The sequence below is a fragment of the Alligator mississippiensis genome, chromosome 15, assembly GCF_030867095.1.
Source record: "Alligator mississippiensis isolate rAllMis1 chromosome 15, rAllMis1, whole genome shotgun sequence".
Taxonomy (NCBI): Eukaryota; Metazoa; Chordata; order Crocodylia; family Alligatoridae; genus Alligator; species Alligator mississippiensis.
The window spans coordinates 25,357,514-25,418,461 of record NC_081838.1 but is presented as its reverse complement, the minus strand read 5'-3'; the positions used below and the strand labels follow the sequence as shown (position 1 = coordinate 25,418,461).

Here is a 60,948-nt window from a genome sequence, read left to right as displayed (position 1 = left end):
TTTAAAAAAATGTGTGGGTGTATCTATATATGTACGTGTGTGAGTGCAGGAACTGGTCCCCACTGCCACCACTCCTCATGGGGGGCTCTCATTTATCGCTGCAGAAACGGTGAGTATCATTTGCCTCAACAGAAAAAAAAAAGGAAGGAAGGAAGGGCAGGAGGAGGAATGAATGAATCAAGACAAACCTCACCTCTCTGTAAATCCACACAAATTAATTCTTTACAGGGAAGGAGATAATTTAAGTACTGACTAGTACTAAAAGTACTGATTAAGTACTAAATTGATTAAAATTAATCCCATTTCAAAGAATCTCCTTCTACAAAAAGTTCTTCAATCCCTTGTGCGCCTGTCCAAGATTTCACTCTCAAACAATTCCCTGAAGGGGAAGAAAAGTGTGAGTCACTTAAACAGATTGAAAAAATATTCTCCATTAAGCTAGCAAAATACCTCTAGAAGTTGGTTATGAAGGTATCTCCCCTTTTATGAAATAACCCAAAGGAAACATAATTTCCCTTTACTTTTCTTTGTAAACCTTGTCAGGTTTCTATTAGCAGAGGTAGATTTCATATTAATCCCTCAGGATGAATTCTCAGGGTGCAATGCTGGCCCTTTAATTAGATGAATGCTAGTTATGGGAGTGGCCAGGATTGAACCTTTCGTCCAATCACTGGGCCAGATTGCAGCTGATCTGTGACCCCATCTGGCTTTCCATTCCAGGATCTCTAGCATGCAGTGCCTCTGCTAATACCATGGGTGTATCACCTTCTGATTCCCTGAAGCCTTACTTCTTTATTGGTCTTGGAAGTCGGTTGGCTAGACTGACATCTTGGAGCGGAGGAATAGTGCAGTTTAGTAAATGCAATAGTGTAGATTCTGAACTGAAGTTAAACCAATTTAATCTATCAATCTCACTCTATTTACCCAGCCCAGGACTGAATATCACTGGGTAGAAAATTTGAAGTCAGGCACAATGCTGTCAAATTATTGAAAGCCTCAATATTTTACTAGAAAAAACATATGCAGGAAAGGGTGCTTCCTTTGACTCTCGTGACTGCATGAGTACTTGGAAGACTGGTGATACCAGGAGGAAAATCCTTTGACTTGGATATTCACCACTGCCGCATTTCAGTGCAGGCCTGGTGCACCTAAAAGGAGTTTTGGCACATGGCTAACAGGATGAAATGTATTATTGGTTATGGTATTATACAACTGGTCAAACCTGAGAGAATCCTTCTGACTCAATTTTGTTTGGTCCACTCAGGTGAAATGGGAAGAAACTGGGATTTATGTTATTTTTAAAGAGCATTCCTGAATTGCTGTAAATCATTGTAATGTGAGTGGCTTTGCCATTAGTAGTCATTCTGGGTATGCCTCCAGTATTTCATGGGAATGTTTCCTAGGCTGGCATGAGTCCATAAATATTTATGCATTGATCACGGGTGAAGAAATTCCCCTTGATTCAATGAGTAGCCTTCATGGATGGATCTCTGTGATGAGTGACAGGGGTGTGACCATGTCCACTTCAGCACATGCACAACGATTTCTCTGAGCTTCCCTACAGCTGGTCATTGTAGGCTCCTGGTGGGCACAAGGATTAGACTGCTATGTTTCCAGGAAGCTTGTCCATTTGGAGTTTGTATGGGAGGAACCAGATGGTTTCCATTGTGGCTGCCATTTTTCCAGTCTCCTGCAACCCCAGGGTCCACAATGCCTGTACTGATTCCTCTTCTTCAAAGGAATCCTGACCAAATCAAGAGACAGAACCAAACTGAGATCACTGCCTCCACAAGCTTGCACTTAACCCAGAATACCTGCCTTATGAGCCTTGGGTTCCTGCTGCACTTCCAGTAGGGCTGTGCAAAACTTTGGTCCCTGAATCGATTCAATGGAGATTCGGCCTGATTCGGTGGCCGAATCTCCAAATCCAAATCAAATCAGAGGACCCTTTAATCTCTTTGAATTGAATTGGAACCCTCCGAATCGATTCAGAGAGATTCGGAAAGATTTGGTGATTTGGACACAGACACAGTTTTAAATGTTTTTTCTACACACCTCTAGGTAGCAGGGGCTCTGAATGCTGCGGTGCTGGGGCAAATGCAGAATCCCACAGAAGCAGGGGAGGCTCCCCAGCATGCTCAGCAGCAGACCCAGAAGTGGACCACAAGCACTTCCAGGTCCACCAGTGAGCATGCTGCGCCCCCCCCTCCCCCCGTGCCCCCTTGGCTCGGCGACTAGTGGCTCCTGGGCCTGGGGCAGCACCTGGGGCCCCACTGTGGCTGATAGCCAGGCTGGGAGGGCCTGGGGGGAGGAGCCCATGCGCTCCCTGGCAGACTGGGAAGTGGACTGGAAGTAGTTCTGGTTCACTTCCGGGTTCACTGCTGAGCATGTGGAGGGCCTCCCACGCTCCTGTGGGATGCTCCATCTGCCCCAGCACCGCAGCGGTCATGAGCCGCGCTGCTACCTCAAGGCATGCAGAAAAAACTTTTAAAGCTGTGCCTACGTCCGAATTGCTGATTCGCCAAATCAGCTTCGAATCGTCAGATTTGGATTCAACCAAATCAAATCAGGGACAGTGATCCAAATCAATGGATTGAATCACTGTCCCTGATTCGGGCCGAATCCAAATCGAATAGGGACTGCTGTGCACACCCCTAACTTCCAGCCCTTGCCCAGTAGAGATCATTTTAATTCCCTGCCTATTTTTGCCTCTCTCTCCCTTTTCTGTGTTCATTTGCCTTCTCGCTACCTCAGCCTCTAGGGCAGCTTGTCACAACAATTCTGTGAGACTTGTGTCAAAAAGATACCTCAGTGCTGATACTGAAAGTGTGCCTGTCACGTTTTATAATCCCCCTCCTCATCTTAAATCTGCTCTTTTGCCTTACCCTGCATTTACCTCTGTGGGGAGGCTCACCAGGATCTTGCTTCTATTGAATGGTGAGATGCTTGCTTCAACTTCCAGCCTAAACATGTTCACAGGAATGTTATCCACATTTATTCTTGTACGAAGAATGCCTTAAAGCTTAAATAATCCTTCATCCTCTGGATTTTACCTAGTGGCTGCCCAAAGTTCAGCTTGTGATCAACTCTAAGTTACCCGACAAAAGTGCAGGAGTTTTCTATTTCCCATTACTGGGCAGCGTGGGTAACAGATGCCCTCCAGACGCATGTAGATATCTGTCAATTCCAATAATTGTGACACTTAGGCACTTGTAGTATGTCATAGAGTCAGTCCTGCAATTTGGACAGGTATCACCAAATTAATCATGAGCTGCCCTTTGCATGGCCACTAAGTGAACCAGTATTCCACCCCTGATCTCAGTGCGTACTGAAACCTATGTAAGGTAGGTTCTAGGATATGCTCCCTCTCAAAAAACAATAGTTTAAGAAAATCTAAACTGTGGTGCTCTCCTCCCTAGCATCCTTGGGAAAAAACATTAATCTTTTTTGCTTTCAGGGTGGCAGGGGAGCAGTGCATGGGATTTTCCATGTAGAACAACCAATAAGAACTACCTATAGCTCAACAGAATGGCAACAAGGAAATTACAAAATCCTCTTTCTTGATTTCCAACCCTGTTTCAAAAACTTCTTAACATATTTCTCATCTCTTTCTCTGTTTCTTTTTTTCCTCCCCCCCACCGCATCCTTCACTTCTTCCTGAGACTTAAATGTTAAAGTTAAAGAAATATTTAATGATGGATGTAAAAGGGGAAGGCAGGGTAGATTTGTACCTTACCACAGTAGATATAGATATATTAAAAGCATGTTAAAAATATTTAAAAGGAGGGCCATCAACAGTAAGTTAATATGAAATCTACAGTGGTCAGAGGTATCATATCTTAAGAGCATACAGCCAGAAGAGGTGCTTTTATTAACACCTTATCCACGGCCTTGCATTTATACAGCAGTCCTAAATGAGAACAAAAATGATAAACACTTGTTTATAAAACTCTGGAACTTAAACAAGACACATGGATAAGTAAAATTCAAACAGGAACCAAAGTATATTGAGATATATTTTGGATTTTAATATTTCACAAAAAATAAAGAACAAAGAGAGAGTCAAGTTTTATTGTTCTGTTTGCTTTCCTTCATACACCCTGAGGTAATGATCCTATATTGGAAGGATAGCGTTACACAGTGGACGTATCTACAAGAGATGCTTAATGCCCATTGGCCTAATTCTAGTGTGCATTTGCACAGCTGGCAAAAACTGTGTTAATGCACCGTATATTAATCCACTAGGCATTAAGCATCACACAAAAAGTGTTCATATGCAGTAATGCACAGTAGCTTTAGGTCAATGGGCATTAAGCATCACTCAAAAAACATTCTCCTGTGCTAATATGCAGGAGCCCCGATTACTTAGTACCTGTTATTACTAAATTTAATGTGCCGTAATTATGGCGCATTCATGAACATGTAGACACTCTTAGTGCATCCTATCGATCCATGATAGGAGACCGTGAATAATTAATGTTATTGGAGGCACAATATACAACTGGTATAAACTGGTGCATTACACTCCACTTTTATCATTGTGCTATGAACCTAGAGCTGGATCCTGTCCGACATGTAAGGTATCTAACAGCCATTCTATTCTACCCTGTTCAACTCCTGATAATCCATTACTACTTCTATTCTGTTAACATACCACTCTCTCATGTTTTATACTAAGTCACAAAAAAGCAGCAAGGAGGAAGGTGACACATTCATTGGTTGCATTATCTTCCATCCATTCTACAAAAACAGAAGAAAAATAATTTGGCTGCTGGGGGATAACAATAAAGGAGAATTTCAGATAAAGAGGGTGTCAGCCAGTGTCCATTAAAGCCCACCATAGTGCAAAATTCCCCGTCAGATGTAGACCCAGAATAGATGTCACAAGGTTACAGGGAATCAAGTTCACTAGTGCCAAGATGAATTTTTCTTGTAGAACGGATGGATTTTCCTGAAGGCCACTTTGACCTCCTTGTTGCGCAGGCTGTAGATCAGAGGATTCAGCACTGGAGTCACAAGTGTGTAGAGCACAGCCACCTTCTTGTCCTTCTCCAGGTTGTAGCTGGAGGGTGGACGGATGTAGGTGTAGATCATAGTGGAGTAGTAGAGGCCAACCACAACAAGATGTGAGGAACACGTGGAGAAGGCTCTTTGTTTCCCTTCTGAACCCTGAATTTTCAGGATGCTCCTGATGATAAAGCCATAGGACGTGGTAATCAGCAAGACGTTCATCATGGCTAGGAAAATATCAGCCATGAATGCCATGATTTCATTGAGGTAAGTTGAGCTGCAGGATATTGCCAGCATGGCTGGGATCTCACAGAAGAAGTGCTGGATAAGGTTGGGCCCACAGAAATCTAGACGCCTCATGAGCAATGTGTGTACAAGGGAATTTATGACTCCAAGTGCCCAGATACTGGCCGCCAATGTGATACAGACTCTCTTGGTCATGATGGTTACATAGTGTAAAGGATGACAGATGGCCATGTACCTGTCAAAGGCCATGGCAGTGAGGAGAACAAGCTCTGTTGCTCCTGAGAAAGTGAAGGTAAAAAGCTGAGCCATGCAACCATTAAAGGAGATGTTTTTCTTTCCCAGCATCAGGTTATGCATCATTTTGGGCAGAACAGAAGAAGTGCAGAAAATGTCGATTAGAGCCAGGTTAGCAACAAAGAAGTACATGGGTTTGTGCAGAGGCGGGTGGAGGACAATTGCCAGGATGATCAGGGAGTTGCCTTGGATGGCAGCCATGAAGAGGCACAGGAGGACTCCAAAGAACAGACCATGGAGGTGAGGATAACCAAAGAGCCCCTCCAGGATGAAGTCAGATGCCCTGGTATTGTTACAGGCTTCCATTCTCGAGGGCTCTCATTCTATAAGAATGAAAATTAAAATGTAAACTATTGCAGCCAACTGAGAAGAAAGCTAGCCCATTGATAGACAGACAAACAGACTTTTAAAACCTTTATTATAAAAATGTTAAAAACAGAGAGTAAAAATGAGGAAGGATATTGCTCCAGAGGGGCTAGGCATCAGTCAACAAAAAAACACATTCATCAACAAAGAAACCCTTCGCTTTTAATAAGAGATTGGCACCCCCTTCACCCTTCCCACATGCCATTTATGTGGTCACATGTTTAGGACTAGCCCACTGCCTTGCACCATGAAGTTCCCCCTTGATGGCCCAGTGCAACACAAACTGGGCCACTTTCTTTTGTATGGTGAAATGCCCAAAGCTAAAGGGTACATGTGTCTGAAAAAGGAACTGAAAAAGATAGAGGGCTTCATGAGAGCTGAGCTTTTCTAGCTGGTTCCTCCATCACTTTAGTGCCACCATCTTGGTCTGGACCAAGCAGATCTTGGTCCCCTCAGCAGCTTTCTACAAGACAGGGGAAAGTGCAGTTTCACAGAAATCCAAGTCCAGCACAACAGAAAGAGCTGATGGACGCAAAGAGCCATCACAGCCAAGAGGACTCAAGGAAGGTACGGAGAAGGACCTCCTCCATCTCCTTCTCAAAGAAGGTGCAGCTTGGCAACACCCCCAGAAAGTCAGGCTGGAAGGGATCTCACAGGGTTATCTACTTCAGCTCCGGATTAAAGCAGAATCATCATGACTAAACAATCCCAGACAAGTTTCTGTCTAACCTGCTCTTGAAAACTGTCAAGGGTCTCCACTTTCTACAACTTCTCCAGGTAGTCTGTTCCCATTTTAATCACTTTTATCACCAGAAACTCCTCCTAATCTCCAACCTAAATGCCCACTGCTGCTGTTTGAAGTCATTGCTCCTAGTCCTGTCTCCTATGGCCACAGAGAAAAAGCCATCTCCATTCTCTCTGTAATAACTCTTCCAGCATTTGATGAATGCGGGTTGCACATGGCCGGATGTGGAGCGGCAGCAAGCTTCACCCTCCCCCACCCCCCACCATTCCTGGTAGCGGTGGTGTGGGGTGATGGGTGGCAGTGCTCCATCCCTGCACCCCCCACCCCCGCACTTCATTCTTGATGGGCAATTGGCTAGTAAAAGAATAATAAACTTTCATAAGCAGAGGGTTTACTTTATCCAATGCTGTGAAAGGACAAGAAGCAGAGCATCAGATGAAGTAAACCCTCTGCTTACAAAAAATTATGCTATGCATTTCTGATTTAGTTAATCTATAAAGTGCAAATCTACCCTGCCTTCCACCTGACTTCAGACTAACATAGCTAACTTCAAGAAGAAATGAAGCCATATAATTTGAATAAAAAACAAATCAGTGCTTCCACAGCTTCATACATAACTTTTGCAGGATTACAGATATTATTGTCCCTCCTCTCTCTGTCTTTAGAGTAAGGGAGGTAGTGTAATGCAAAAAAGATGAAAATAGCAAGAGCCTACCTAAGGCCAGTTTTTCTACATTTTCGGGAGATTTTCCCAGAACAAGTCTATTTTACAACTGGTACCAGTTGCAACCCTTTGAATATTTGATTACAAACTTTTTTTGGTTATTGATCCTATATCCAAAATCTTTTGATATTCATATGAAAATGCATTACATATTACAGCACTGTGCCTCCACTGACTTTGGATTCTTACCACCGTGCTATTTATAGGAACTCTGAGGATGGCTGTGAATTCAGACCACATTTTCCGATGTCTATCTAAGAGTAGACTACAGGTTAAGCTTCATAAACTGAGTTGCAGAAATGTGTAGTTTTAGAAAACTACAACATAAGTACATATACAAAAAATAAATAACAGATATACTAGAATGTATCAAAATTGTCAAAACTATATACAATTTTAAGTCATAAAGCTTCAAATTTAAGTCATACGGCTTCACTTATTTCTACACAAATATTTAAAATAATGGTTAAGAATAAGGAAATCTTTCTAAAAACTGTGGGCCATTCAGTGCACTGGGAGAGGGGCTGCTGCCACCCCAAAATTTGCCATAGCCCCCACAACCTGCCTGCTGAACACCGGGGAGAGCCCGGTGGCACCGCCTGCCCCAGCCTGCAGCAGCAGCCTGCTGTTGTCCCACGTGCAGATCTGGGGGCCTGCGCCTCCCCCAGGAAGAGCCTGGTGCAGCCCCCCAGCCCGCAGCCCTCCTGGGGGGTGCATAGCAGCAAGAGCGGTGTGTCCCCATCCTGTGCCCTGTGCCCTGCACCCACTCTCAGTTCCTGCTGCCTTGCTGCCTGCTGCAACCCTGGGAGCTGCCAATGGACTGCGTTGCATGCCTCCCTTTGCCCCTTCCCTAGACCCAGCCTCTCTCCCTCTGTCCATCACCGCCATGAGACCATATCCCTATTTCTTACATTATAAAGTGGGTTCTTGTTATGTGAGTCTGATTTTTGCGCCATTCTCCAAGAACACATGCACTGTATAAATCAAGGGAAACTGTAGAAGTCACATAACTAAAAAAAAACGAACAACCCCATTCATCTGGCAAAAAACCTCTAGAAGTTTGTGATGAAAGTGAGAGGATGAATTGTTGGTGTGATCTTTGGTCCTTTTGAAATGAGTGTTAGCTTTAAGTTATATATGTTAGACATCAGTATCTGGAAAAAGCATGGGGCAGGTCCTTATAGACTATTTTGAAGGACCTTGAAGAGAACAAGGGGCAGGCGGGGGAGGGGGGGTGCATATCTACATGTGACATTTCCTGCGGCGTGGACTAGTTAGCTCCATAGTAAACACATGAACCCTATTAGGCTGGAGTAAACTAACTCTGCAGCAGGATAGTACTTGTGAATGGAAGTACTACCCTCCTATGGAGTTTTTGCTCTGCAGCAGTGCACATGTAGACCCTGCCTCAGCTGGCTGGGGCATGAGGGTGCCTCAGTGCAGGGGCTGCCTCCAGTGCATGAGCTGACCCCCTGGGACCTCCTGCCAGCCAGAACTTCTCCGACCCGACTCAAAATCCTGTGGTCCCAGGCGCATGTTCAAGCAGCACACCCAGAAACAATAAAGTTCAGGGCGATAAGCCAGGAATTGATTGCTCCACATCAATTGCATGTGTAGGTGTACTCAAGGACCAGGAACAGCCAGCATAGATACCCCAAGGGCAAGTCTTGCCTGGCCATCCTGATTTCCTTGTGTGATAAGGTGACAGGCTCTGTGGATGAGGAGATAACATTAGATGTGATATACCATGACTTTATCAACATTTTGGCACTGTCTCCCACAACATTCTCATTGTAAGGAAATACAGACAAGATGAAGGAGCTCTAAGATGTCTACAAAACTGGTTGGATCATAATGTTCAGTGAATAGTCACCTATGGCTCAGTGGCTTGTTTGAAAGAGATATCAAGTGGGGTTCCCCAGGACTTTGTCCTGAGCCTGGATTTGGACAATGGCACTGAGGACGTGTTTAGCATATTTGTAAATGACACCAAGTTGGGTAGAGTTGAAGACACCAGGGGGCAGGACTAAGATTTAGAATGACCTGGATAGACTGGAGAAATGATCTGCAAGTATCAGATGAAATTCAACAAGGACAAGTACAAACTTGTGCCCTTACGATGAAAAGACTGCATGAACAAAAACAGACTGGGGAGTGACTGACTAGGTTGCAATATTGTGCAGAAAGACGTAGTGATCACAGCAGACCATAAGCTGAATATGAACAAACAGTGGGCACTTGGTGAAAAACAGGCAACAGCAGCCTCAGTTTTATTAACAGGAGTGTGACTTGCAAATCAAGGGAAATATTCTGAAATATTCAGCATTGGTAAGGCCCTACCTGGAGTACTGTGAACAGTTTGAGGCCCCACCCTTTAAGACAGTTGGGGACAGTTTGGAAAAGTCCAGTGCAAAACCACAGAAATGATGGCCAATTATAGGGAGTATAGTGGAAATAGAGTAGCAATGGCCTCAAGCCCCAATAGGGTAAATTTAGGTTGGAGATTAAAAGGAACTTGGGGACTATGTGGGTGGTCAAGCATTGGAACAGGCTACCTGGAGAAATTACAGAAGTTCCCTGGAAGTTCCTGCAGACACTGGTCTGGGATAGTTTAGTCTGGGAGGCAGACACTGGTTAGGCAGACACTGGTCTGGGATAGTTTAGTCTGGGAGGCAGACCCGGGTTAGGCAGACACTGGTCTGGGATAGTTTAGTCTGGGAGGCAGACCCGGGTTAGGCAGACACTGGTCTGGGATAGTTTCGTTGGGGAGGATTCTGCTTTGAGCAGGGAGCTGGACTAGATGACCTTACAAGGTCTCTTCCAGTCTTACTCTCCTATGATCCTATGAGGGCACCATCAGTGGGGCCAGGATTTCATCTTCTCTCCACTGTGTTCTAGGAGTACTGTACTTTTGAAGCACTGCCTGACTTCTGCACTGGCCTTGGGAGAGTCAGTGGACAAAAATGCCAGCTAGGAGGGTAGAATCAGTAGCTTCATCCACTGAAATGTTCTGGACTTTGAGGCGGTATAAACCAATGTAGTCTATCAATTTCACCGTATTCTACCCAAGTGCAGGATTGACTGTCGCTGGGTAAAAAAAGGAAGTCAATTAAAATCTGGAGACATTACTGAGAGTCACACTTGATTAATAACACAACTCTGTGCAAGAAAGCTTACCTCTGAGAGAGTTTCCTGGCTGGGAGGGCCTGGTACTGGGGATTGGAGTAGATGACCCTGTGCAGACCTTTCCAGCTCTGCTTTCTTATGAAGTCTGAAGTCCACAGCAGGATCAGCTGTGTGGGAGGTGTGCCTCACTATTGAGAGGTTACTGGCATGACCATTTCTTTGTCTAGCCAATCTATAGGAAGTCACTGCCAGATTTGCTCACATGAAGTGTATCAGGGCCATCAGTGTCTGTGATTTCCTGAGAATTATTTGGCAGGGGGAAGGGATCCCACCACTAGTCCTGACCAGAGAGAAGCAGCCTTTAAGCAATAGCAGGTGATGGATTTTGACAGATACCTGAAAATTTTTTTAATTATTTTGACGTTCCTTGCTTTCATGAACACTTGGCTGTCAACTGTCAGGAGACATAGTTGGGAATGCCAAAAACAAGGTTTGGGTAATAACTTGGTAGGCACTGCTAGGTGGTGAATGAGAGACAGTAAATGATGCTTTCAAGCAGTTTGAAGTGGTAAGATTAAATTATTGCCAGGACAAATAAATAATCTAACTTTATTCCAATTATGTTGCTGCTCCATTAAAAGATATTGGCCTAAAAAATCCTTTCCTCTCACAAGATTTATAAGTAGCAGTTTATTATTCAAATGTTTACCTGTATATGATAAGTAATATGTTACCGTTTGCAGATAAGCACTATTGACCCTTTCTAGGTGAGCACTGTCTTTCCTTGTAGATTAGTACTGTTTTCCAAAACGTTAATGTACCCAAACACTGTTCATGAAGGATTGCCTTTATGAGTTGCTTGTGAATGCCATCAGAGAAAGAGAAATAGGACCAGAATCAAGCCTCAGGGCTGGCTTACATCTCAACCAGCTCCATCTTTGTTAATTTGCATAACTTTAATTAGCTCTGCACCCAAATAAACCAATGTCACTTTTGCCAATGGTATTGAATGTGCCTGTCTGAATCTGTCATTTCAGCTCTGAAATTCTCTAGGCCATTTTAATAGAAATAAACTGACCTACCAATGACCACTCCCAAGGGCCCTTCCCAACCAAGTGGCAATGATGGGAGGATGGGGTTGGGGAATACAGTGATGTCCATGGTAGCCCGCTCTAAACCAAAACTGAGGGCAGGTGTGGAAAGGAACCTACACCCCACAACCCTGATCTAGTCCACAAAGAGAGTGCGTTGTGAGGATTGGAGGCACACAATGACAGGAGCACCTTCTCCACACCACATTAAGCAGTCCTGTGCCACATTCTGCCAATCCCTTCTGTAGTCCCCGAACTATCTACTGCCACTCCAGCAATCTGTGCTTTGTGCCCAGAGCTGGTCTCTCACCACCAAATGCAATGTGTCCGATCACCTGTGGTGACAGGAATGTGGCACTGGGAGCATGTAATCAAAGACTGCAGTAGGGAGTTGCAAGAGGAGCCCTTAGTCCAGAGCAGGGAGGGCTGTGGCACTGACTGGGGGATTGGTGGCCAAAGGTGGTGGATAACCTGCCATTCTCAGAAGTTCTAGTCTGTACCCAAATTGGTTATATAACCTGTAAACATTTTTAAGAAAACAGTCTTTTTGTAGTTACTGAAGCAGCAATCCTCCAATTATGCAGTGATGAGAAGGGTGATCAAAACCTGGATGGTCTCAGCTGAAACCATCTTATATCAGATTAGTTACAAGGGTATGGGCTCATCCACGTGAACTAGGCATACTATATAATCTGGACAATTCATACAATCACAGCTGAGAAGTAATATGCGTTCTACCATCTATATTAGTTTAAAATGTCTGAGCTGTTCCAGACAATTTTTATATTTAGGGGGAAAGAAAACATACAAAGTGAGGTCTGCACTTTCCTTTTATTCACTGATATAAATCAGGAATCATTCCCCTGAAATAACATAGCTGAAAGCTCCCTTTAGTAGAGCTGTATGCATCTTTTAAATGACAGGAGAGAAGAAGAAACAGAATTTGATCTTTTTTTTAAGTGGCTACACAAGGAGATGCTTCTGCATTTTTATATCTAGCAGGAATTTTAGGATTTCGTAAAGAATTTTTTTTGCAAAAATCTTGCTGCTCTAATAAAAGATATCATTTCTACTGCAAGTTGTGATTGCCTTTTCCTCTAGACCAATACGGCTACAACCTGGATACCTGACACATGGAAGATATCAAATTTTAGCAAATTTTTAAAAATTAAATCTTCATATATTTCCAAGCAGGAAGCAACTGTGACATCCTGAAACCTGAGCTCCTGCTTCTGCCTTTGTGTCAAGGCAATTTGCATCATCACAGATCCTCACAGGAGGTGATAAGCTTCATACCAGCAATGAACGGACTGCCCAGAAGAGTTTTCCATCTCTTGACTCCTCTGTGAAATCCTATGAAATATGAACTTTCATTTCTACCCAGGAGAACTTTTGCAAGCTTTTTTCCAATGCCTGATGCAGGGTGTTTGTGCCCGAAAGCTTGCAATTAAAGATTTTTTTTTGCAAAAATCTTGTTGGTCTAATAAAAGACATCATCTCTACTATGAGTCCTGATTGCAGGATTCCTTAATAAACCCTTCTCTAGTGCAGGTATTGTTGTCTTTCCCCTCACTGTCTTCAGAGTCCTTTCCTCTTAATGCTGCTATATTGCCTGTACTGAATATGCTGTCCCACCATCTGGAATGAGGCTTGAGTGTCTCCTTTGTGTAAAATAGAGTGCCAAAGGGAGAGTGGATAAAAACGATGAAAATAGGAAGACCCCCATGGCCAATATTTCTCAATCTTCCTAGAACAAGCCTGTTTAACAATTTGCACCCTTTGCATCACTTTACAGGTTTTATTGCAAACTCTTGCAGCACTCCTCCTATCTCCTGAATCTTTTGTCATTCACACCACAATTATAGCACGGTACCTCCACTGACTGGATTCTGCCCAGAGTGAAATTCACTGGAGCTCTGGTGATGGCTGTGAATTCACTCCAGACTAGCACATGTGTAACTCAGAGCAGATTGCAAGCTAAATTTACTTAGCTCAGCTGGAGAAATGTGTCTTTTTAGATAGGAGACTAAGCTACATTTCAGAGTAAGTAAACATGAAAATAAATAAAAAATGTATGAGTGGAATTTAATAAATGTCTGTGTGTGTATAATAATAATAATATAATAATAATCATAATTTAATGTTATGTCAAATACCACTGAGATCTAATGGGAGATCCTGTAGTATTTAAAGCCTTTATACATCTTTAAAATTCACAAACTGAAGTTTAAGTCATAAGACTTCATTCATTTATTCAAAAAATATTTCACTATTATTAAAAATGAGGAACCGTGTATATGCTGCAAAGTATGTAAGAGACCATTTATACTTATTCTTTATATATTATCATGGACAGCCAGAAAGGAGTCTGATCTTAGATAAACAATGAATAGCATTTGCCAAAGAAAGAAAGATAGTTACAATACGTTTTATTAAATACTGTATTTCGAAGTTTGTAAAACAATTCTTGGCATGTATTGTATGAAATATCAAAGAGAGAAAGAAAGAACTGTGAATGAATTGAGAAAAATCTCACCTGTCTGTTGTTCCATACAGATTAATTCCTTAAATGAGGGAGGTGAAAATTTAAGTACTGACTCAAAGTGAGTTATAAATGTATGAAGATGATTCCCATTTCAAATAATCAGCTTCCACAAAAAAAGTTCTCCAGTCCCTTGTGAACCTGTCAAAATTTTCACTCTGAAACAATGTCCCAAAGGAGAAGAAAAGTGTGAGTCACTTAAACTGGTCAAATAAACGTTCTGCATTAAGTTGGAAAAATACCTCTACGAGTCTGTTATGAAGGTATCTATCCTTTTTATGAAATAAACTAAAGGAAGCATTATTTTCTCCTACTTTTCTTTATAAACTTGATCAGGTTTCTATCAACACAGGTAGATTTCATATTAATTTGTCAGGATGAAGGGATGAATTCTCATGAAGGGTGTAATGATGGCCCCTTGTTAAATGAATGCTAGTTATGAGAGTGGCCAGGATTGAACCTTTCATCCAAAGTGGTCTATTATCACAGGCCACATTGCAGTTGACCTGTGATACAGGCTGACTTTCCAGTCTAGGAAATCAGCCATACAGTGTCTCTGCTAGTACCCTGGATTGGTCACCTCCTGATTCCCTGAATCCTTAATTCCCCGTTGGCCTTTGGAAGCCAGTTGGCCAGACTGACATCTCAGAGGAGAAAAATAGTGTAGTTTAGTAAATTCAATGGATATATTCTGAGCTGAAGCTAAACCAATTTAGTCCGTCAAGTTCACCGTTTTACCAAAGCCCAGGATTGAATATCACTGGGCACGTCTACACACGCAATTACTGCTACATGGGTTTACTGCGCAGTATGAGTAGTATAGTTTACTGCATAGTGCTGGCTGGTGATGCAGTGAGTGCTGCCTCCAGCTCTGAAAGCAAAGCATTAAATGGGTTTTTTTAAGAAAAGGAAAGAGGTATGGACAGAGTGAGGAGGGTGGCACTCAGTCTGTCTGCAGGTGGAGCTTGGGGAACCCCAGCAGTGGGAGGTTGACCTTCAGGAACACCAGCTGCTCCACCAAACCAGGATCCAAGCAGGTGCGGTGGGGTGTCACAACATCCCCAGCGATGCTGAACACCCTCTTGCTTGAAACACTGGCCAGTGGACAAGATAGGTGTTCCCAGGCAACCATGGCCAGATCCTGCCACCTCTGGCTGCGAGTTGCCCAATAATCCAAGGGGTCTCAGTCTAGCGGCTCCATGTCCTTGGCGAGATAGGTAGCCCCCAGAGCCTTGACGTTACTTGCCCAAGGCTGGGGTCTGGTGCCTCTGGACCCCAAAATTGAAGCCATGACTTTGCCCCATATTGCCAGCAGCTGGCACAGAGGAGACTGGCTGGTGCTGGGAGTGTCAGCATGGAAAAGTGGATCCCCCTCTTCCACATCCCTTTGCCTCTGCCCTTCTGTCTCCTTGACTCTGTTCAACAGTACCTTCATCCTGTGATGGAGGGTTTTGGTGCTGCAGATGCTCCCCTTCACCCTTGGGTCGCACGTGCCCACCAGCACATGGACCGTACTGGACCGCAACAGATCCAGGCATTTTTTGATGCCCTCCTTCAGCCATTTCACCAGTACCTGCACCTCTAGTGAAAGCAGCTTGCCCCAGCCAGGAACACAATCCCCTGGAATTTCTCCATTTGGTTCTCCAGTTCCTTGACTACGGGGATCACCTGGCTAAGGAGGACATCCCCAGCGCTGAGGGTCTTTGTGGTTTCGAGGAATGGCTCGAGGACCACCAAGATCTGGGAGATGGTATCCCACTTCACATTGTTAAGTGGGTTGCTGATCCCAGTCTCCCTGAGCAAGGCCATCCCATGGATGGCCTTCTGTTGCTCCACCAGTCTTTCCAGCATCAGGTACATGGAGTTCCACTGAGTCTCCACATCCTGCATGATTTTGTGCTGTGGGATGCTCAGCTCTGCCTGTTTGTCCTGTGACATCTTGCCCCACTTGATGCTGTGGTGGAAGTAGCCCACCACCTTCCTGCATTTTGAAATCAGCTGAGTGGTAATGACAGCACCATCACCAGTAGCCCTGTCCCTCTCCAAGGCGTCCCTGACTATGAGGTGGAACTTGTGTGCCACACAACAATGCCAACAAAGTTGGCATCATGCACTGCCTTGACCATATTGGCCCCATTGTCGGTGACCATGAACCCACAGGTGAGCTCGTGCTGTTCAATGAGCCACCTGTGCACCATGCAGTTCATGGCCACCATGATCTCCCTTGCCGTGTGGGACTCATCCATCACCTCCACTTGAAGAAGAGCCCACCAATGCCCTGACTGATCGCACCAGTGCCCTGTGAGAGAGAGGTAGGCATGATCTCCACCCCAGCTGTTCTAGATGTTGCAAGGTGAGGTGCAGAGCTACCTGCAGACTTGCCTTGCACAGCTCCTCCCTCAAGTACTCCCTGCATGCCTCATACAGGGGAGCTGCACTCCAATCCAGGGATGCAGCATTATACTTTTTGCCTTAGCAAGCTTGCAGGTGATGTCGGGCACTTGTTACAAGAAGCATCACCTGGGGAATTGTAGGCCGTCTTTCCTTGTCCTGCATGTTTCCTCCTCTCTGCTGTTTCTCTCTGTTTTTTTGGCTTTGCCTGCCTCCCCTTCTACACCCTTCACACATGGCTGCCACAACCTTTGGTTATCTTAATGCCAATGGCTGCAGAGACCCTGTGAAATGGATGGCACTCTTTGATTTTCTGTGCCAGAAAAGGCTGGACATCTGCCTTTCTGCACACCAACTTGGCTAATCAAGCCAACTGGCGTGGCACCTGGAAGGGCTGCAGTTTCTTGAGTCAAAGCACCTCCCTCAGTGTAGAGGTCACGATTCTTCTGTCACCACAGCTGACACGTGACTTGGCAGTAGCCCAAGAGGTCGTACCTGGCTGCCTGCTCACCATTTGTATCCTGACTGCCTTCTTTAAGACCCTGGCTGACTTCTTGTAGAGCACAGCTGATGGTGACAACCTTCTCTTCCTGAGCAGGGACTTTAATTGCACAGTTGACACACGTCTTGTCCAGAATGGGCCACAGCCGCATCCATCCTCAGCCTGGAAGCTGTGGACTGCTTTGGAGGCAGCAGACCTTGTTGATGTGTGGCGCAATCTCCATGCCAATATGAGGCAGCATACCTGGCTGAAGGCGACCACCGGTGGGCTCTCCATGGCACTCCTTGATTGCTTGTATGTAACCAAGCACCACCTACTGCTCCTATGCAGAAGCCACATTACCTCAGCAGGACTGGAGGCACAGGTGAGGGAGCTCTGGGAGGAGGTTAGCAGGCTGAGGGGGATCAGGGAGGCAGAGGATGAAACTGATGGTTATTTCCTTTCCCTGCAGGACCAGGCACCCAAGGAAGAAGCACCCCGGGGAGGGCCCTCCACAGCAGAGTGGCAGACGGTCACATCCAGGACTGGAGCTGCTTGCAGCAAACCGGTACCAGTTCCTCCAGTCTGACTGGAGAACAGGTACGAGGCCCTGATGACCCTGCAGGAGATGGAAGTAGAGGAGGAAACCTCTGGGCAGGAAGAAACGCCACATTCTCCACACTCCGAACAGGTCAAGAGATCCAAGCAGACCCAGAGGAGGAGGCATCAAGTGATTGTCATAGGCGACTCCATCCTGAGAGGTACGGAAGGGCCCATCTGTCGCCAGAACCCCTCAACACAAGAGGTCTACTGCCTGCCCAAAGCAAAGATTCGGGACGTGACAGAAATAATCCAGGCCATGATTCAGCCCACCAATTACTACCCCATGGTCCTAGTCCATGTGGGTACTAATGATGTGGCCAGAAGAAGCCCCGATCACCTGATGATGGACTACCATGCTCTGGGCGGCGTGCTGAGGGAGTTCGGTGCACAGGTGGTATTCTCTTCCATCCTACCAGTGAGCGGACGCGGAAGACGGCAGGAGAACTGCATCCGAGAGACCAACTGGTGGCTTCGGCAATGGTGTCTCAAGGCAGGCTTCGGCTTCCTGGACAATGACCCGCACATCACAACGAGGGACATGCTCAGCTGGGATGGGCTTCACCTGTCCCCCAAAGGTAAGTGTGTGTTCTCTTCTAGATTGGCGGATCTCCTCCAGTGGGCTTTAAACTAGGCTCATTGAGGGGAGGGGAAGATGAGAGCAGGGGAAGCTGTGGACCACCAAACCATGTGGCACCCACAAGGACAGCCCAGCTTGAAGAAGGAGAACATCGGGAACCTGCAAGCCATGGGGCGGCCAGCAGTACAGCACAGGTAAGCAATAAGCAGGTAAGAAATAAGGGGCCCCTTGGGAATCGGAGCTGGGGGGCAGCAAAGGCACCAGTCACAGGGCTCAAGTGCCTATATACTAATGCTAGGAGCATGGGGAACAAGCAGGATGAACTAGCGCTCCTGCTTGCAGAAAACACCTACGACTTAGTAGGGCTAACTGAAACCTGGTGGGATTCATCCCACGACTGGGCGGTACATATTGAGGGTTATAGGCTGCACAGAAAGGACAGGGTGGGGAAGAAAGGGGCGGGGGGTTGCGCTCTATGTCCATGAGCAATATACATCAACCCTCATCAAGACGGAATCGGAGGAGGAGAAAGTAGAAGGATTGTGGGTTAGGTTACATGGAGGGCAAGGAGAAAGGGATTTGGTGGTAGGGGTCTGCTACAGACCCCCACACCAAGGGGAGGAACTAGATTCGGGGCTCCTGAGGCAGCTCTCAGAGACCATAAAAACTAAGGAGGCGGTAGTCATGGGGGACCTAAACTACCCAGACATCTGCTGGGAGACACAGACAGCAAATTCCCACCATTCATGCAGGTTCCTATCCTGTGTACAGGACCTCCATCTGACGCAGGACATAAACGGTCCCACTAGGGGGAATGCCTTACTGGACCTGGTATTGGCAACGATGGATGACGTGGTAGGGGACTTACAGATCGGTGGTCATCTGTGGGACAGTGATCACCAAATAATAGAATTCATCATAAGACGTCGAGTGGGTAAGGTAACTAGTAGGGTGAAAGTGCTAGACTTTAGGAAAGCTGATTTCAATGAACTCAGGCAATTAGTCAAGGACGCACTGCAGAGTAGGAGTTTTGAAGAGATGGGAGCCCAGGAAAGGTGGCTGTGCCTTAAGGAAATGATCCTTCGGGCACAGAGGGAGATGATCCTGATGTGAGGAAAAAGAGGGAAAGGGGCCAGGAGGCTTCCTTGGCTGACCAGAGAAATGCAGAGCAGCTTATGGGCCAAAAGGGGGGCATATAAAAAGTGGAAATGGGGAGAGATTATCAAAGATGAATATACCTCCTCTGCTCGCACTTGTAGGGAGGCAGTTAGATGGGCCAAAGTACCACGGAGCTGAGGATGACATCCCAAGTAAAGGATAACAAACAATTGTTTTTTAGATATATAGGGAGTAAAAGGAAGGCCCAGGGACAAATAGGACCCCTGCTAAATGGGCAGCAGCAATTGGTGACAGACAGGGGGGACAAGGCTGAACTCAACGGGTTCTTTGCCTCAGTGTTCCTAAGCGAGGGGCATGACAAGTCTCTCACTGGGGTTGTAGAGAGGCAGCAGCAAGGCGCCAGACTGCCATGCGTAGACCCTGAGATGGTGCAGAGTCACTTGGAGGAACTGGATGCCTTTAAGTCGGCAGGCCCAGATGAGCGCCATCCGAGGGTACTGAAGGCACTGGCTGACGTCATTGCAGAGCCACTGGCGGGAATATTCGAACGCTCGTGGCGCACGGGCCAAGTCCCGGAGGACTGGAAAAGGGCCAATGTGGTCCCCATTTTCAACAAGGGGAGCAAGGAGGACCTGGGCAACTACAGACCAGTCAGTCTCACCTCCATCCTTGGCAAAGTCTTTGAAAAAATTATCAAGGCTCACATTTGCAAGAGCCCGGCAGGACAAATTATGCTGAGGGGAAACCAGCACGGGTTTGTAGCAGGCAGATCATGCCTGACCAATCTAGTCTCTTTTTATGACCAGGTTACAAAACACCTGGACGCAGGAGTAGGGGTGGATGTCGTATACTTGGACTTCAGGAAGGCCTTCGATACGGTATCCCACCCCATACTGGTGAACAAGTTAAGAGGCTGTGACTTGGATGACTACACAGTTCAGTGGGTGGCGAATTGGCTGGAGGGTCACGCCCAGAGAGTCGTGGTGGATGGGTCGGTTTCGACCTGGAAGGGTGAGGGCAGTGGGGTCCCGCAGGGCTTGGTCCTTGGACCAATACTCTTCAATGTCTTCATCAGCGACTTGTACGAGGGAGTGAAGGGTACTCTGTCCAAGTTTGCGGATGACACAAAACTGTGGGTAGAAGTGGACATGCCGGAGGGCAGGGATCAGCTGCAAGCAGACCTGGACAGGTTGGACATATGGGCGGAAAACAACAGAATGCAGTTCAACAAGGAGAAATGCAAAGTGCTGCACCTAGGAAAGAAAAATGTCCAGCACACCTACTGCCTAGGGAATGACCTGCTGGGTGGCACGGAAGCAGAAAGGGATCTTGGAGTCCTAGTGGACTCCAAGATGAACATGAGTCGGCAGTGTGATGAAGCCCTCAGAAAAGCTAATGGCACTTTATCGTGCATCAGCAGATGCATGATGAACAGATCCAAGGCGGTGATACTTCCCCTCTATCGGGTGCTGGTCAGACCGCATTTGGAGTACTGCGTGCAATTCTGGGCACCGCACTTCAAGAGGGATGTGGATAACCTGGAGAGGGTCCAGAGAAGGGCAACTCGTATGGTTAAGGGCCTGCAGACCAAGCCCTATGAGGAGAGACTAGGGCACCTGGACCTCTTCAGCCTCCGCAAGGGACGGTTGAGAGGCGACCTTGTGGCTGCCTATAAGTTCATCATGGGGGCACAGAAGGGAATTGGTGAGGCTTTACCTCACCAAGGCACCCCTGGGGGTTACAAGAAATAATGGCCACAAGCTAGCAGAGAGCAGATTTAGACTGGACATTAGGAAGAACTTCTTCACAGTTCGAGTGGTCAAGGTCTGGAACAGGCTTCCAAGGGGGGTGGTGCTCTCCCCTACCCTGGGGGTCTTCAAGAGAAGGTTAGATGGGCATCTAGCTGGGGTCATCTAGACCCAGCACTCTTTCCTGCCTATGCAGGGGGTCGGACTCTATGATCTATTGAGGTCCCTTCCAACCTTAACATCTATGAATCTATGAATCTATGACTATCAGATCACAGCCTGGTCACTTGTGTCCTGAGCCTACCTGGCAGGACACATTCCCGAGCACCCTACTGGTGCCTGAATACTAGTCTGTTACAAGATGTTCACTTCCATGACAGTAGTACCAGGAACCACTTTGACGCCCTCCCCCGGAAGGCCCTGTATCTGGAAGTGATTTGGGTCCGCCAGTCCTGCATCCTTGCCAGTCATCTCAATGTGATGTGGCGGAAGCATGTAGGGGCACTGGCACTCCCGCCAGCCTGCCCTGCCTGGTGTATGCTTTACAGGCCCCCCATTTCCACAAAAACTGGCAATCTCCAGTGGCAGTTGCTACATGGGATACTGGCCATCAGCACTCTCATCCGTCACATGGACTCGGCTGTGTCAGTGGCCTGTCCCTTTTGTCCAAGGGGAGTGGAGGAGGATCTTAACCATGCCTTCCTCAGTTGCCCCTGATTGTCATAGCTCTTTGCTGCCCTCAGCACTTTGCTTGAGGTGCTAGGTTTGGACCTCTCAGAGTCCATGTATTTGCTTTCCTTCCTGTACCGGGTGGCCAATGGAGATATCTTCTGCCTGGCCAACTTCTTACTCAGCCAGGCTAAGATGGTCACCCTCAAGAGCCACAAGAACTGACTTGCCGGGGCCAGCTCAGACAACACCCTGCAACGCTTCAAGGTTTTGGTACAGGCACGCCTGTCACTGGAGTTTGAGCATGCTGTCCTCCAGCAGACAGTGCCTACCTTCCAGGCACATTGGGCAATTCAGGGGTTGCTTTGCAGTGTCATGGGTGGCCATTTAGTCTTTGCACTGTGATACTGCTAGCCCCTTCCTGGGGTACTGGCAGAGGTCTCAGCAGGCTGATGTTGTACTGGATATTTCTGCTTTTAGACAGTCTCTGTCTCTGTCTCTCTCTGTAAGGGAGCGGGGTTGTGCTGCCTGGAGCTGAGCTGTGTCTCTACTGTAACAGTTGTGTTCTGTCCCTTAACATTTCCTGCCACACCTTTGATGGTTAGAGAGGTACTAAACACACTGGGAGACAAAAATAAGTTAGAGGCTCAGGAGGTCTGTTTATCTTCACAGAGCTCCACCATCCCCATCCCCTGCCCTAACCACACCAGATGTTCCGGGCTTGTTAAAATTTGCCTACTAGATTGAGAGTCCGGTGTTAGTCCCATGGGCCCCCTAGTTGGGGTCTCCTGATAAGTTGACTGTTTGCCTCGTTCTTCCCCACATGGGTCCCAAGACAGCCACCTCTCAGTTCTAATCCCACCCTTATCTTCAGAGATACAGGTAGAGAGGTAGAAAGAGAGAGAGAGATAGCGATAGAAAGAAAAAGAGATAGGTATAGAAATAGAGAGTCTCCATCTCTCTCTCTCTCTCTCTCTCTCTCTATATATATATATATGTTTTGGCTAAGAGCCTGTGTGATGAGGGGGCATTTGAATCTCAAGGCCTCAGGACTTTGAGTCTTTAATATAGGTTGCCTCGCATGGATTTGGGGAGTATCTGAAACTCCAAACTGATGGGTCTGAGAGGGAGGACACTGTAGCAGAAAGCCCCTTTTCCTCTTGCCTGCAGTTGCTCTCCCCTCCTTGGATATGTTTTTCCTCTTCTACCTTTCCTTCCTTCCTCTTTCTTTCACTTTAAGATAAGGAATTGTGTTTTGAAATTTGTATGTGTGCATTTTGTATCTCCCCTTGTTTGGTATTTTTATCTATTTGTGTGCCATGGCATTACTTTTGTAGCTTATATTTTATACTCCTCACCTTTCAACTTTCAACTAAATGTGTTTAGTTTCATAACTACGTTATACATTGTAACAATGTTAACAAGGGCAGGAATCAAACTGCCCTTCCCTGTATCAGGCTGGCCCCTGAAAGAGTGAGTGAATCAGTGATTGAATGTGTAACACGGTAGCAGGCAGCAATTAACACCTAAGGAAACTACAGATCAACCAACGGAAGAACTCAATAGAAGACAATATAACAACCAGGAAATCTCTAAACCTCACTGATCAAGGGCTAGAAGCCCTGGCCTGAGTTAATCAATGCCGGGGACCAACTTTTGGACTGAATATCTCTAGATCGACCGCTCCCAGAGCCCTATTGAAAATTCATCAACGAACTCCCAAACTTGCACGTACATGCAGATGATCCCTGGGGCTGACAGATGCCATCCAGTAGCCACTGAGAGGGAAGTCCCACGAGGGTCAAGAACCCCTGGATTGGGCAAACCTGAAAATTGGGAGCCACCAAAGTCTGCCAAGAACAGATAAAAAGCAGTGAAAAGTGACCCTCAGTGGCGCCCTCTTGATCTCCAACTTGACCAGCACCCGACCTGTCCAGCCAGAAGGACCAGCCGGCGACCCACTTCTGGAAGATAACACCACGCTGAAAGAAGCCTCAACGGCAGACTCCAGTGCCTGTGGGATAGGTATACCTGACTCTTGTAGCTTGCTACTGTGTGTGTGCATGTGTGTGTGTGTGTGTGTGTGTGTGTGTGGACCAGCCCCAAGGTTTATGATTTAATTTCATTACAGTGCTTCAATCTGCCTAATAAACCAGAATTTTAAGGATCTTGAGTTGGACATTTGTAGCCAACAACACCTGCCCAGTGATAGAACAAAACAAACTTCAGTGATTGATTTCTGGTCTATTGAAATTAGGAACTTGTTTATTGGGTATTCCCTAATTGAATATGGAACTGATTTAGTCCTTGAAATGAAATTTGTAGAAAGAAAAGTGTCTGCCAGAGGAAATACCATGATTATGAAGGTGGTTTTCATGGGGTGCCTCTTCATTGCACTCTGGTCAGGCTGGCCTCTGAGAGTTTCCCCAAATGCACTAAACTTAAGTGACTTATTTTGTGGTAATGGGGGACTGTATTCATGCTTTCCCCTGGACTTGCTCCTTGGTTTTTTGGCTAGGAACAACTGAGATTAGGATTAGTCTAAATCCCAAAGCCTCTGGGCAGTGGGGCTTTCAGATTGGATACTCACCAAATCCATCACAGGCATCCTAAGTCCTAAACTAACAGGTCTAGGAGAGAAGATGCTTGACAAGTGGTAGAGCCACAAATACCTGAACAATTGTGCTATGTTCATTTGAAATTTGTAACTCAATGATTGGGCCTTGCCCAACTGAACCTGCAACTGATTTTTGCCCTTGAAACAAAATTAAAAATAAATAAATAATTGATTGGTCTCACTACCTATGACAGGGAGTTGTAATGTTCTCTCCTGAGTGCAAAGTGAGCAGGTAGTGCTGCCATGGTGCAGCTGTTGCCAGCTACTATGACTGTTCTGCTTCCCCTGCAGGGTAAGATGGGGGTGGGCACTCTGAGATGTGAACCTCTTCATGGAAAATTTAATAATAGAGGTGTTTTTTGTTTTTTTCTTTTGATGCTTTGGTCTTTTTTTTTTTTCTTTTTTTTTAAGTTTTTTTTTTTTTTTGCTGTGTGTTTTTGGTGCTAAATTATCTGATTTCCTTAGCGTGATCTGACCTTGACATATCTGACCTTGACATGCTCAGGAAATGGGCGGATAAGCATACTTATAGGCTCGGCAGTGCTATGGTGGCTACCACTATGGATGAAAGGGACTTGGGGGTCATGACTGACCACAAGATGAACATGAGCCTTTAATGTGATGCTGCTGCTAGTAAAGCAACCAACATGCTGGCTTGCATCCATAGATGCTTCTCAAACAAATCCCAGGACGTCGTTCTCCCCTTGTACTTGGCCTTGGTGAGGCCACAGCTGGAGTACTGCGTCCAGTTTTGGGCTCCACAATTCAAAAAGGATGTGGAGAAGCTTGAGAGAGTCCACAGGAGAGCCACGCACATGATCAGAGGTCAGGAAAACAGACCTTACGATGACAGGCTGAGAGCCCTGGGACTCTTCAGCCTGGAAAAACACAGGCTCAGGGGTGATCTGATGGCTGCCAATAAGTTTATCAGGGATGTTCACCAAGATCTGGGGGAACGTCTGTTCACCAGAGCGCCCCAAGGGATGACGAGGTCGAATGGTCATAAACTCTTCCAAGACCGTTTCAGGCTGGACATAAGGAAGAACTTCTTTACTGTCCAAGCCCCCAAGGTCTGCAATAGCCTGCCATCGGAGGTGGGTCATGCACCTACTTTGAATGCCTTCAAGAGAAAGTTGGATGTTTATCTTGCTGGGATCCTATGACTCCTGCTGACTTCCTGCTTCTCGGGCAGGGGGCTGGACTCAATGATCTTCTGTGGTCCCTTCTAGCCCTAATGTCTATGAAATCTATGAAATCTATTCCTTGTTGCTGACCTGTACCAGATGCTAGGGTTTTGTTAGTTTGGGGGGAATTTTTGCATGTAGTGTATAAGCAACTGTAATGAATATTTATTTCCCTTGCAAATTGTTTTTGGTCAGTGGCATTGTAATTCACGTTGTGCTTGTATGCTTTATAAGTACTTCTTTAAAGGAGTTTGAAAAAGCAAAGGGGAATGATTTGTTAAAGGGTCAATGTTCTCTTCTTCCCTCATTTTCAGAGCTTGCAATAGTAGCCCCTGTAAGCAATTCTCCTTAAGAAAACACATCTATCTGTGATTTGCTATTAGAAAAGTTTGATTAGATCCCATTACTTTCAAAAGTTTTAGTAGCAAGTTTTAACTATCAGAAACCTTGAGACAAAGGGGACCATGTATTAGGGCTGCTAATACCACAGCACTGATAGCCCTGTTTTTAATTATCACAGTTTGCATTTTGCTTGGAGTATGCACACTGGGTAATGCATATGTATGCACCCAAATAGGACACAATGCACGGTGTATAAATTAATTGGAATACAGACACCCTGTTTTTGTTTTTTCTTTTCAAAGGAAATAGTAACATTTTTCATGCTTATATCACTTTTTTCATGAACAGGGATCTGGGTTGTGGAGGAAAGGATGGTGGAGGAGGCCACCAAGACTGAGCACAGCTTCAAGAATGGTAAGACTCCTGGGGTAGATCTACTGCCCAAGGAGTTCCATGTTACCTTCTAGAACCAGGTTGGCCCAGAGCTGCTGGAGGTCTCTAGGGAGTAGCTGCAGGATGGTCATCCATGGACTGGGATGGCTCAGGGCTCCATAACCCTTCTCTACAAGAAGCAGACAAGGAAGTGTCACAACCCAAGGGTGTGATTTTTGTTTGTGTGTGCTTCGGCACTGCTAAATTATTTCCCGCCACTAGGAGCTTTCTTTGCAGGGTGTATTTCTTAGTTGCAAAAGAGAAATGCATGGTGCAAGGAGTTCCCGCCATTCGCATGCAAATTTGTGTCCCACTATTGGTCAGTTCTAAATTATTCCCACGTGGCAGCTAGCGATTGGCCTGCTAGCCGTATAAGAGACTTGAGCGGTTTCCGCCCAAGTTGGAGATCTCCGGAGGAGAACCTCGCAAGGGAGGACTCCGTAATCATCTTGAGGAGAAGTCTAGGTGCGCTGTGGAGTTTATCAAACCCTGTGTGTGCCTTAGAGCTGTCTATAGAGGTCTGATCAACCTCTGGCCTCTCCCCGTCGCTGAGCACAATCCTTCGACGAACCCCTCTTCCCTGCGCACAAGTTCCACGAAGTCTAGCAAGCTTCATGTGAGTTTATCCAGAGCTCTGTCTGAGTCCTTATGAGTTGAAACTGGAACTTAAGCGAAGCTTTTCCTGGAAGTTTTCCAGCCTACAACGCGACCATCTACGGTGTAAGTAAACGATCTTAAACAACCTTTAAGCGTCCGTGCCTAATTCTAGTCTGCCGACCTGCATTCCCCAACCCGCGTGCCAGGGCTGCTGGCCACAGCCTGTGTGAAAGCCCCCGAGAACCTGGGACCACTCCCGGCCCGCACAGGAAGGAGCTGAGGAACTGGAGGCCCACAATGCTCCTGAACTTTGAGTATAAATTGATGGCTAAAGTCTTGGCTGAGTGCTTCAATTTGGTTATAGGTGCAGTGATGGACAAGGGCGAGACATGTGTGGTGCCAGAATGGCATGGAGCCCTGCTGCTGCTGCTGAATGTGCTGTGGTGCCAACAGGAGAGAAGGTTGCACATCGCTGTGCTGAAACTTGATGTGGAAAAGGGTATGACTGAGTATCCCACTGATTGCTCTTCAAGATGCTGAAGAAGATAGGGGTCCTCCTGACCTTCATTGGCTGGATAAAGATGGTGTACACTGATGTGAGCAACAGGGTGCTGGTGCACAAGTTTCTGACAACCCTGATCATGATGGAGTTGGATGTGTGGCAGGCTGCCCGTTCTCACTGATCCTGTTAATTTGTGTGATGTAACTGCTAGACCAACAGCTCAGTAGAGACCATGTATCCCTGGAGTGGAGGCTCCCAGGGAATGCAGGGGTGATGCAAAAGTCCTGGCATACATAGATGACCTCACTGTCCCATGTAGGGAGAAAAGCTCAATGGAAAATTTGTTACAACACTCCCAAGTGTATGGAGCAGTGGCAGAGACCAAGATTACCATGGGCAAGAGTACCTGCCTGGCATTGGAAGAACTTGAAGACCTGCAGTATTCTGTCCCCCATGAGGTAAAGATCCTTGGCGTGGTATTTGGCCTGGAGGTGACTGGACAGAAAATCTGGGATAAGACCAAGGTGAAACTGAGATTGGGACCGTGGAGTATACACGGATTGATAATTGTGGGTGGGGTGTGGTATTCACAAGGGCAGCGTTGCTACCACTGTTTCTGTACACCATACTGGCCTTCCCCACCTCAGAGCAAAACATCTGTAGAGTAAAGAGGCCCATGTGTGTCTTGTTCTGGGGCACAAGATGGGAGAAAGTAACAAGGAGCATTCTCTACAAGAAGAAAAGACTGGGGGCCAAGGAATGCCAAACATGTCCTGCTTCTGCTTACCAATGCTGCGTGTTGGCCCATCCTTCAGGACTATATGTTCTGTTATATTCCTTGATGCCCTGTTGAAATCCAAGCATTTTCATGTGATCGGGGGTGCCATATTGCTTCTGGTTTGGTGCTTGGGCCACAATCATAGGCCAAGTTTCATAGGACAGGTGCTTCAAGAGAAGGAGCCTTTTCAGGTTAGCAACAGGAATAGCACAAAGGCAGGTCCTTGAAGGACACTTTGTGAGTTAAGGGGCAGTTCAGGGAAAGGGAACACCAAGGGAAAGTGGTGCGGCATGAGCAAAGTCCAAGAGCAGGAGAACGGCCCAAGAGCAGAGGCTCTAGCTGCGTACACCTCACACCCTCAGGGTGGAAGGTTTTAGCAACCAGTGGCCCCCCAGGAAGAACAAGGTATTGACCCTGGTGTGACCTGAATACACAACTTTCACACATGAAATCACACATTCTTTCATTGCCTCACAAGGGTACAGCATTTATCTCCCCCCACCCCCCCCGCCCCAGCCGCCCCTCATTATCCCCTCCTCCTTCACAACCTTCCTCTTCCTCTAGATAGGCACACAGCTTTTACTCAGCACCTGACCCCATCCTGCCATACTATTTCCTGGAAAAACTCATGCTCAATAAACCAAAATAGACACTCACCCACCACCATTTCCACACTTCAGGCAGAAGTCCAGAAAGTGGTGATCTTTCTCATCTTGCCAACTTAGCACAGCAAAACTGAAGGGATCCTCCCCACCTTTCAAGGAGTAAGCAAAGCACTCTGGTCTACTCCAGTTCACCAGGTCCACTTTTCTTTCAAGCTAAACACTGAGGAGTCCCTTGTTTCACCACCAATGTTCTTCCCCATGTGGGCGGCCTTTCAGAGGAACCCAAAACCCACGCAGATAAAAAAGGAGACAGATCCTGGTGAAACAGCATTCTGAATGGGAGTCGAATGGGAGTTGAAGAAACTACCATGATATCACACTGCCAGAAGAAAAGGATCATTCTCTCTCCTCTCCACCACTTCTCAACCAGGAAGCTTTTCTCTTTGCCATGTACAGAATGATGATTTTAGAAGGACAAAGATAGTCTTAAATGGCCCATGGAATCAATTGATTCCCTTACTTCTTCCTGAATAGCAATGCCACTTCCCCAATAAGGTGGCTGAATTTAAAGTTGGGGTGGAGCAGAAATTAACATGAGGTGCAATCGTACAAGTTCACCCTCCCTCCTCGATTCCCCAGTGCTCCAGTATGTCTTTGAATAACACACCTCAATCCCATTCGTCTTCACCCCCCAATGTATCACACAGAAAAGACTCACCCAGCACAAATAGGGACCCTCTGAGGAGAAGACCATGCTGAAGTGATCTTTCCTACTCGGTTGATCCAGCACAGGGAACCTGATGTGCCGCTGTCCACCCTCCCAGAGAAACACAAAGTTTCCCAGGCTACTCTATCAGGCCAGACAACCATTCTATCTGCCCCAGGCTTCAAGGCCTGGTGTTTTTCTTTAAAGCCATCTTTGGAAAAAGGGCCCCCTTTGGCATCTGCTCACTGCCTCAACACTAACACAGCACAGAAAGCACCACAAGTGGTGAGAGTCGGCCAGGAACTCAGAAACTGCTCAAAAGGAGGAGAAGTTGACCCCAGTGTGACTTGAACACACAACCTTCGGATCTGGAGTCAGATATGCTACCATGGCACCATGGGGCCACATGCTTTTGTCTTCTCTCTCTCCTTTTTATAACTGGTGCCCAAAGGCCTCCTACTTGGTACATGTAGGGCTTTTGCACCCACCCCTATTCCAAGTGTCCATTCCAGTGAATTCTCCAGACTTTCCTTACGCTGCCTGTGACTTTCACAGAAATCCAAAAAGCACAGCCGAACCTCAGCATGATTTTAATGCACAACTTACTTAAGCTTCTCCCTGAAATATAGGTTGTATCTTTCAAAGAGCTGCCAAACTACCCTACAGCAACCAAGTGCAAAGAGAACGAACCGCCCACTGACTTGACAGTCATAGTTGTCACCTGCCATCTCATACTTGAACCACTAGAAATGATCGTCAAACAATGGCAGCATGTGCTCAAGAAGGAGCAAACCTGAGAGAAATCTTCCCTCCCAACACCGTTTTGCCGGCTTTTAGGCATCCTCCTCACTTCCCCAACCCATCATCAGAGGCCTATATCCCTGCACACGTGGGTCCAAATTATGGGATGAAACTTCACAGTGGGTGTGCCTACACATGTTATTCATGCACATGAAAAAACTCTGCCTCTTATTGCTCCAGAAGTTTTGCTCCTGGGCATGTTGTTGGAACATTTGCCTGGGAGCAATTAACACTGGAGCAATCAGCTCCACACTTTATTCATGTGCAGCGTGTGGATCCTGGTCGGAGCAGCCCCAGCCAGCAGGGGTAGCCTGCCAACTGAGGGATGCTTCAACTGGGATCAGTGTGCTCTGGAGATGTTGGGTGCAGCATGAGAGTGCTTCAGGTTGGGGCTAGCCAGCAGGCATCCCCTGTACCAAAGCATTCTTGTGAACCAGCTTGCCAAGCCTGGGGATCTGAGGCCTCGACCATCCCATGGTCCAATGACTGAGTAACTGGCTCCATGGTTGGACCCCATGAGTACTAGTTGTTGGGAGCAAGTCAATGTTGCACAAGGTGACCAGTGGGGTGCCTCAGGGCTCAGTACTTATGCTGGTACTCTTCAGCATCTTCATTAATTATCTGGATTCAGGCCTCTGATGCACACTGGCAAAGTTCGTGGATGACACTGAACTATGGGGGAAGGCAGCCACACTGGAAGACAGGCTGGGGATACAGGCTGACCTGGGCATTCTCGCAAGGTGGGCAGACCAAAACCTGGTGGCATTCAACATCGAGAAATGCAGGGTGCTCCACCTTGGAGAAAAATTCAGCATCATACTTATAGGCTCCGCAGTGCTACACTCACTAGCAGCATGACTGAAAGAGATTTGGCAGTCTTGATTGACCACAAGATGAACATGTGCCACCAATGTGATGCTGTGGCTGCCAAAGGAAATCAAACTCTGGCACACATCTACAAATGCATCTCAAACAAAACCAGGGACATCATCCTCCTGCTTTACTCGGCCTTAGTGAGGCCACAGCTGGAGTAGTGTGCCCAGTTTTGGGCCCACCACTTCAGGAGGAATGTTGGTAAGCCTGAGTAAGTCCAGAGGAGAGCCACCCACATGATCAAAGGCCAAGAGAACAAGCCTTACGAGGAGAGGCTGAGGGACTTGGCACTCTTCAGCCTGGAGAAGACAAGACTCAGGAGAGACTTGGGGCAGCCTATAAGTATATAAGATGGGTACACCAGAACCTTAGAGAGCAGTTGTTCACCAGAGCCCCACAAGGGATAACAATATCTAATGACCACAAACTCCTGGAAGGCTGATTTAGACTGGACGCGAGGAAAAACTTCTTCACAGTCCAAGTGTCCAGGGTCTGAAAGATACTCCCCAACCCACCCCACCCCCACCCTGAGCTGGTGCAAGCACCTACTCTGGACTCATTGAAAAGGTGCTTGGATGTTTATCCAGCAGACTTCCTGACTACGGCAGGGGGGCTGGTCCAATTATCTCATGTGGTCCCTTCCAACCACTAATGTGTATGAAATCTATGACGTCTGTGGGTACACAGGCACTGCTGCACACACACACATACACACACACACACACACACAACATAACTACTCCAGAGCACGGTAGTATTTTATTTATGAATACTGCCCTGCTGTGGAGTTAATTAGCTTCCTGTGCTCTAATAGGGGTGCATGTGTACATGTCGAGATGTTTGCTGCTAAGCTAATTAGCAAGCTCTGCAGTAAGCGCTGTCTGTCGATGCACCCAGGGTGAACACATAACAAGATGGTCCGTGGACTCCTGGTGAGAGCCCCTCGATGCAACAGGTGGTAAATACTAGGGCTGTGCGAAACAGCCCCGTTCCACTTCGACTTCCATTTCACATTTCAACACCGGTAGGACAGCATACTGGGAATTAGGCAAACAACAGGAGAACACATTTGCTCTTTTACGACCAGAGAGCACAGACACACACACTGCTTGTATTTCAATCTTGAAGGAGATCATCTTGTTTCTGGTTGATGTACTACCTTGGACATTCTTCCCCCCACAGGGAGAGCACTGGGATCTTCCCCTTCCCACAAACCTGTCTTCTGGGTCCCTGGCTTTGAGGGACCATTACCAGTGGTTTCACTGCTTGGGTGTGGTGAAGGCTGGGTGTTTTCAGTGGAAATAACACTACACTTTGAAGGGGAAACAATCATGAGGAGCAGGATACAAGCTTGCATGGGGAATGCCTGGAGGTTTCCTAGGCAGGGACCTTAACTTCCCAGGATTCCCAGTCAGCTGCTAAGTTGTAATAAACCAGTCCTAGGCAGAGAAAAGGAAGAGAAGAGGACGAAGAAGGTAGCAGTAATGAAGAAGAGCCCAGGCTCTCTGAGTGTAAATACGGGGTATAAAATTCAGCACTCCGACCTGCACGGGTCTGGGGATCCATTTGGATACCGGAGGCAGGAGCCCTGCTGTCCTCAGCCGGGAACTCGACTTGTGACTGTTGAAAGGACAGCAAAGTCACAGCTCCACGTTCAGCCCTTTTCTCTCCCTTTGAGACAAGACTGCCAGGAATCCAGGAGCTCCCTTTTCGAGGAGTTCCCCCCTGACATTTGTCTGCCTCCAACAGCAAGGTAAGATGTGGCAGCTCTCCCTGCTGCTGGCGAGGCACCTACTGCTGCGAGGAGCAGAGAATTCCAGATTAAACCTCCGGGGAGGTCTCTGCCAGAGCCACCGGGCACCGCACGTGGGGAGGGCAGAGCAGCTTTGGGCTAGAACGGTTGGGGATGTTTCCAGGTCCGTGATTCTCAGCCCTTGGGTGTTGTGTTGCCCCCACTGCTTGGTGGAGCTGCTCCACCAGCCCCTGCCCTGTTCTGCCAAGGGCTGCCCACAAATGCCATTTGTCCTAGCCGCCTGTGGAGGGTTCAGGGATTGAGAGTGTGGTCGGGGGTAGAAAGTTAAGAAAGATTTATTGACTTAACAAAACAAACAATGACAGACAAAAGCAACTTGCATTGGCAACTTATCGGCAGTCCCCTCTGATGCCTGATGCACAGCAAGCTTCTCTTTCTACAAAGTTCATTGAAGTCAGGCGTTGCTGAACAGCGCTATCCAAAGGGTACCGGGAAGGACCCTGGAATGCAGTCTTTGGGTTCCTCGAGGTCCGCGAGCCCATTGATCCAGGCAACAGCTAACTAATCCTTTTCAGAGAGCTGTATCTTCTTTCTGAATGGTTTCTACATACTCTTGCCAATTTAAAGCTTCTGAATGGTTCTGATAACGTACAACTACTCAGATTCTTTTTACTTCAACTGTCCTTAGACTGACCAATAGCAGTAAAAGCCTTGCATTCTTTTGATAAGGTAATTTTAACTACGCCACAGGGTCTTACTACTTCAAGGCTTTGCTAAATTTACTAGGCCTTACTTTATACAAAGATTCACTACATCTTAAACTTTAATTAGGCTTTTAGCAACAACATATAGCTTAATATCTAAATAAATACAGAAAAACACTTAGTCTAATCTTCATAGAGCCTTCAGCAAGCACCTTTATCACACAGGCACACTTTTCCGCTTTCACACTCTACTCCTTGCTTGCTGAAGCACTATGATAGCTACAATTAAAATGCTAAAGCTACATGCGCTACATCAGGAAATGGAGAGGGATCTATAAATTTAACTAGCATAGCATGAATAGATTTACGACAACAACGATTAAAATGCTATTTAGCTGTTGCCACTAGGGCAATGCAGAATACTATGATGCTTAAGATGGTTAGCTACATAGTTGAGGTAGCACTTGGTGACACATGAATAGTACAGATTACATCATACTATTTACAAGGCTTGGGCACGCTGACAGCTAGACTGATGATTCGCCCACTCTCTCAAGCAAGGAGAGCTAACTGAGTGCCTTGCCGAGCCTTTGCTTCAAGGCTTTGCAGCTTATTTTTCACTTCATTCTAGTGTTCTAACCGTGGTGTGTCTACATGTGATACCCATGAAGTAGGTATCGTAAAGTTGAGAGGTATTTTCTCAGAGGAAATTTCTGGCCATTTTAGGGCAATAGTACGGTTATTTAATTGCAGTAGAACAACGGCTCCACGTTTAGCTCCTAAGCAGCATGAATTGACAAGGTGGCTGAGTGGTGAAGGTGGTGCGCAGCTAGTCTGTTGTGTGCTGCATGCATGGGGTTTGAACCCTATGTTTGTTGCTTTAGGCTTGGCTGCTAAAGGCTCCTTTTCTCCCTCCAGGCCTCGCAGCCTTTGCCTGGGGCGCATTGGTTCCACATCCCACAGGGTCTCTGGTGGCATGACAAGGGCCTGCCTGTGAGGGTGGCGGGAAGGTGTGGAGCCCCTGTTGTTTAGGAAATCCTGGTGCCAAATGGAAAATCTGGCAGGTGCCCTTGTCCTTGGTGCGCTGTGGCAGGTTTCAGGAAGGCAGGGCCTGGCCGTGCTCTGGTTGGGGGAAAGTGTTGCGGCGTGCTGGCTGGTGGGTGGTTTTCTGTGCTTAGAGGATGAGAGCCCGAGCCCATGGGACTTGCCATGCCTGTGAGCAGGGAGGAGCTGCCAAGGTCTTCCAGAGCCCTGGTTGCCTTCAGTGGTGTAGCGGGGGCCCTGGTTGCCTGGGGGTGCAGTCATGGCACTTTCACTTGGCCTGGAAATGGCCACCCTGAGAAGGAAGGAGCCTGACCACAGTGGGGACAGCACAGGCCAGGGGCTTAGGGTAAGCAAGTGAATGCCCTTCACCTCTGCCAAGCCCCAGAGGAGCAGGGGACTGCTAAGCAAGTTCCTCAGCAGCAGGGGGAAGAGCACCACCTGGCCCTCTCAGCTGCATTCAAGGCGCCACAGGTCACAGGGGCTGCTGACCTGTCCATCTGGTTTGTCCCAGGTACGTCTCAGGGCAGTCGTGCCCTTCCTGACTAAAGACGAGATGTAGGGGCAGGTAAGCGGAAAGGGGAGCAAAAGCGCACGGGCTGGGAATCAAAACCAGATCTGCTGCTTAGAAGGCAGGCATGCTCACCACTACACCAGTAGCACAGGCCCCAATACCTATGCTTGCTGCTCCCTCACAATGAGAGGAAAGCAGGGGGTAGAGCGGCAGCCTGAGTGCTTGCCTCCTTCTGCATAGCTCCGAGACCTCTTTCCGAAGCCTTGCCCAGTTGGAGGAGTGGCAATGAGTCGATCTGCCTCACCCATGGGAGGAGCTCTTCTCCACAGACACCCCGGGAAGCTTGGACACATGCTGACCTGGGCAGATGGCCTCTGCCAAGGCTGCACCATGCTGCGCTCCCCCCTGCCAGATAAGGACAGGGTTCCATGGTGTAAAGGTGAGCACACTGGGCTCTGAATCCAGTGATCTGAATTCAAGTCTCAGTGGAACCTGGCCTGCACCCTTTTGGTGCGCCCTGCCCTCTTTCCCCTGCTGGTTCCACTCGGGGAGAAGGTGGACATGCACGTGTGACCACCAAAACCTTCCAATCCCTGGTGCCTGGCAGTCCCAGCTCCTTGGCGTGTGACCTCCTGCTCTTGACCTAAGTGGCAAAAATCCGTCTGCTCTTGGGTATGTGGCAAGCGGGTGGATCTCTGTGCAGCCACATTGTCCCTGTGTAATGCTTCATCAATTGGTATTGTGTTAATTTTCATGGGAGTCAAAGCCTGGACTACATAGCCTGAGTGTCTTTTTATTTCATAGATTTCATAGATTTCATGGACATTAGGGCTGGAAGAGACCTTAGGAGATCCTGCCCCAGGAGCATTAAGTCAGCTGGGGTCAAAGGATCCCAGCAAGATAAACATCCAAATGTCTCTTAAAGGAGTCCAGAGTCTGAAACAGTCAGGGCTGTGATGGCCGAGTGGTGAAGGCGTTGGACTTGAAATCCAATGGGGTGTTCCCCACGCAGGTTCGAATCCTGCTCACAGCGGTGCTTTGTTTTTCTTGTCAGCGATCACAGTAGGTATCATGTCACCTGTGTCAGGGAAGTCAACCCACTCCGGAGTTGGTGCCATCGTGTGGGTTGTGGCTTCCTGGACCATGATCTGCACTTCTGTGTGAGGGACCTCCTGGGACGCAATGGGCATCATCTCTCTATAAAAGGTATGAGTTTCTTTTCTTAGAGGTTGGCTAACCTCCTATATCAGGCTTTAAACTAAGTATGACGAGACAGAGAGGCAGGAGATGGAGAGAGTCTAGCACCTACAAACTGCGAGACATGCAGCAGTACACCCCAGGTGTACCAAGGGGCCCTTTGGGCATCAGAATGGGGGGCACCAAAGGCACCATTCAGAGGACGCAAGTGCCTCTATACTAATGCTAGGAGCATGGGGAAGAAGCAGGAAGAACTCGCACTTCTGCTTGCAGATAATAACTTTGATTTAGTGGGGGGCTAATGGAAACCTGGCGGGCCCCTACCCATGACTGGGAGGTACACATTGAGGGCTACAGGTTGTACAGAAGGGACAGAGTAGGGAGGAAAGCGGGTGAGGCTTCTCTCTATGTAAAGGAGCATTATACATCTACCCTAATCAAAATGGGATCAGAGGAGAAAGTTCAGGCATTGTGAGTTAGGATACATGGAGGTCATGGGAAAAGGGACTTGGTTTCAGGGGTCTGCTACAGACCACCACACCAAGAGGAAAAGCTAGACTTGGAATTCTTGAGGCAGCTGTCAGAGGCCGTACAGTCTAGGGTCGTGGTTGTCATGGGGGACCTAAACTACCCGGACATCTGCTGGGAGAGCAGTCAGTCAAATCCAACCATTCATGTAGGTTCTTAACCTGCATGCAGGACCTTCACCTAGTGCAGGAGGTATACGGTCCCGCTAGAGGGAATGCCTTACTGGACTAGGTGTTGGCTACAGGGGAGGACCTGTTAGGCGAGCTGCAGATTCGTGGTCACTTTGGGAACAGCGACCACCAATCAATCGAATTCACCATGCAGCGTAGGGTGGGTAAGATAACAAGTAGGGTGGAAGTGCTTGACTTTAGGAAAGCTAACTTCAGTGTGCTTAGGAGTCTAGCCAATGACACACTGCAGGAGAAGAGTATTGGAGAGATGGGAGTCTAGGAAGGGTGCTTGTTCCTCAAGGAAATGATCCTTCGGGCACACAGGAAGACTATCCCAGTATGAGGGAAAAGGGGGAAAGGAGCCAAAAAGGTTCCTTGGCTAAACAGGGAAATCCAGGGGAGCCCAAGGGCAATAGAGAAGGCATATAGGCGGTGGAAGCAGGAGGAAACTACCAATGAGGAGCACACCTACTTAGAAGTTAGAAAGGCCAAAGCAACTACAGAGCTGAGGCTGGCAACACAAATTAAAGACAACAAAAAGTCTTATTTTAGGTACGTAGGGAGGAAAAGCAAGGCACAGAGCAGCATAGGACCCCTACTGAACAAGGAGGAGCAATTAGTGACAGAGGAGGGACAAGGCTGAACTATTCAATGAGTTTTTTTTGCCTCAGAGTTCCTGAACAGAGCTCAAGATAAGTCTCCTCATGGGTTCTTAGACGGGCGTCAGAGGGACACCAGCCCACCGTTGTCGATTCTGACTCTGCAGAGTCACTTGGGCGGACTGGGTGTGTTCAAGTCAGCAGGCCTGGATGAGCTGCATGTGAGGGGGCTGAAGGAATTGGTCAGTGTCATAGCAGAACCATTGGCACGGCTGTTTGAACACTTGTGGCACTAGGATCAGGTCCCAGACAACTGGAAAAGGGCCAATGTGCTCCCTATTTTCAAGAAGGGGAGGAAAGAGGATTCAAGTAATTATAGGCCAGGCAGTCTCACCTCCATCCTTGGAAAGGTCTTTGAAAACATTATGAAGGTTCATATTTGTGGGAGTGTAGCGGGAAAAATAATGCAGCAGGGAAACCAGCATGAATTTGTAGCAAGTAGACCATGCTGGACCAATCTGGTTTTGTTTTATGTCAGGGTCACAAAATGCTTAGATGCAGGAGTAAACGTGGAAGTGATTTTCTTGGACTCTAGTAAGACCTTTGATTCGGTATCTCATCCTATTCTCATAAATAAATTCAGAGGCTGTGACATAGACAGGATGCAGCAAAGGATCGGAGATGCTCTGTTCACCAGCACACCTCTTGGGGTAACAAGGAACAATAGTCACAAACTGACAGAGACCAGATTTAGGCTGGATATCAGGAAAAACTTCCTCACAGTAACAGTGGACAAAATTTGGCATGGGCTTCCAAGGGAGATGGTGCTCTCCCCTACCTTGGGGGTCTTTAAGAGGCGGCTGGATAGGCATCTGACCCCAGCACTCTTTCCTGCCTAGGCAGCGGGTCGGACTCGATGATCCGTTGAGGTTCCTTCCGACGCTAGCACCTGTGACTCTATGAATCAGAGGAGGTGCTTGCACCACCTCCGGTGCTCACTTGTTCCTAAGTGAGGGGCACAACAAGTCTCTCACTGGGGTTGTAGAGAGGCAGCAGCAAGGCGCCAGACTTCCATACGTAGATCCTGAGATGGTGCAGAGTCACTTGGAAGAACTGGATGCCTTTAAGTCGGCAGGCCCGGATGGGCTCCATCCGAGGGTGCTGAAGGCACTGGCCGACATCATTGCAGAGCCACTGGCGGGAATATTCGAATGCTCGTGGCACACGGGCCAAGTCCCGGAGGACTGGAAAAGGGCTAACGTGGTCCCCATTTTCAAAAAGGGGAGGAAGGAGGACCCGGGCAACTATAGGCCGGTCAGTCTCACCTCCATCCTTGGTAAAGTCTTTGAAAAAATTATCAAGGCTCACATTTGTGAGAGCCCGGCAGGGCAAATTATGCTGAGGGGAAACCAGCATGGGTTTGTGGCGGGCAGATCGTGCCTGACCAACCTAGTCTCTTTCTATGACCAGGTTACGAAACGCCTGGACACAGGAGGAGGGGTAGATGTCGTATACTTAGACTTCAGGAAGGCCTTCGATACGGTATCCCACCCCATACTGGTGAACAAGTTAAGAGGCTGTGATGTGGATGACTGCACAGTCCGGTGGGTGGCGAATTGGCTAGAGGGTCGCACCCAAAGAGTCATGGTGGATGGGTCGGTCTTGACCTGGAAGGGTGTGGGCAGTGGGGTCCCGCAGGGCTCAGTCCTTGGACCGATACTCTTTAATGTCTTCATCAGCGACTTGGACGAGGGAGTGAAATGTACTCTGTCCAAGTTTGCGGATGACACAAAGCTATGGGGAGAAGTGGACACGCCAGAGGGCAGGGAACAGCTGCAGGCAGACCTGGATAGGTTGGACAAGTGGGCAGAAAACAACAGGATGCAGTTCAGCAAGGAGAAATGCAAAGTGCTGCACCTGGGGAGGAGAAATGTCCAGCACACCTACAGCCTAGGGAATGACCTGCTGGGTGGCACGGAAGTGGAAAGGGATCTTGGAGTCCTAGTGGACTCCAAGATGAACATGAGCCGGCAGTGTGACGAAACCATCAGAAAAGCCAATGGCACTTTATCGTGCATCAGCAGATGCATGACGAATAGGTCCAAGGAGGTGATACTTCCCCTCTATAGGGCGTTGGTCAGACCGCAGTTGGAGTACTGCGTGCAATTCTGGGCGCCGCACTTCAAGAAGGATGCGGATAACCTGGAGAGGGTCCAGAGAAGGGCAACTCGTATGGTCAAGGGCCTGCAGACCAAGCCCTACGAGGAGAGACTAGAGAAACTGGACCTTTTCAGCCTCTGCAAGAGAAGGTTGAGAGGCGACCTTGTGGCTGCCTATAAGTTCATCACGGGGGCACAGAAGGGAATAGGTGAGGATTTATTCACCAAGGCGCCCCCGGGGGTTACAAGAAACAATGGCCACAAGCTAGCAGAGAGCAGATTTAGACTGGACATTAGGAAGAACTTCTTCACAGTTCGAGTGGCCAAGGTCTGGAACGGGCTCCCAAGGGAGGTGGTGCTCTCCCCTACCCTGGGGGTCTTCAAGAGGAGGTTAGACGAGTATCTAGCTGGGGTCATCTAGACCCAGCACTCTTTCCTGCTTATGCAGGGGGTCGGACTTGATGATCTATTGAGGTCCCCTCCAACCCTAACATCTATGAATCTATGAATCTATAAGATCCATGCTACTGGCTGAGCTATGATGCCTGCCAGCTCCTTAAGTACCCTGGGGTGTAAACTGTCTGGGCCAGCTGACTTGAAGGTGTCCAGCCTCTCAAGGTGTTCCTTCACATGGTTTACATCGATGAAGGGCAACAATTCTCTCTCACCCTGGCCTTCTCATCCCGTATTGAGCAGGGTCATGCCCTGGGGCTGGTGAAAAACCGATGCAAAATACCCATTAAGCACATTGGCTTTTTCATGGGCCTCAGTTGTCCCATATGGTTTAGCAGGGGTCCAATGTTACCCTTGCTTTTCCTCCGGCTCCCCACGTATCTAAAAAAGGCCTTTTTATTGTCTTTGATACGTGTAGCCAGTTTGAGCTCAGTAGCAGCCTTGGCTGTCCTGGTTTGCTCCCTACAGGTCTGGACCAGTGTACAATACTCCTCCTTTGAGGTGGATCCAGTCCTCCATCTTTTATAGGCCTTACTTTTAGATGCAGGAGGTCCACTAGTTCCCTGAAGAGCCAAGGGGGCTGCTGTGCCCATGTGCTGCCTTTCCTCCAAGAGGGGATAGACATTGCTTGTGCTTTCAGGATCCCTCCCTTGAGGAGCAACCACTCATCCTGAACTCCCCTCCCCTTTGGGTCATGGTCCCTCAGGGTCTTGCCAACATGCCTCTTAAGGTGTTAAAGTCAGCTTTCCAGAAGTTGAGGACTTCTGCATTGCTGACTGACTTTCCAGCTTTACAGTGGACGGTGAAGGTGATCAGATTGTTAGGTTGCTGATTAAGTCATGCCTCATTGCTAGTACCAGGTCGTGCAGCACCTTGCCTCTCATCAGTCTATAGACTTCTTGAGTCAGATAGAGCTCATCCACACATGAGGAAGCTTTGCAACCATTCAGATTTGGCTGAGTGCTCTTCCCATGAGATATATGGGTAGTTAAAATCTCACATGACAACTATGCACTGGGAGCGTGCAACCTCAGCCAGTTCCCTGGCAAATTCCTGGTCGAGCTCTTGATCCTGGCTAGGAGGTCTGTAGAAGACTCCCACCATTGTGTCCCCTGCGCCATGTTCACCGTGGATTTTAACCCAGAGAGTCTCTAGTCCTCCACCCTGGGTGCCAATGTTGGCTTGCAGGGATGCGTAGCTTTCCTTGACGTAGAGAGCTACACCCCACCCTTTTTGTCTACATGTTCTATCCTGTACAAGGTATAGCCGTCTATACCTGTGGCCCAGTCAAAAGTGGAGTCCTACCAGGTCTCCATTATCCCTATGAGATCTTAGTCATTCTTGTCTCGCAGGAGGACCAGTTCCTCCTGCTTATTCCCCAAGCTCCTGGCATTGGTGTACAGGCACGTAAGTGTCCCATTGGTGGCCCTTGTCTTCCCTACACATTGTTCTGGGGCTGGGGTCAGAGTGGGTTCCCTTGAGTGCCTTAGCCTCCTGGATTTGCAAAACTTGCCCAGTGGGCTTGCTGTGGTGGTAGTCCCCCCATCTCCTTTCAGGCTTAGTTTAAAGCCTGGTTGAGCAGGTCAGCCAGTCTGGCTGAGAAGAGTCTCCTCCCCAGCGCAGTGAGCTGGAGGCCATCTCTTCCCAGTAGACCACTGCCTCTCTCACCAAAGAGCGGACTGTGATCATGGAAGCTGAAGCCTTAATGATGACACCAGCACCACAGTCTTTGGTTAACTACCTCCATCTTCCTCTCCCTCATCTGCCCATAGCCCAAAACCGGGATGATTGAGGAAAACACCACCTGTGCCCCCAGGCACTCTATGAGTGGTCTTAGGGAGAGCAGGGACAGTAGCTGTGGATGAGTCTACATTGCCTGCAGGAGTTGGTAGCTGTGCTGGCTCGACTGGGGCTGGAAGAGTTTCATACCTGTTGCAAAGGTCCAGAGGGGAGGCAACACTGGTGCAGTGCACTGGACCAGCCCCACTTATGCCATCCCAGTGAAGGCTTTATCCACCTGGGTCTTCAAAGCCGCCAAGGCTGCAGATTCCACAACCTCTCTGGAAAGCCTGTTCCAGTGCTTTAATACCCTCCTCAGGAGAACATTTTGCTTAATTCCTAACCTCAACTTCCCTTCCTACAACTTGAAACCATTGTTTCTTTGTCTGTCATCTGCCATCACTGAGAACAGAAATGATCCTCAAGGCTCCAGGGAGAATTGAGCTCATCATTCCTAAACGAATTCTCTTTAGCCCTGAGCCATGAAGCCAGCCCTCACGTCCCTAAACCTCCCCCTGCCATCCAAGGGGGGCCAACGCTCTGCAGCCTTCAGTCATTCGGAGGCTACTGAAAGTTATGGAGCTCATGTTGAGGAGAGAAGTGAAAAGGCAATAGTGAAAATGTCCAAAACCACAAGACACCCACCCTGTGCAAGCCCCAAAGCAGGAGGGCAAGCACCCCTTACCGCATGCAAGACAGGAAAAACAGCATGCTCACTCTTACCCCAAGCTGCTGGAGCAACAGCACATCACACAGCTGTGAACCGGTTCCCAACCAGTGACTCTTTGGATTGGTTCCATTATTATATGTTCTCGAATCCACAAAACTGACCGAAAACTTCTTCAAGGTAGAGCCCAGGGTGAGGTGTTTCTGTTTTCCTTTTGCATGCTCAGCTCTAGACTGACAACTCCTTGTTCTCTTGTGTTCTTTCTGTCCCCTGTAAGAAACCTTGTTTTTGTTTCGTACCCTGCCAACCTGTGGTAAGCATCATTACTAGGGCCTGGGCAGCCAAAGGAAGGTTACCCGATAAATCAGACAACGTCCAACAACTGGGTTTGCAGAGAGCCAGGCATCAAAACCAGGGCTATAGTAAACTTAAAGTCAAGACCTGTGTTTGAGGTAAGCTGAGAGCCTAGGACAACCTGGGGCAGGCCAGGAGTGAGTTAGAGCTAGAATTGCAGGTAAGCAAAAGCCAAGGAAGGTCAAGAGCCTTTCTCCAACCACTCTACTGCCATCTGGGACTTGCTTTTAAAGGCTGGAGCAATGTTTTTTGCCTCCACAGGGGATTGGATGCCCTGATTACTCAAGGAGGAACTGCTAGGCCCAGGGCTGCTATCTGAGCCTGTTATAGGTGGGGCCTGCTTTCCTGCAGCCTCAAGGGACTGATTACCTGGATTCCTTGATTGGGTTGGGTTTATTCTGAGCTCATTCCAACAGTGACTTCAGGGCAGCTGGAAACCACCAGCATTGCCTTTTCCTTTAGACAGTGGATCTCCATTATCTTGCTAACCAAGTGATTACTCTGAACTTGCAAGGCTTTCTCCACTGGACATGTATGGTCTGGTCAGGGGCAGGAGAGACAGGCTTCCTAAGGATCAGAAGTCAGCCCAGGGACACAATCTAGCTTATACCCCCATAACACACAGCAGGGCAGTATGGGAGAGACTTGCGAGTCTGTCACCCTGAGCAGCTGTGCACGCGTGGCCGTTATATGGAAGGTGGGTAACGTCATCCTCAGTTTGTGTGGTTCATGTGATTTTTGCCCTATGTTGGAGTATTGTCTGTGCTGCTGTAATTACTGTATGATCTTCCTAACTACCTCTCTAACTAGGCTTGACAGAATTTGATTTTTTTTAAATATCAGCCACTAAAATTGATGTTTATTTTCAAGCATTTATTTTGATTTTTATTGATTGAGATTTTCAAAATTGTATGAAATGAGGGGTGGGTTTTGTTACTTTTATCAATTTAACACACATACACACATGCTTTTTCACCAGATAATCTCAAAGCACCTTGCTTAGGAGCTAGTTATCATCAACACTATTCGATAGAGGAGGGAACTGAGACACACAGGAGTGAAGAGATGTAACTGAAGTCACCCGGGAAGCCTGGGGAAAGAGAGTGCAGTTGAATCCCATTTTTCTGAAGCCCAGGCCAAAGTTTCAGCCAATAAATAGCACTGTCTGCACAGGGAAGAGCTTTGTAAAACCAGCTGGGCATGTGGGCTGCCTCCATTTTCAGGCATTCAGAATCAGAGGCTCTTTTTTGAATTTTGGACGAATGCTAGACTAGACTATGGTTGGATTAACTGAAACCTGATAGGACCCTACCCACAATTGGTCAGTAGGCATTGAGGGCTATAGGCTGTACAGAAGCAGGAGTGTGGGGAAAAGGGTGGAGGGGAGCAGAGCTGCACTCTGTTAAGGATCAATGCACATCCTCTTTAATCAAGATGGGATGAAAAGAGGGGCAGATTGGGGTACTGTGGGTCTGAATACAAGGGGGTTGGGGGAAAGGGACTTGGTCGTGGGGGTCTATTACAGACTGCCACACCAGGACGATGAGCTAGACCTCGAATTCCCAAGGCAGCTCTCAGAGGCAGTACACTAACGGGACAAGGTAGTCATGGGTGACCTACTGGGTGGAGCAGTCAGCTAGGTATGACCTTTCATGTAGGTTCTTAACCTGCATACAGGACCTTCACCTAATGCAGGAGGTATGTGGTCCCACTAGGGGAAATGCCTTACTGGACTTGGTGATTGACTTGGTGTGAGTTCAGTGGATACAGGGTAACCTAGGGGACAGTGACCACCAACTGTTAAAATTCTCTATCCAGCAAATGGTGGGAAGGATACCCCGTAGGGCAGAAGTGCTAGACCTCCCAGAAGGGCTAACTTCAATGAGCTCAGGAGGTTAGTAAGCGAGGCACTGAAGGATAAGAGCATTGGTGACATAGGAGTCCAGGAACAGTGGTCACTCCTCAAGGGAACAATCCTTCAGGCACGGAGGAGGACATAAAAGGGGCAAAAGTGCCAAGAAACTCTTTTGGCTGAACAGAGACATCCAGGAAAGACTAGTGGTGAGAAAAGAGGCATACAGACTTTGGAATGAAGGGGTAGCCATCAAGGAGGACGATACCTACTTGGCTCGCACTTGCAGGGAGTCAGTTAGGAAGACCAAAGTAGCAATGGAGCACAGGCTGGCAACCAAAATTAAAGATAACAAGAAGTACTTCTACACATATATAGGTGACAGATAAGAGAGACAAAGCTGAGCTCTGCAATGAGTTTTTTGCTTCTGTATTCCTGAACACGGACAAAAGACAAATCTTCAAATTGGACTAGATATGTAAGCACAGGAGGGACACCAACCCACCAACAGTTAGGGCCAACCTAGTATAGGGACATTTGGAGGGGCTGAATGTGTTCAAGTGCGCAGGCCCAGATGATCTTCGTGCAAGGGTGCTGAAGGAATTGGCCAGTGTCATAGCAGAACCACTGCCAGGACTGTTTGAGCACTCGTGGCACTCAAGACAGGTCCCAGAGGACTGGAAAAGAGCCAGTGTAGTCCCTATTTTCAGGAAGGGGAGGAAGGAGACTCCAGTGACTATAGGCCAGTTAGTCGCACCTCTAACCTTGGGAAAACCTTTGAAAAAATTATTAAAGACCACATTTGTGGGAGTCCAACAGGGAAAAGGATGCCAAAGGGCAACCAGCATAGGTTCATAGCAGGTAGATCCTGCCTGACTAATCTTGTATCTTTTTACGATCAGGTCACAAAATGCTTAGGCGCCAGAGTAGACATTGATGTCATTTACTCGGATTTTAAAAAGGCCTTAGACACGGTGTCTCACCCCATTCTCATAAATAAACTAAGCGGCTGCGACGTAGATAATTACATGGCGAATTGGCTTAAGGAACACACCCAGAGCATGGTGGCGGATGAGTCAGTATTGATCTGGAATGATGTGGGCAGTGGGGTCCCCCAAGGCTCAGTCCTCGGCCCAGTGCAGCTCAATGTCTTCATCGGTGACCTGGGTGAGGGCGTGAAGAGCACTCTGTCCGAATACACAGACAACACCACGTTGTGACGCAAAGTAAAAACACTAGTCAGCAGGGAATGGATTCAGGCAGTTTTGGACAGGTTAGAAAAGTGGGCAGAGATAGGATGCAGTTTAACAAAGATAAGTGCAAGGTACTGCATCTAGGGAGAAGAAATCTTCAACACACTTACAGACTGGGAGATGACTTCCTAAGCAGCACAGCAGCGGAAAGGGATCATGGAGTCGTAGTGTACTCCAACATGAACATGAGTCATCAGTGTAATGAAATGACCAGTAAAGCTAACCGCACTCTATCATGCATAAGCAGGTGCATCACAAAAAAGTCTGGGGAGGTGATACTTTCTCCCTATGTGGTATTGGTAAGGCCACAGCTGGAGTACTGTGTTCAGTTTTGGGTGTTGCACCTCAAGAGGGATGTGAAAACCTTGAGAGGGTCCAGAGGAGGGCTACTCGGATGGTTAGGGGCCTGCAGGTAAGGTCCTAAGAGGAGAGACTGAGGGACCTGGATCTCTTCAGCCTCCACAAGAGAAGGTTAAGAGGGGACCTAGCGGCCATCTACAGTGGATTTAGAACAACGGCCATAAACTCACAGAGAGCGGATTTAGATTAGACATCAGGAAGAACTTCTTTATAGTAAGGGTTTCCATCATCTGGAATGGGCTTCCAAAGGAGGTGGTGCTCCCCGCTACCTTGAAAGTGTGTAAGAGGAGACTGGACAAGCACCTGGCTGGGGTCACCTGACCCCAGTGCTCTCTCCTGCCCAGGGCAGGTGCTCAAACTCGATGATCTACTAAGGTCCCTTCCAACCCTAAACATCTATGAAATCTACTAAATCTATGGTACTGTAGCGTGCATACACACATAATAATAATAATAATAATGTTCTGACAGTTAAGCCAACTTGGTAAGCATGGATGCACCCTTAGTGACTCTAAAGTTCCCTAGACTACTGCATCACACCAAACAACTTTTCTACCTGCACCAGGCTTTGAGGCCTGGTGTTTTACTAGTTTTGCAGAAGGGGGCTCCTTTGGCATCTGCTCACAGCCTCAACACTAACACAGCAAGGAAAGCACCACAGGGGGTGAGAGTCAGCCAGGAACTCAGAAACTGCTAAGAAGGAAGAAGCTGACCCCAGTGTGATTTGAACACACAACCTTCTGATCTGGAGTCAGACGTGCTACCATTGCACCATGGGGCCATATGTTTCAAATCTCTCTCTCTCCTTTTTATAACTGGTGTCCAAAGTCCTCCTACTTGGTACATGTAGGGCTTTTGCACCCACCCTTATTCCAAGTGCCCATTTCAGTGAATTTTCCAGACTTTCCTTACGGTGCCTGTGACTTTCACAGAAATCCAAAAAACACAGCCTGACCTCAGCATTATTTTAATGCACAGCTTACTTAAGCTTCTCCCTGAAATATAGGTTGTATTTTTCAAAGAGCTGCCAAACTAACCTACAGCAACCAAGTGCAAAGAGAATGAGCCGCCCACTGACTTGACAGTTGTAGTTGTCACCTGCCATCTCATACTTGTACCACTAGTAATGATAATCAAACAATGGCAGCATGTGCTCAAGAAAGGGCAAACCTGAGAGAAATCTTCCCCCCAACACCGTTCCGCCGGGTTTTAGGCATCCTCCTCACTTCCCCAACCCATCATCAGAGGCCTATTCCCTGCTCTGCATGATGAATAGATCCAAGGAGGTGATACTTCCCCTCTATCGGGCGCTGGTCAGACCGCAGTTGGAGTACTGCGTGCAATTCCGGGCGCCGCACTTCAAGAGAGATGTGGATAACCTGGAGAGGGTCCAGAGAAGGGCCACACGTACAGTTAAGGGCTTGCAGGCCAAGCTGAAGGCTCCCTGGGGCTGTATCCCTGCACACGTGGGTCTAAATTATGGGATGAAACTTCACATTGGGTATGCCTACACATGTTATTTGTGCACATGAAAAAACTCTGCAGCTTATTGCTCCAGAAGTTTTGCTCCTGGGCATGTTGTTGGAACATTTGCCTGGGAGCAATTAACACTGGAGCAATCAGCTCCACACTTTATTCATGTGCAGTGTGTGGATCCTGGTCGGAGCAGCCCCAGCCAGCAGGGGTAGCCTGCCAGCTGAGGGATGCTTCAACCGGGATCAGTGTGCTCTGGAGATGTTGGGTGCAGCATGAGAGTGCTTCAGTGCAGGGCTAGCCAGCAGGCATCCCCTGTACCAAAGCATCAGTGTGTCCCAGCCTGCCAAGTCTGGGGAACCGTGGCCTCAACCATCTCACAGCTCAGTGACTGGGGAACTGGCTCCATGGTTGGACCCCATGAGTACTAGTTGATGGGAGCAAGTCAACTTGGTGAAAGGTTACTAGTGGGGTTCCTCAGGGCTCAATACTCCAGCTAGCACTCTTCAACATCTTCATTAATGATCTGGATTCAGGCATCAGATGCGGAGTGGCAAAGTTCGTGGACAACACTAAACTATGGAGGAAGGCAGCCAGACTGGAAAACAGGCTGGGGATACAGGCTAACATGGACACGTCCTCAAGGTGGGCAAACCAAAACCTGCTGGCATTCAACATCAAGAAATGCGGGGTGCTCCACCTTGGAGAAAAAAACAGCATCATACTATAGGCTTGGCGGTGCTACAGTCACGAGCACCATGACCAAAAGAGACTTGGCTGTCTTGATTGAGCACAAGGTGAACATTAGCCACCAAATAGATGCTGCAGCTGGCAAAGGAAATGAAACTCTGGCGCACATCTACCAATGCGTCTCAAACAAAATCAGGGACATCATCCTCCTGCTGAGGGACTTGAGACTCTTCAGCCTGGAGAAGAGAAGACTCAGGAAAGACGTGGTGGCAGCCTATAAGTACATAAGGGGGTGCACCAGGAGCTGGGAGAGCAGTTGTTCACCAGAGCCCTGCAAGGGATAACAAGGTCTAATGACCACAAACTCCTGGATTTAGACTGGGCATAAGGAAAACCTTCTTCACAGTCCATGTGTCCAGGGTCTGGAACATGCTCCCCACCCCCTGCCCCCCCCCACCCAGAGCTGGTGCAAGCACCTACTCTGGACTCATTGAAAAGGTGCTTGGATGTGTATCCTGCTGGGAACATTTGTTCCCAGCAGACTTCCTGACTACGGCAGGGGGGCTGGTCTAATTATCTCGTGTGGTCCCTTCCAACCACTAATGTGTATGAAATCTATGACGTCTGTGGGTACACCGGCATTTCTGCATGCACGCACGCGCGCACACACACACACACACACACACACACACACACACACACACAGAATGTAACTAGTTCAGGGCACGGTAGTATTATATTTATGAATACTGCCCTGCTGTGGAGTTAATTAGCTTCCTGTGCTCTAATAGGGGTGCATGTGCACATGTTGAGATGTTTGCTGCTAAGCTAATTAGCAAGCTCTGCAGTAAGCGCTGTCTGTCGATGCACCCAGGGTGAACACATAACAAGATGGTCCATGGACTCCTGGTGAGAGCCCCTCGATGCAGCAGGTGGTAAATACTAGGGCTGTGCGAAACAGCCCCGTTCCACTTCGACTTCCATTTCCACATTTCAACACCGGTAGGACAGCATACTGGGAATTAGGCGAACAACAGGAGAACACATTTGCTCTTTCAATACCAGAGAGAACAGACACACACACTGCTTGTATTTCAATCTTGAAGGAGATCATATTGTTTCTGGTTGATGTACTACCTTGGACATTCTTCTCCCTCACAGGGAGAGCACTGGGATCTTCCCCTTCCCACGAACCTGTCTTCTGGGTCCCTGGCTTCGAGGGACCATTACCAGTGGTTTCATTGCTTGGGTGTGGTGAAGGCTGGGTGCTTTCAGTGGAAATAACACTACACTTTGAAGGGGAAACAATCATGAGGAGCAGGATACAAGCTTGCATGGGGAATGCCTGGAGGTTTCCTAGGCAGGGACCTTAACTTCCCAGGATTCCCAGTCAGCTGCTAAGTTGTAATAAACCAGTCCTAGGCAGAGAAAAGGAAGAGAAGAGGACGAAGAAGGTAGCAGTAATGAAGGAGAGCCCAGGCTCTCTGAGTGTAAATACGGGGTATAAAATTCAGCACTCCGACCTGCACGGGTCTGGGGATCCATTTGGATACCGGAGGCAGGAGCCCTGCTGTCCTCAGCCGGGAACTCGACTTGTGACTGTTGAAAGGACAGCAAAGTCACAGCTCCACGTTCAGCCCTTTTCTCTCCCTTTGAGACAAGACTGCCAGGAATCCAGGAGCTCCCTTTTCGAGGAGTTCCCCCCTGACATTTGTCTGCCTTCAACAGCAAGGTAACATGTGGCAGCTCTCCCTGCTGCCAGTGAGGCACCTACTGCTGAGAGGAGCAGAGAATCCCAGAGAAAACCTCCGGGGAGGTCTCTGCCAGAGCCACCGGGCACCGCACGTGTGGAGGGCAGAGCAGCTTTGGGCTAGAACGGTTGGGGACGGGAGCGTGTGTCTAGGTCCGTGATTCTCAACCGAGGGGGGCTGTGGGGTCCTGTTCATGGTGTTGTGTTACCCCCACTGCCTGGTAGAGCTGCTCCACCACCCCTTGCCCTCTTCTGCCAAGGGCTGCCCACAAATCCCATTGTTTCGCTCTCTCCCCCACCTTGCCACACCGAATGGTCAGCAGCTTGCTCCCCCAAATGGTTGGTGCTTGGGGCACAAGGAAGCTCCAGTTCTCCTGCCCCATCCAGTCCTCCTGCCTGCTGCTGCAGCTCATCTAAGGTCCGAAACGCTGGTGCACCTTGGGGCTGGGGTCATCAGGAAAGGGAGAAATCGAGCAAGAGCAGGTAAGGCAGTGTTTCAAGATTAGCAGCTTTTTCTGCTATTAACTGTTCTAGTGTGTCAGGGTTACCTGAAGTCAGTGTTGCACTTACTTCACAGCCTTTCCCCCCAACTAGATAGTAAAACAGCTTTACCTTCATTTTCTCTTCTTTATCAAGTGAAGAGCAGCCTGTTTGAATTCTCAGACAACACCAAGATTTGGGGTGAGGTGGGCACATTAGAAGGGAAGGACAGAATACAGCAGGACCTGGACAGGTTACAGGGGTGGGCAATGAAAATAGGATGGGATTCAATACTGACAAGTGCAGGGTGCTGCACTTGGGCGGTAGGAACCAGCAGCATACCTACAGGCTGGGAAACTCCCTCCTTGAAAGCACAGTGGCAGAAAGAGATCTTGGAGTCATTATTGACTCCAAGAGGAACATGGGTCAACTATGCGAGAACACAGTCAGTAGGGCTAACCGTACCTTGTCGTGCATCCACAGATGCATCACAAGCAGGTCCAAGGAGGTGATCCTCCTCCTCTGTGTGACACTGGTCAGGCCGCAGTTGGAGTACTGCGTCCAGTTCTGGGCGCCGCACTTCAGGAGGGAAGTGGACAGCATTGATAGGGTCCAGAGGAAAGCCACTCGTATGATCCGGGGACAGCAGGGTAGGCCCTACAAGGAGAGGCTGAGGGACCATAACCTGTTCAGCCTTCACAAGAGAAGGCTGAGGGGGGACCTGGCGGCCGTCTATAAACTCACCAGGGGAGACCAGTGGGGTTTGGGAGACACCTTGTTCCCCTGAGCGCCTCCTGGAGTAACAAGGAATAACGGCCATAAGTTGTTAGAGAGTAGGTTCATGCTGGACATCAGGAGGCGCTACTTCCCAGTCAGGGTGGCTAGGATCTGGAACCAGCTTCCAAGGGAAGTGGTGCTGGCTCCTACCCTGGGGGTCTTTAAGAGGAGGCTCGATGCCTACCTGGCTGGGGTCAGTTGAACCCAGTTTTCTCTCCTGTCCAGGCCAGGGGGTCAGACTAGAAGATCTACAAGGTCCCTTCCGACCCTACATCTATGAATCTATGAATCACCCATGGTTAACTCTGTATACAAACTGAATTCTTGCTTCCAATGTTTCCGTGTCTGTGCCAGGCTCTTTGTGTTGAAATCCAGCTGTCCTGGGGGCTTCAGTCCCTCCATGCTTCTCACAATCTGTTTGAATCACTGCTCGGGCACAGGTCTCTCTCTTCTCTTGAACTTCCTCACAGGCCTTCTGCTGCCACCGTGTTTCATGTGACCCTGTCTGGGTAATCAAGGAGCAGCTCCCTACTTCATATAAACAGTGTCTTTATTAGAGCAGTTTCACACAGAGCTGTTACAGGGCTGCTCTTCTCCCCCAGCCTCAATGACTCTTCTCCTCCCCTGTCTCCTCCCCTCATGTCCTGTTCCTCCTTCAGACTCCTCCTTTCTGCTCCTGCTGGTTTTGCCTCTGAGATCCATACATATTCTTACAGGCAGGGAGTCAGGGAAGTTTGCACCTCATCACCAATTATTGAGAAATTAAATAGCACAGAGAGACAAGGCCATCCCTAGTTGCACACAGGAGCCTTGATCTTCAGAGAGAAGGAGCTTGGCACTTCAGCAAAATGAAGACTCCTTAAGGTTGCATATTCTTCACCTCCCCTGTAATATGCCTTGTTTTATTGCAATGTTGTTTCTCAGTGGGGGAATTTGTTCATGGTAAAAGGGAGTGAAAAGGAGAATTCCCAACATATCTGTGATGAGGCTGGAGCTACATTGAGAAAGTTAATGTTTAATCCAAAAATTGGGCCCAGCCCCTGTTAGTGACTGGCCAAAGGTTTTCACATGCCTGCTGAATACGGCAACACAGGGGCCTGTTCTTAGCAGGAGGCCCAGCTGGGCACAGTGGCTTGTGTCTGTAATCCAAGTGTCTGGGAGGATGAGGTTGGTGGACTGCTTAAACCTGGGAGTTCAAGGCTCTAGCAGGCCATGTTGAGCAGGTGTCCAAACTGGGGTCGGCACCAGCATGGGGACCCTGAGGTAGCTTGGAGTCTCCAGGTTGCTTAAGGAGGGGTGAACTGGCCCAGGCTGGGAACAGAGCAGGTCAAAGCTCCCTTGCTGACTGGTGGTGGGACAGCACCTGTGAATGGCTCCTGTAGTCTAACCTGGGTCAGAAAGGGGGACCCTGCCTTTTGCCAGGTCCTGACTCCTGAGAAGCTGCCCCATCGTCCCCATGGGGTTGGGCTCCTGAGGGGTGACCAATGTCGCAAACTGGTGAGAGTCCCCTCACTGCCCAGCCAGAAGTGCCAGTGGTGCTTCTACTGGCATCCCCACTCCCTGGCCGTGCTCACAGAGGCACTCCCAGCTGCCCGTGTGACCATTGCTTAACCAGGGAGTGGTGGCTTTCAGGGGGAGGACCAGCGCTCTCCCGGGGTGCACGTGCACACCCGTGCACCCGCTATCCACCGCCACTGTAAGGCATCCTTCAAGCGTCTATTCTTGCCTTCATGTTCTTGCTCAGGGACTTGCCACAGGCCCCTGTTAGGGATGATCTAATCCCTTCCCTTCAGTGATATGGCATAACAGATTCCCTCCCCCTTCCCGGCCCACCGCCCTGACTTCCTGTTGAAGGCTGTGTCCCCTGCCACACACACAGCTGGCACTGAGAAAAGGTGACCTCAGAGGAGGAGGAGATTCATTCCAAGGAGGTGGAGCCATCACCTTAATTGGATGATTTGCAGAAGCTCTGTTGCTCAAATTAGTCCTCACAGGATGGCTAGGGCGTCTCTTGGCCATGCCATGGGTGGCCTTGGCATTGGCAGGTTACAAGCCAGGGGGCCACATTGGAGTCTGGGCAGATTTGTGTCACCTTGATGTTGCCATGTCAAAGCACCACAGGAGGAGAGGGAGAAGCTGGTGTTGAAAGGGGGACTAAAGAACTGGTGACAGTGACGCCTGCCTATAATTCAAAGACTGGGGAGGCTGAGGCTAGTGATTCACTTAATTGCAGGAGTTTTGGGGTGCAGCATGTCATTGTGAGTGGGAATTCACATTCAGATCAGCACCCACCTGTGGCCCCCACAGGACCTTGAACTTCTCAGGTTGCTTCAGGAGGGTTTGAACTGGCCCAGGTCAAGAACAGAGCAGGTGAAACCAATCATGTTGACTGGTAGTGGGACAGCACCTTTGAAGGGCTCCTGTGGCACAGCTTGGGCAGCAGGATGAATCCAGGTCTGAGGCACCCCGATAAGACCCTTCGATGGATCATGTGAGAGGGGACAATCACCAAACTGGAATTGCCCACCGCTGTGCACAGAGCGTGTGAACTCTCTATTCCCTTGGGTTCCCACAGGGCAGGGAGCCTTGCTCAGCCCCATCTGGCAGCCCAGTTCCTAGACTTGGCCCAGTCCTGCCCTGGGATTGGGGCCAGACAGGAGGCCTATCATTCCCTGCATTTCCAGCTTGGGAAGCCTCCGCCTATACTCCGCCATCTCAGGGTGGACCTGTGGTGTGATTGAAGGACAAGGATGTCAGTTTAAGGAGCAATGGGTGCCTGCTGGGAACTCAACCCTACGTGTGCACATACATGCCAGCCACCATAATGTACTCTCACACACACACACACACGTGCACACATATTGGCAACATGTAGGGGAGGGGGTCATGCAACCCCTGGAAGCACCAGCCACGAAACTGGAAGTACCGGCGGAAGTGCACTTCTGGTTCCACCGCTAGTGGTTCCACGCTTGGCAATTGGCCCCTGTGGGACACCCCACCTGTCGTCTCCAATTGGCCATGAGGAACCACCACCCCCGCCCCCGGTCAGCAATCTGGTTCCCCCCAATGCTCGGGAGGCACCAGTCGCCCATGATTAGAGATAATCCAGTTCTAAAGTGGCATAATATTAAACTGAACGAGTGCTTTACGTCACTTCAAGGTCTTACTGTGCAGCCAGTCCAGGGGTTAATCGTTCTAGAAGCCAAGCACATTTTACCAACTTAAGTCCCCATGGATTTTCTTAATTAACATTTTCCCTCAACAGTAGCCATTAAGGACCCCTGGAAAAGGTTGTTGTCATATCTAGTTTCATGGGAGTCAAAGCTTGGAATACATAGCCCCAGTGTCTTATTCGCCTCAGCATTTTCATTTTCATACTGTGATATATATGAGGGACATCTACTTAAGGCACACTTGTCTGGGGTAAGGGGAGATGGAATGGGGAGTACATTGAAGCAGAGTGAAATATGTATGAATGCTGTGTCTTTTCTTCATGCTGCACCTTTGTTTTATGGTTGCTTCATATTATTCTCATATTTTCTTTTAATAAAACTAAGCAGACTAGAAAAAAGAATACGTGTAAGACAGGAATAAAGGTAAAGGGACAGAACAATGGTAAGTAAAAGCAAGTAAACAAAGGTGATCAGAGAAACAGGTTCCACTGAGATTTCTGGATTCAAAGTCCAGGCTGCTAACCATTACACCATGAAGGCCCCACAGCAGCTCCCTCTGCAGCTGAGTTCAGGAGTGGCTACCAGAAGATGCCTCCAACTCCCCGTGTTGAGAAGCTGCCCTAAGTGTTGTCAATTTGGAGGAGTATCTCATGCTGATGAGGCACTTTGTGGTACAATATCAGGTTGCAAAAACCTTGGTTTAAGGCCAGGTGATTTGGGATAGAATCATAGAACTAGAAGGGCCCCTGAACTCCAGTTCCCAGGGTGGTGGGGGGTGGCGGTGTTGCACTCTGTTAAGGATCAATACATATACTCCATAATCAAGATGGGATTAGAAGAGGGGCAAATTGAGGTACTGTGGGTCAGAATACAAGGGGGTTGGGGGAAAGGGACTTGGTCGTGGGGGTCTATTACAGACTGCCACACCAGGACGGTGAACTAGACCTGGAATTCCCAAGGCAGCTGTCAGAGGCAGTACATTCAAGGCCCAAGAAACCCTCTTGGTTGAACAAGGAAACCCAGGAAAGTCTAGGGGTGAAAAAGGAGGCATACAGACTATGGAAGGAGGGGGAAGCCGTCAAGGAGGAGTATACCTACTTTGCTCGCACTTGCAGGGAGTCAGTTAGAAAGGCCAAAGCAGCAATGGAGCGCAGGCTGGTAACAAAAATTCAAGACAACAAAAAGTCCTTCTTCTGGTATATAGGTGACAGATAAGAGGGACGAAGCTGAGCTCTTCAATGACTTATTTGCTGCTGTATTCCTGAACACAGATCAAGACAGATCTCCTAATTGGACTATAGACAGAGGCACAGGAGGGACACCAACCCACCAACAGCTACTGCCAAACAAGTGTAGGGACATTTGGAGGGGCTGGATGTGCTCAAGTCCGCAGGCCCAGATGATCTTCATCCAAGCGTGCTGAAGGAATTGGCCAATGTCATAGCAGAACCACTGGCACGGCTGTTTGAGCACTCGTGGCACTCAAGATAGCTCCCAGAGACTTGGAAAAGGCCACCGTAGTCCCTATTTTCCAGAATGGGAGGCGGGAGGATTCAGGTAACTATAGGCTGGTTAGCCTCATAGATTTCATGGACATTAAGGCTGGAAGGGACCTTGGAAGAGCATCGAGTCCAGCCCCCTGCCCCAGGGGCAGGAAGTCAGCTGGGGTCACAGGATCCCAGCAGGATAAATGTCCAATTGACTCTTAAAGGAGTCCAGAGGAGGTGCTTGCACCACTTCTGGCAGCAGTCTGTTCCAGGCCTTGGGGGCTCAGACAATAAAGAGGTTCTTCCTTCTGTCCAGCCTGAAACTGTCTTGGAGAAGTTTGTGACCATTTGACCTTGTCATCCCATGGGGTGCTCTGGTGAACAGGCGTTCCCCCAGATCCTGATCTACACCACTGATGTACTTCTAGACAGCCACCAGGTCTCCCCTGAGCCTGCACTCTTCCAGGCTGAAGTGTCCCATGGTTCTCAACCTTGTCTGGCATGGCTCTCAGGCTCTCATCATAAGGCTTGTTTACCTGACCTCTGATCATGTGTGCGGCTCTCTTCAGGACTCTCTCAAGCTTCTCCACATCCTTTTTAAATTGTGGAGCCCAGATTGGATGCACTACTCCAGCTGTGGCTTCACCTAGGCCAAGTACAGAGGGAGCATGACATCCTGGGATTTGCTAGAGCAGCATCTATGGATGCAAGCCAGAGTTTTCCTTGCTTTGCTAGCTGAAGCATCACATTGCTGGCTCATATTCATCTTGTGATCAATCATGACCCCCAAGTCCCTTTCGGTCATGGTGCGAGCAAGCATAGTGCTGCCGAGCCTATAAGCATGCTGTGGGTTTTTCTTCCCAAGGTAGAGTACCTTGCATTTTTTGGTGTTGAAGGCTATCAGGTTTTTATCCGCCCATTTTCCGAGCCTATCAAGGTTGGCCTGGATCACCATCCTGTCCTCGGGCATGGACGCTTTACTGCAAAGTTTGGTGTCATCAGTGAACTTGGCCAGTCTGCTTCTGATACCAATGTCCACTTCATTAATGAAGATGTTGAAAGGACTAGAACCCAGGACGGAGCCTTGGGGGACCCAGCTGGTCACGGCGCACCACAATGATTGACTTCCATCAACTACCACTCTCTGTGTTCGACCTCGGAGCCAATTCCCCAGTCAGCGGACTGTGATGTAGCCAAGGCCGCAGTTGACCAGTTTTTCTATGAGGTGATTGTGGGATACCAGATCAAAAGCTTTTTTTAAATCAAGATATATAGCAACAATTTCTTTTCCCTTGTCCAGGTGATAAGTCACCTGGTCATAGAAGGAGATGAGATTAGTCAGGCTAGACCTACCCACAACAAACCCATGCTGGCTGATTGTCAAGATTAGTCTCTTTGATGATTTTTTCCATAGTTTCAGTTGGTAGGGTCAGAAGGGACCTGAGCAGATCATCAAGTCTGACCCCCTGCCGTGGGCAGGAAGGGATGCTGGGGTCAAACAACCCCAGCTAGGTTATTATCTAGCCTCCTTTTGAGGACCCCCAGGGTAGGAGCGAACACCACTTCCCTTGGGATTTGGTTCCAGATCCTAGCCACCCTGACTGTGAAGAAGTGCCTCCTGATATCTAGCCTGAATCTACTCTCAGTCAACTTATGGCCATTATTCCTTGTTACTCCTGGTAGTGCTTGGAGGAACAGGGACTCTCCCATTGCCTGCTGGTCCCCCTTGGCCAGTTTATAGATGGCCACCAAATCCCCTCTCAGCCTGGAGGCTGAACAGGCTCAGGTCCCATAGCCTCTCCTCGTAGGTCCTGCCCTGCTGCCCCCTGACCATGCGAGTGGCCCTCCTCTGGACCCTCTCCATGCTGTCCACATTCCTCCTGAAGTGCGGCGCCCAGAACTGGATGCAGTACTCCAACTGTGGCCTGACCAAAGTCATGTAGAGGAGGAGGATCACCTCCTTGGACCTGCTCGTGATGCATCTGTGCATGCATGACAAGGTGTGGTTATCCTTCCTGACTGCGTCCCTGCATTGGCAGCCCATGTTCATCTTGGAATCAATAATGACTCCAAGATCCTGTTCTGCCTCTGCACTGACAAAAAGGGAGTTCCCCAGCCTCTAGGTCTCCTGCTGGTTCTTCCTCCCCAGGTGCAGCACCATGCACTTGTCAGTATGGAAACCCATCCTATTCTCATCCTCCCACCCCTGTAACCTGTCCAGATCTTTTTGCAGCCTGTCCCTCTCCTCTAGCGTGACCACTTCTCCCAACATCTTTGTGTCATCCGTGAATTTGAACAAGGTGCTTTTCACCCTCTCATCCAAGTCACTGATGAAGATGTTGAACAGTGCGGGCCCAAGGACCAAGCCCTGCGGGACCCCACTGCCCACATCCCTCCAGGTCGAAAATGACCCATCCACCACCACTCTCTGGGTGTGGCCCTCCAAACAACTTGCGACCCATCTGACGGTAGGCATCGACACCACAGTCACCTAATTTTTTAATGAGAATGGTGTCAAAGGCCTTCCTAAAGTCCAGAAAGACTACATTCTTCGCAACACCTGTGTCCAAGGATTTTGTGACCTAATCATAGAAGGCCACCAGGTACCTCTGACAAGACCTGACTGTAATGAACCCATGTTGATTGTCTCTAAGCATAATCTCCCCTGCTGGTCTCTCACAGATGTGCTCCTGGATAATTTTCTCAAAGAGCTTCCCAAGGACCAAGGTAAGACTAATGGGCCTATAGTTTCCTGGGTCCTCCTTCCTCCCTTTTTTGAAAATGGGGACCACACTGGTCCTTTTCCAGTCCTCTGGCACCTTTCCAGAGCACCATGAGTGCTCATAAAGCTGTGCCAGGGGTCCCACAATGACCCCTGCCAATTCCCTCAGCACTCTTGGGTGCAGATCATCAGGACCTGCTGATTTGAACACATCCAGTCCCACTGGAAGTTCCCTGACCAGGTCCTCACTGACCCTGGGCCTGGCTGAGCCTCCCCTGAGTCCATCCTGGATCCCAGTGAGTGGGATGGCCTGGTCCCTGCTCAGAACAATGGAGGCAAAGACATTGTTAAAGAGATTAGCTTTGTCCAAGATCTTCCCCAGGATGGAGGTCAGGCTGATGGGCCTGTAGTTCCCCAGATCCACTTTCCTTCCTTTCCTGAAGATAGGCATCACATTGGTCTTCTTCCAATCATCTCACCTCTATCCTTGGGAAAACCTTTGAAAAAATTATTAAGGACCACATTTCTGGGAGTCCAGCAGGAAAAAACAATGCTAAAGGGAAACCAGCAGTGGTTCATAGCAGGTAGATGCTGCCTAACTAATCTTGTTTCTTTTGACGGCCAAGTCACAAAATGCTTAGGCGCAGGAGTCGAGGTTCAAGTCATTTACTTGGAATTGGTGAATTGGCTTAAGGAATGCACCCAGAGCGTGGTGCTGGTGGACAGGTCGGTATCTGTCTGAAATGGTGTGGGTGGTGGGGTCCCCCATAGTTCAGTCCTTGGGCCAGTGCTGTTCATTGTCTTCATCAGTGACTTGGATGAGGGCATGGAGAATACTCTCCAAATTCACATTCAACACCAAAGTATGGGGCTAAGTAAACACACTAGAGGGCAGGGAAAGGATTCAGGTACATTTAGACAGGTTAGAAAAGTGCGCAGAGCAGAATAGGATGCAGTTTAACAAAGAGGTGCAAGGTACAATGTACTGCACCTAAGGAAAAGGAATCTTCAACACACTTACAGACTGGGAGATGACTTCCTAAGCAGCACAGCAGCGAAGAGGGATTTTAGAGTCATAGTGGACTCCAAGATGAACATGAGCCGTCAATGCAATGAAGCGATCAGTAAAGCTAACCACACTCTTCCATGCATAAGCAGGTGCATCACAGAAAGGTCTAGGGAGGTGCTACTTCCCCTCTATGTGGCATTGGTAAGGCCACAGCTGGAGTACTGCATTCGGTTTTGTGAGCCGCACTTCAAGAGGGATGTGAAACATTTTGAGAGGGTCCAGAGTATGGCCACTAGGATAATTAGGGGCCTGCAGGGAAGATCCTACGAAGAGGGATTGAGGGACCTGGATCTCTTCAGCCTCTATAAGAGAAGGTTGAGAGGGGATGGAGTGGCCATCTACAAATTTGTCAGGGGCGGACAGCAAGGAATAGGAGATGCTCGGTTTACCACAGTAACCCGTGGCGTTACTAGGAGCAATGGCCACAAACTGACAGAGAGCAGATTTAGATTAGACATCAGAAAGAACTTCTTTATGGTAAGGGTTTCCATCTTCTGGAATGGGCTTCCAAGGGAGGTGGTGCTCCCTCCTACTTTGGAAGTCTTTAAGGGGAGACCAGACAAACACCTGGCTGGGGTCACCTGACCTCAGTTCTCCTTCCTGCCCAGGGCAGGGGGCCGAACTCGATGATCTACCAAGGTCCCCTCCCAACATCACATCTATTAAATCTACTAAATCTATGGTAGCATAGGGTGCATACCCACATATCAATGCTCTGACAGTTAAGCCAACTTCACTTTTCAAATCAATTTAACTCTCAGAGCATACACACACA

The 60,948-nt window shown here is 48.4% G+C and overlaps 1 protein-coding gene, 3 non-coding genes and 1 pseudogene across 4 annotated transcripts; 2 read left to right on the top strand and 3 right to left on the bottom strand.

Annotated features, from left to right (window-relative positions):
- Nucleotides 1-4,908: 4,908 nt before the first annotated feature.
- LOC102563624 (olfactory receptor 13G1) lies at nt 4,909-5,856 on the bottom strand. Its single transcript, XM_006275448.2, has one exon. The coding sequence runs from the start codon at nt 5,854-5,856 to the stop codon at nt 4,909-4,911; it is 948 nt and encodes a 315-aa protein (XP_006275510.2).
- Nucleotides 5,857-24,478: 18,622 nt separating this feature from the next.
- LOC132245946 (small nucleolar RNA U3) lies at nt 24,479-24,670 on the top strand (annotated as a pseudogene).
- Nucleotides 24,671-29,827: 5,157 nt separating this feature from the next.
- Nucleotides 29,828-29,899, bottom strand: TRNAW-CCA (transfer RNA tryptophan (anticodon CCA)). The gene has a single exon. It is a non-coding gene; the product is annotated as a tRNA-Trp (tRNA).
- Nucleotides 29,900-36,131: 6,232 nt separating this feature from the next.
- On the top strand, nt 36,132-36,214 carry TRNAS-UGA (transfer RNA serine (anticodon UGA)). The gene has a single exon. It is a non-coding gene; the product is annotated as a tRNA-Ser (tRNA).
- An 11,047-nt stretch (nt 36,215-47,261) lies between these two features.
- Nucleotides 47,262-47,333, bottom strand: TRNAW-CCA (transfer RNA tryptophan (anticodon CCA)). The gene has a single exon. It is a non-coding gene; the product is annotated as a tRNA-Trp (tRNA).
- Nucleotides 47,334-60,948: the final 13,615 nt, after the last annotated feature.

What these genes read in the sequence shown, in the direction of transcription:
- LOC102563624 (XM_006275448.2), bottom strand. Translation starts at nt 5,856, where the DNA reads ATGGAAGCCTGTAACAATACCAGGGCATCTGACTTCATCCTGGAGGGG.